Genomic DNA, 60,948 nt, shown 5'->3' with positions numbered 1-60,948 from the left:
TATTTACATGTCCCGGTTCTCCGAGTCATCTGCCGGGACATCAGACCTGTCTTCGGACGAGTTTGAGGTCAATGGCATTGTGGGATGCAGAGTGGTGCGTGGTAAAAAGATTTATTTGGTGGACTGGAAGGGTCATGGTCCAGAGGCTCGGACCTGGGAGCCAGTGGAGAACATCCACGCTCTGCTCCTTATTGCGTCATTTGAGCGTAGCGAGGCTCAGAAAGGAGGGGGCCCTGGGGGGTTAATGTTAGGCGTCGGGTTCCTGCCGCTGCGCAGCAGGAATCCCGAGCCTTGCATTCGGCGGTCTCCCATTCCTCTTCAGCCGAAGAGGAGCCTGCTCAGCAGACTCGTCGATCCCAGCACTCTGCTCAGACCAGCTCTATGGGCTTGGTTGCTGCTGCCACCTCTGGTCCAGCTATAGCAACGCATGCTGGTCAGGAGCGAGCCACTCCAGGGACCAAGTCCTCCTTTCGGTCCACTGAGCAACCCCATGGGACGATCTCTCATTGGAGATCGGAGGTCACATGCTCAGGTCCTTCTCCAGCTCGGATTGGACCATCTGAAAGGTCAGGAAGGTCCAAGAAAGGACGCGGCTATAAAAGGTTCGCATGGCCGCTCGGCCATGCGCTAGTATAGACTGCATTATCAGACTATGAGGAGTGAGTGTAGTATGCATGTATGAATGTCTCTGGTGAAAGACTCATTAAGAAACCCCCTACCCTTGGTACGCATGTGTTGTGCAGCCTAACCTGTTAAGCGCTCAGGCTAAGGTGTAGGTAGGACAGAGTCAGAGACAGGCATCAGTGCCCACTGGTGGCTCGGCACGCCACGGTGCACGTGCTCGATATTCCATAGTCAGCATCTATAGTGGCATCCGCAGCTGCGACGCCACGCACTCAGAAGGTCTAGAGGGACTCTGACCCCGTGTCCTTGGGGCAGAGTTCTGTGACTGCTTTCTGTTCCGCGGTAGCGCGGCTCTGTGAATTAACAGAATTCGCTTCTGTTCACTACTGGGTGACGTTAACCCACATGTGACCTTTTCTACACTGCTTTATACTTCCACCATTAGTAAGCAGCAGTTTACCACCCCTGCACGGTGGACCCCAGGCTGCGAACGCTCCTTACTATTATTTTATTATTTGGTGCGTTCTGCCAGCCCTAACAGGATCCCTCCTCGGGTCTGTATCCCGTCCAATGAACCATGTACTGGAGGGAATTTCAGACCCTTCAAAAATCCACGATCCTCTGTACTTCCTACCCTAAATCTCCATTGTCAGGAACTGGAGGCGGTGTGGCGAGACAGACAACACAGAAAAGACAAATTCTCTTAACAGGTATCTATAGAACACATTAGGGACACGAAAAGACTGGAGAAGTTTTTATGTAATAGCCCGGGCCCAATCAGACACACCTTAGCTAAAACCTACTCTATGTTGATGGACCCCCCGGAGCCGGTCGCCCCCTTCTTTCCTTGCGCAGTGGGAGAGAGATTTAAATATTTCTTTTAAGGAAGATAAGAGAGCTCAAATTTTTACCCTTGTACACTGTGCCTCGATTAGCTCTAGGTTCCAGGAGGCTGGCTATAAGATTTTGTCCAGATGGTACAGAGTGCCCTTGAGGTTGCACACCATGTTTCCGGAAATTGACCCCAACTGCTGGAGGTGTGGAAGGGCAGAGGGCACGGTTTTCATATTCTCTGGCAATGTGACGTTTTGCAATCATTTTGGACAGGGGTGTGGGAAATTATTTGTCGGGTTACGGGCTGTTCCGAAAAGTTTACTCCGGCTCTGATACTACTCCAACATAATGAAATCCCTCTCCGGATCTCTAAATCCTCTGTTGAAATTTTTGATCATGCCTGCGAGGGCTTGCATCCCGGAGAGATGGAAGAGTCCCGCTCCTCCAACCATAACTCAGTGGATCGCAAAAGTCAATGAAATTATGTATATGGAGGACCTCACCTCATCCATACATGAATCATACCCAAAGTTTTGGGCTACTTGGCTTGGATGGATGGATTTTCGAAGCTCTAGTGAGTATTGTGATCTAATGGTGGAGGCAAACCCCCGTGAGGTTAACTGAACACATCAGGCTGAGTGGTGGACTTGGTCGGGTGGGCACTCCTTCCCACTCGTTTTTTCCTTCCCTCCCTTTTTTTCCCTCTCTTGTCTCGGTTACTTATTTCCCCCCTCTCTCTTTTTTTGCTTCAACTGCTGGATTTCGTTGTGAGTCTTTAAATAAAGAATTATAAAAAAAAAGACTGGAGAAGTTTTAATCTGAAGTAAACCGGATTATCGACCTTCAAAATCTAGTATGAGCCAATAAATTTGGGACCCATTTTTACCAATGGAACTTTCAACTTAAACATTTTTGAAGATACCCAAACCTTATCCCCTACCTTAAAGATGGGACCCAACAAGCGTTTCCTATCAGCTTTTCGGTTTTGATGAAATTCAGCCACCCCAATATACCTCCCTCCAGACATATCCAAGTTTCTGTATGGCCACCTCTACTTCAGGACTATCATAACTCATCCTAGAGAATACATCAAAAACGGCATGAAAAACATAATTGCAAAAAAAAAAGGCAAAGTTCCAGTGGATTGATTGACCCAACTGTTAAAGGCGAAGTAAACAAGAGGTAAAAATGAAGAACAGTCCTGCAGAGCTGCAATGAGACATGTTAAATTCTGTTCCAACGATTTCACAAACAGATAAAGAATTCTTAATATTATACATGGCCGGCTACCAAAATAGTCTAGCAATACCTCCACGAGTAGCAGTAGCCCCATGATGACCACTCAAGTTGGAATCAGGAAACTCCTGAAATAGGGTATGCTGTCCATAAATGTCAGTGGCTGGATGAAAGATGCAAGAGTCTGTCTGGATCTCAGAAACTCGCTCAGCTTTTATGCATACACACTGATTACAAGCAAACAGGTCACAGGTCAGGATGTCACAGTACCTTTAGTAGCCATTCAAACCAAATTGTATCAACTTCTGTGCATGGTATAAGACCAAAATCATCAGGGTATGGGAACTTTTGATCAGGGTCATTTGTATGTTTTGGGTTGTCATTATGATTTAAAAAGAGAAAACACGGTAGTTTTACAATAAATGGCTTCACCTAACCACTAGTGGAGAAAAAGTTTTGGTGTTATCATTCATATTCTCTGAAAAAAAGGCTAAGAAAGCAAAAATTCTGCTGGGGTATGTAAACTATTGAGCACAACTCTATATACAGTTGTGGCCAAAAGTATTGACACCCCTGCAATTTTGTCAGATAATACTCAGTTTCTTCCTGAAAATTATTGCAAACGCAAATTCTTTGCTATTATTATCTTCATTTAATTTGTCTTAAATGAAAAAACACAAAAAGAATTGTCCTAAAGCCAAATTGGATATAATTCCACACCAAACATAAAAAAGAGGGTGGACAAAAGTATTGGCACTGTTTGAAAAATCATGTGATGCTTCTCTAATTTGTGTAATTAACAGCACCTGTAACGTACCTGTGGAACCTAACAGGTGTTGGCAATAACTAAATCACACTTGCAGCCAGTTGACATGGATTAAAGTTGACTCAACCTCTGTCCTGTGTCCTTGTGTGTACCACATTGAGCATGGAGAAAAGAAAGAAGACCAAAGAACTGTCTGAGGACTTGAGAAACCAAATTGTGAGGAAGCATGAGCAATCTCAAGGCTACAAGCCCATCTCCAAAGACCTGAATCTTCCTGTGTCTACCGTGCGGTGTCATCAAGAAGTTTAAAGCCCATGGCACTGTGGCTAACCTCCCTAGATGTGGATGGAAAAGAAAAATTGACAAGACATTTCAACGCAAGATTGTGCGGATGTTGGATAAAGAACCTCGACTAACATCCAAACAAGTTCAAGCTGCCCTGCAGTCCGAGGGTACAACAGTGTCAACCCGTACTATCCGTCGGCGTCTGAATGAAAAGGGACTGTATGGTAGGAGACCCAGGAAGACCCCACTTCTTACCCCGAGACATAAAGTTTGCCAAAACTTACCTGAAAAAGCCTAAAACGTTTTGGAAGAATGTTCTCTGGTCAGATGAGACAAAAGTAGAGCTTTTTGGGCAAAGGCATCAACATAGAGTTTACAGGAGAAAAAAAGAGGCATTCAAAGAAAAAAAAACACGGTCCCTACAGTCAAACATGGCGGAGGTTCCCTGATGTTTTGGGGTTGCTTTGCTGCCTCTGGCACTGGACTGCTTGACCGTGTGCATGGCATTATGAAGTCTGAAGACTACCAACAAATTTTGCAGCATAATGTAGGGCCCAGTGTGAGAAAGCTGGGTCTCCCTCAGAGGTCATGGGTCTTAGAGCAGGACAATGACCCAAAACACACTTCAAAAAGCACTAGAAAATGGTTTGAGAGAAAGCACTGGAGACTTCTAAGGTAGCCAGCAATGAGTCCAGACCTGAATCCCATAGAACACCTGTGGAGAGATCTAAAAATGGCAGTTTGGAGAAGGCACCCTTCTAATATCAGGGACCTGGAGCAGTTTGCCAAAGAAGAATGGTCTAAAATTCCAGCAGAGCATTGTAAGAAACTCATTAATGGTTACCTGAAGCGGTTGGTTGCAGTTATTTTGGCTAAAGGTTGTGCAACCAAGTATTAGGTTGAGGGTGCCAATACTTTTGTCTGGCCCATTTTTGGAGTTTTGTGTGAAATGATCAATGTTTTGCTTTTTGCTTCATTCTCGTTTGTGTTTTTTCATTTAAGACAAATTAAATGAAGATAATAATACCAAAGAATTTGTGATTTCAATCATTTTCAGGAAGAAACTGAGTATTATCTGACAAAATTGCAGGGGTGTCAATACTTTTGGCCACAACTGTATATGAGAGAGGAGAGAAGAGAGAAAGAGAGGCGCGAAAGAGAGATGGAAGAGATAGTGGAGAGAGAATATGATCAATCCATTGTTTGATCATTAATTAAGGCTTACCTATAGTGGGTACAGGGGCTCTGGAGCTTAATTGGGGCCCAGAAGGTCCCCTTGGCCTATATGAGAAAGCCAATACAATTAAAGACCCATGATAGTTGGGGGACGCTTTGGAGATTTTAATTATTAATTAAACCGATACAAATTATTGATCCTGACTCCCGTTACACAACTTTGCTTATCTCCTCGACAAACAAAAGTTTTGGGTGATTGAATTTTGACCCCTGATCTTTTGTTTCCATATGGACGGTTTACAGACCATACACAATAGACAGCTGGCCGAAATCGATGGATTTGGCCCATTTTTATCTAATGTGTATGGGGGCCTTAAAGTAGCACCTTTACTGTGTGGGAAACACAAGTGGAAAATACTACTGATACACTGTTTTGCACTATGAACTGATGAATCACGGGTGCGAGAGAGGGTGATGGTGTTCTGGGTGAATGGAGATGAAATGGGAAAGGGAATTACTACAGGTAAAAAAGGCGACACCTTGGAGCCACTGGATCTATGTAATTCCTCTGGCACTGACTCCATCTGATTAGTATTTTAATCGATTGGCGCAGTTTGCACAGTAGTAATACTCAGCCGATTGCCTGTTTGGTATATATGTTAAAGGTGTTTTTCCAGTGCGATGGGATAAGGGATAGCCTATTTGCCTAATGGGGTCTGAACACTGGGCCCTTTGCCGCAGAGAATGAATGAAGCATAGATGACAGACTGCTACTCCGTTCAGACATGGCCCTGATCTCAGGATCAGTCAGACCCACAACATTCAATAAGTAATGCCTTATTGTAAAAATAAGGGAAAAGATATATTAGGAGATAGTCCTAGGGTTTCTCTGTAGAAGATGCACAAGAATTAGCCACGCTGTCATTCTATGGGGCTCACCCTTGGTGCCACATCTGATAAGAGTACAAGGACAAAAATCATGGTACTCCAATTATGGGATATGTTGACCACCATTGATCTGAAGTGTATGTAGAGCCAACAAACCTATTGGTGACTGCGAGGGTCAGGCATGATGGATTCTATCAGGTCTGATGTTTTTTTCTCCGGGGAGATAAGCAGTGCCGACAGTAGCCATCTTTCTTCTCTGAGCCACTAAAAATGCAAATCAGAAACTGGTCAGCCAAAAATCTCTTTCCGGCTGATAACAGGGAACATTTGAGTGCATTCAATCACACGGCAAATGTCTCAATATTTCTTTGTGTTTTTAATTTTCGAGTATTTGCTTTGTCCTTATGGCACTTTATTATAAAAGCCAAAAGGCATAATACCCTAATAAAGCTCAAAAAGTCAAAGTATTAAAGTGCATGATATGACCTAGAAATAAAGTTACTCTAGAAGTCCACAGCGAGTTTTGTTAGTACCGTTTCCGATTAGTCATGTTTCTGGGACCGTTGGCTCCAGTCTCAGTGGGTACCACCTTGTGGAGCCTTTTGTGCTGTATAAGACTGGTGCTGTGACTGAAGCCCTTCCCGCACTCCGTACAGGCGTACGGCTTCTCGCCCGTGTGCGTTCTGTAATGTCTCACCAGGTTGGAGCTATTGGTGAAGCTCTTATCGCAGTAGCAACAAGAATACGGCTTCTCGCCCGTGTGTATCCGCTGGTGCTTCATATACGTGGCGTACTGGACAAACCCCTTATCACATATGGAACATCTGTAGGGGGTCTCTCCTGTGTGTATTTTCTGGTGGACCTTCAGATTCCAGTTGTCCCTGAAGCTTTTCCCGCATTCGTTGCACTGGTAGGGTCTGATCCCACTGTGCGTTTTCATATGGACATTCAGCATGGCCAGGGTCTTAAAACACTTCCCACATAGGCAACACCTGAATGGTCTTTCTATTTCATGCGGCGGGGGTGCTGGGGGGACTTGGAGGATGCTCGATAGTTCATTGTTACCAGGGGTCTTCAAGATGGGCGGCTTTGGAGGATAAAACGTTTCTTTCTCTACAATCCCAGGGACACTTCGGGAACAGTCCACGTATTTGCAGATGTCAAACTGCTTGTAAGATTGTGCTTGTAGACCCCCAGAGTTCGCTCTTCTTAGGACAATGGATAGCAGACTTTCCTCTCCTTTGCCGGCTTGGCCGTCATCATGCAACGTGGAATTCTCATCTGGTATTTGGTGGCTTTTTGGAGTATTGTTCTTGGTTTTTGTCATATTCTTGGATGGAGGTGACTTATTGCAATCAGGGGTGAACACTGCCTCAGTTTTTATTTCTGTAACATTTTTATCTGTAGAGAGAGATACAAGGTAGGAAAGACCATGTTTAATTTATTCTTCAGCCCGCCTGCACAGCTACAACCTGGAGCCAAAGACCATGTTCACCTTTGCAAACAATTTTATTTACTGCTTCAGTGCATCTAAAATTAGAAATTAAAGTAACTTTTGCAAATAGTATTGGATGAAAAATACTCCACTGTGTCGTGTCTACAGCTCTGACATAGAACAATGCTTCTCCATGGTAATAGACTACAAACATTCAATTGCTTTGGACAAACAGAAGTAGCAAAGGCAGCCACAGATTGGCTACACGGCTCATGTGGCATAACAATGTCACACAAGCCCACAAACATGGGGTGCAGACTTCGCAGGATTAATGCCGGTGTGGGAGGTTTAAAAAAAAGGGGGTTATGCAGATAGTGGACAACCTGTTTAAGCGAAAAAAGTTAGGAAAGCTTTAAATGTAGCTTTCTACCTTTACACATGGCCTGTAATACTTTAGGAGCTACTTCCGACACTTCATCCACCTCCTTGATCCAAATGGAAAATTTGGGATTGAAAACGAGATGACTGGCTACAAACACAAATAGGTTCAATGCCAGCAAGACCACCCTGGTCAGGTGTCACAACCGACTGCATACATAACTTTACTAGAAATACGACCCCATCTTTGCATAAGGTCTCTAATATTATGGAGAATAGAGGTTCCCATTACCCCAACCATCAGCTGCAGCATCACAAACATTACACGGCCTCCATTGCAATCATTAGACCTTCCTTTCAATGCACGGATGCGTCGGGTCACTCTGTTTAGAGTCGCAGAAGATCCAAACTCACAGACCACCAGACATCAGACCTAAGATGGCTACTTGGAAACTTCTGTGACAAGAAATTTTCTACTTCAAGCAAAAAGAATAATCAGCTCTCTCATGGAAGAGAGGATTCCCCAGATGCACGAATAAAGCCTTGTAGTACGGTAACTGATAAGGGCGAAGAAAATCCAGCAAAGGGGTCCTAAAAATCCATCTTTATTGGATGTCCACTAAAATCCAAAAATTAGAAAACGCAGAAGGGTTTCTGACATACATTCTTACTTATTGCATGACAAATGAATAAAAGACTCACGCAAAGAGTACGGACGTATGTCAGAAACGCATCTGCGTGTTTTTTTGCCGTTTCTACAAGACATTTCCTACCCACATTTGAGCATTTGTGTGTGGTATGGCAGCTTAGTCCCATTCACTTCAATGGAACAGAACTGAAATTCCAGGCACAACCAGGAGGACAAGTGTGGCACTGTTTTGTTTTTTTTTTGTGGGGGGGAAGCAACCATGCTTTTCTACTCCTGGACAACCCATGAACCATACCGGGATGATAATATGTATATTTGGCTTTGGTCCATAATATTATAAAAAATTACCTTTTTTTGTTTCTCGAGTGAAATCTTCATTGCTGTGAAGATTTTTCATATCTTCTTTCAATTCTTCGACAAGTTTTTCTTCTTCATTGATAGGTACATCAGATATTTCAGATGGAAATTCTGCAATACAAACATTTCTCATTTATTAAAATACTTCAAAGGTAACTCCGACCTCTCATAAATGGCTCATCTTTGGGGGGTCAAAATCGCCACCGATCACTAGAACTTATAGGTGGCAGCTGTTCCGACCCTTTACAATGACACTGACTTGAAGACTTTGAGCATTTTTATAAGAATTATGGATTTCAAATGGGCTTTAATGCTCAGTGAGACTCACTGGAGATAAGTCAATGGAAGCTGAACTCCCTCTCTAGTGTCTATCCATGAGGGTCCTGGGCCCCCAAAACATCAAATGATATTGAAGGTTGTCAGACAAAAACAATTTCTTTCCAGACAGTGATGGCTGATGGTTGGAGCTGTGAAAACTTCTAATCTGAATATTAATTAGAGACCTAAGTGATTAATGAAAACACTGAAGGGTCAGATGCCGCCTCTTGGCTATATCCTGTCCTTTACATCATCCTCTGCAGAGCTTTATGAAGCAAGTAGTGACAATGGTGGCATACCCAACTCCGATTTAAAAGACACATCTTCTCCATCCTTCTCATCATGCTTGATTCGGAATATGATATCTGGGCTGAGGCCAGAGGCCCCTGGTAAATCTTCAAGAGAGAGGAGAAAGGAGAGATTTGTGAATTAAAATATTTATTGCGCTATTTATCCCAAATAAGTGGCGATATAATAAAAGTTCTGCCACTAAATTAAGCAAACCCTGGCTCCGTGGTGACCACAGATATGATTGTGTTAGATGGCAGGACTAGATTGCATAAAATCTCTAGTCTGCATTGATATTAAATAACGTTGTGATGCACTTTGGACGTAATCCAAATTTGCAGCAAACCGCATTGCGTTGCAGCAATTAATCTTGGGAATCAAAGTAAAAGGTGATCATATTTTAGCTGGCCTGAAGGTCTCCATGCACATTAGACTAAAGATGGCTGAGCCTGTCAATATCGATGGTTATAGCCTATAGTCTAATGTGCAATGATCCAGCATGTCCATTTTCAGACTATCGATCTTTTTGATCTCCATGAAAAAAGCTCCCAACCAAAAGGGTCAAAGAGCGGCTCCTCTGTATGGCGGAGTCGGGAGAGATGGCCGTCAGCCGACATATAATCTAACATAGTAATCATGCAAATTCATCCGCTTTGACCTTTTCCTTGCACAGTGCCACTTTACATTTGTCACACCAGTGAACGGGCAGAGAAGGGGTCCCTCTGCTTGGACCCTAACAATCAGGCTAAAATATATAAATGTGGCCTACTAGTTCTAGTTCATATTCATACCCCCTTCATTTGGATTTATCACAAGTGCTGCAGAATATGTGATTTAACGAACTGCCAAAAATGGAGCAAAATGTGACAAAATGGCACATTACGAGACATTTGGCACAGTTATCTGGGTATATTAGACATGGCCAATACAGTCATGGCCAAAAGTTTTGAGAATGACACAAATCTTATATTTTCACATGATCTGCTGGCCTCTGGTTTTTATGTGTGTTTGTCAGATGTTTTTATCACATACAGAAATATAATTGCAATCATATTATGAGTAACAAAAGGTTATATTGACAGTTAGAATGAGTTAATGCAGCAAGTCAATATTTGCAGTGTTGACCCTTCTTCTTCAGGACCTCAGCAATTCTCCCTGGCATGCTCTCAATCAACTTCTGGATCAAATCCTGACTGATAGCAGTCCATTCTTGCAAAATCAATGCTTTTATTTTGTCTGAGTTTGAAGGTTTTTGTTTGTCCACCAGTCTCTTGATGATTGACCACAAGTTCTCAATGGAATTAAGATCTGGGGAGTTTCCAGGCCATGGTCCCAAAACCTCTATGTTTTGTTCCCTGAGCCATTTAGTTATCACCTTTGCTTTATGGCAAGGTGCTCCATCATGTTGAAAAAGGCATTGTTGATCGCCAAACTGCTCTTGGACGGTTGGGAGAAGTTGATCTTGGAGGACATTCTGGTACCATTCTTTATTCATGGCTGTGTTTTTAGGCAAGACTGAGAGAGAGCCCATTCCCTTGGCTGAGAAGCAACCCCCACACATGAATGGTTTCAGGATGCTTGACAGTTGGCATGAGACAAGACTTGTGGTAGCGCTCACCTGGTCTTCTCCGAATAAGCCGTTTTCCAAATGTCCCAAACAATCAAAAAGGGGATTCATCAGAGAAAATGACTTTACCCCAGTCCTCAGCAGTCCACTCCCTGTACCTCTTGCAGAATATCAGTCTGTCCATGATGTTTTTTCTGGAGAGAAGTGGCTTCTTTGCTGCCCTCCTTGAGATCAGGCCTTGCTCCAAGAGTCTCCGCCTCACAGTGTGTGCAGATGCACTCACACCTGCCTGCTGCCATTCCTGAGCAAGCTCTGCACTGCTGGTAGCCCGATCCCGCAGCTGAAACACTTTTAAGAGACGGTCCTGGTGCTTGCTGGTCTTTCTTGGGTGCCCTGGAGCCTTTTTGGCAACAAGGGAACCTCTCTCCTTGAAGTTCTTGATGATGCGATAGATTGTTGACTGAGGTGCAATCTTTCTAGCTGCGATACTCTTCCCTGTTAGGCCATTTTTGTGCAGTGCAATGATGACTGCACGTGTTTCTTTAGAGATAACCATGGTTAACAGAAGAGAAACAATGATGCCAAGCACCAGCCTCCTTTTAAAGTGTCCAGTGGTGTCATTCTGACTTAATCATGACAGATTGATCTCCAGCCCTGTCCTCATCAACACCCACACCTGTGTTAATGGAGCAATCACTGAAACGATGTTAGCTGGTCCTTTTAAGGCAGGGCTGCAATGATGTTGAAGTGTGTTTTGGGGGATAAAGTTAATTTTCTAGGCAAATATTGACTTTGCAAGTAATTGCTGTTAAGCTGATCACTCTTTATAACATTCTGGAGTACATGCAAATTGCCATTAGAAAAAATGAAGCAGTAGACTTTGTAAAAATTAATATTTGTGTCATTCTCAAAACTTTTGGCCATGACTGTACAAGAAGACATGAATTCTTACCTGTAGAAGGAAAACTAATGCCTTTGTGGTCTTCCTTCTGGCTGCTGACGTAAGGCCCGCGATCACATCTTATCCGACAGAGCACGTCTGGATGGAGAATGGTGTAACCTTTGAATGAGAGGAGACAGCGAGATCGCTCTGCATAGAAACGTGAGGAAGTGCATGAAAAGTGTGTCGTTCTGAAAAGGCCGAGATGTTATTATTACAGGACCCCTTTCAAAAAGTAGTCTGAGAAGATCCAACCTCTTATGGCGCCGATCAGTTGATCACTACCCCTTGCAAAAAGACGATTTTGCAGGGCGTCTGTTGAACATTTTTCCCCGAGGCTACTAATAGGACAAGGGACTGCCTTTATGAGATAACCCCTTTAAATGGTCTTTGTATTTTCCGGCAGCTTGATCTTATATGATAGATAATTTGATTAACAGTGAATCTGAAAATCACTCTATTTAAACATTAATGTTGTCTTATCATCTAAAAATTGGAGATGCCGAAAAGGAATATAGTGGGTGGAGCGGGTCTTTGTCTAGGCTCCTTGACTTCTGACTGTCACGCTACATACATGAATAAAAGACAGTCTTTCATTTCGGGGCAGACAAGCTGTTGTGCAGTGTTAGGAGCAATGTCTGCTGGGAGAGGAGGGGAAAAAAGTTCACCAGCTCCTATAGTGCTGGCAGAATGAACACAAAGCGCCTAATCAAAAAAAAAAAAAAAAAAAAAAAAAAAAAGAGGATGCCAAGTTACAAAACATGATTATATAGACAGTTCCTGGACATATTAAACTGACATGAGCACCAAATGCAGTTTTAACTTGGAGAATGAGGTGGGCACTGCCACGTTTCAGAAACCTTGAACGGGCAAAGAAATATCTGCAGGAACATATCTGCTGCATGTGACCCCATACAAGAAATGTGATTGCCCCATGTGAGAGCTCTACACATTCATGGATTCTGAATCCAGGATTATTCTGGACTCAGTAGGCCCTTATTAATGAGAAGAAAGAAGCAAAATGACAAGTTACGCAATATCAATTACTCAGGGTTCTCAAGATTTCCGCTGGTTGTTTATTGGAAACATTCATGGTTTATAAAAATCTTCCCCAGGTATGTGATGGTCAAACAGTGATAATGGCCATTATAGGACACCATTCTGATCACAGGACTATAACGTGGCCAGAATCTTCACGTGACCACGACAGACTATCAGACTAGGTGATGGAATACATTATGTATGAAGGAGGACGAATCCTGGTCACATCCACTCACAACTACCTAAAGACAGTAAAGCTGCGTGAATGTCCCTCATCACATTGCCGTACAGTTCCTTCTGCCAGGGGTCTAACTGGCTCCATTCCTCTTCTGAGAAGTACACCGCCACTTCCTTAAACCTCACGGTTGTCTGAAATTATAGAGACGAGATAAAAACATAAAAGATATAACTAACTCCCCAACAGCAGGCTCGAATTTGCCGATTGCTCGTAACACTAGGTTCACAAGTCCGACATTCACAGTCCGAGTACAGACCGGCCGCGGGTCTCCTGATCCCAAACTCTACAGCCTTGTAGATGTCTAGAAGGTTGTTGAGTTCGGGTAACCAATCTGAAGATTGCGGTCTGTACTTGGACTGTGAACGCCACAGGGAGACACATCATTCAATGCACCCATCAGCAAGCCTGTGACGTAATCACGGGTGGCCAGTTGGTTACTTTGTCAGGAGTCTGCTGAAGACCTCAATGCTTGTCATTAAGGAGCTCTCCTCAAACACTACTTGTGGTTGGGCTTCAAAGGAGACCATGATTTTTACTATATGCAGCAATAGTGTGGAATTGCTGTATATAACACAAGCGATCAGACGATTGCAGGTTATAGTCCCCTAAAGGGACTAAGAAATAGAATGAAAAGTTTAGAAAATATGAGAAAAATTTAAAAAAAAAAAAACATAAAAGGTCAAATTACCCCCCATTTTTCCTATTAAAAATAAAGATTAAAAAAGTAAAAAATACATGTATGTATTATTGACGCGTTCAGAATAGTGCAACCCATCAAAATGTAAAAATAATTAACCTCATTGGTAAACACCGCATACGGAAAAAATTCAAGAACGTCAAAATCACGGTTTCCTGGTGGCTGCAACACCAAAAAAAATTCAGTATCGACCAATCAAAAGGTCATATCTATCCCAAAATGGTATCAATAAAAACTACATCTAGGCCCGCCAAAAATAAGCCATCACATAGCTCCATCAACCGAAAAGTGGAACCATTAGGGTATGTGCAAACGTTGCAGAAAATTTCTGCACAAAAACCTGAATCCCTTCCCAGAAACCGCACCTATTTTTCCGCGGCGGTTTTTGTGCGTTTTTTGAGCGGTTTTGATGCGTTTTTGATCCATTTTTTACCGCAGCGGTTTCTAAAAGCATGGGAGAAGCCTAAACCGCGGAAAAAAACGCAAAATTAATGTGCATGCTGCGTGTGCACACAAAGTGCAAAATGCATAGAAATGACTGTGCAGCTTATTTTTAGCGGTTTTATAGTGAAAACCGCGGTAAAAACCGCTAAAAAAACGCTGTGTGTGAACACAGCCTAAGGGGTCACTGAAAATGTTGACACAAACCAAACTTTTTTTTTTCACCACTAAGGGTATGTGCACACTTTGCGGTTTCTGCTGCGTTTCCGCAGCGTTTTTGGCTCTGCAGAAACGCAGCAGATTCTGCTGCGTTGTACAGTACCTTTATTTCCTACCTTTCCTACCTTTATTTTTCCGCGCGGTTTACAATCCGCAGCATGTCAATTGTTTGGTGCAGAAACACTGCAGTTTTACACCTCATCCATTATGAGGTGTAAAACCGCAGGGCAAAACCGCAGAAAAAACGCAGATAAACCGCAGCACTTTGTCCTGCGGATTTCCTGCAGTTTTCTCTACAAAATCCGCAGAGACAAAAAACTGTGTGCACATACCCTTAAATAATAAAAAACTAGACATGTTGGGTATCCCAGTAATCATATTGATGAGGAGAATCATATTGAAAGGTGATTTTTACCACACAACAGTAAAAACAGTTCCTAAAAAATCATCAGAATTGTGTTTTTTTATAATACGAATAGTCCCACTCAAAAGTGCAACATGTCACGCAAGACCACATTTGGCTATGTGGACGAAAAATAAAAAAAGTTAAAGATTCTGAGAAGAAGGGGTGAAAAAAAGAAAATGCATAAATGAAAATTGGCAGCGTCATGAAAGGGTTAACCCAAGTCTCAGCTAAAACTCACCAATGTAAGGCTGGTTTCACATTAGCGTTTCTGTGCGCAGCGTATGATCCGCATGCGTCATGAGTACATATATTTAACATTGTGTACGCAAGGACATGCGTTGGCATGCATTTGCATACGCATGCGTCATTTCGCTTTGTCCGGCGAACGCAACATGTTGCATTTTTTGAAGTGTCAATTATGCGAAGTCATGCGCATGCGGATGAGTGAGTCAAAACACATTACTGTCTATGGGAACGCATTGGTACGTAAGGGCATGCGTACGCATGCGTTCTACACACATGCGTTACTTCAGAATGAGCAGGTCCAGGAAGTGATTTTAATTGCCAGCTGTATAACAGGAAGTGTGGAAACCGCAAGGCCACTCTCTAGACTCTGGATGTGATGTGAGCACAAGACTACGTAAGTATAGAAGCCCTGTCTGTCTCTGTAGTCTGTACTAATTTTTTTTCTATTCCTTGTAGACTGGTTGCAGCTCCGGTCCCGGACTACTGTTGTGACTTGCTTGTCCTGTCCAGGATTCCTCTGTTCCAGTGGTATGGTATTGGCCCTTCAGTTCTCCTGTCCAGGATTTCTCCATTCTGGTGCTGTGGTACTGACCCTAATTTCTCCTATCCAGGATTTCTCCGTCTCGGTGCTGTGCTGCCGTCCTGGTACTGTACTGCCATCCCGGTTCTGTGCTGCCTGACAGCTGTGCTGTCAGACTACTGCCTGTAAAGTAAGTATTGGTGTCCATTGTGTTTTTTTTTTTTTATTGTATATTTTTTTATTGAAAAAAAATATAACCGCAATACAGCTAGAGAGTACTTTTCAAGTAAAAGTGTGGATATTAAACCAGCAGTATATTGCAGATATTAGTAGGTCAGACTAACAGAGTCGGACCCAAAAAGCACAACAGAGTTAACAGTAAAACCAGTGCATTGATACAGAGACAAACAGAGGTACGTATATGAATGTCATCTAGATGAATAAGCAGAGAAGTAGATTTCATAGAAAGCATTGAATGTTTTGATTGTATGGGGCCTGAACGGGAAGGGAACCATAAGTGCGGAGAATTAAATACCAGGTCAGCCAAGTACTGCTAGTTGAGGTCTATTGATAAAAGGGAGTATTTAGAAAAGAACAACAGACAGCTGGTGGATTGCCCTACAAGAAGATTGAAGAGATCAGGGGACCTTTAGCAGGCTAGGTTTTGGCATATTTTTGCCTCCAAGTGGCCTAGGCTTTTAGGAAAAAAGGGATGCAAATGAGTTTCCCAACTAGACAGCTCCTCCATTCTGTATATGAGTTTGATTTTTTCGAACCATTCGGTAAGGGGTGGAGGGGAAGGATTCTTCCAGTGGGAAGAGATTAAATGTTTGGCTGCGCTTAATAATAGAGCCAGAGGACTATGTTTTGTTAACCTACACTCTGATGTGGGACAAGAGAGCAACACTTCCTTAGGAGAAAGGTTTCTGGAAATCAACTTTAAGTCTACAAGTGTTTTGTTGATCCCTGACCAAAAATCTTTCAGAAGTGGGCAGGTCCAGTAGATATGCGACATATTGCCTACACCCAAACCGCATCTCCAGCATAATTTTGAGTCGATCAATCCAAGATGGTGCAAGAACTCAGGTGTTCTATACCATCTCACTAGGATTTTGTAAGAATTTTCTTGCAATAAAATGCATCTGGAGAACCCTCTCGAGTTGGCCAGAATCTTATGTACGGTACTTTCGAGTAAGTTAGCAAAAAGCCAAGCTCTTTTTCCTATGAAAGTAAGCAGACTGGTTTCAGCGAGCTGGAGGGAGTTATAATATTTTTATATACTCCGGAGAGCAGTCCGGGGATTGGCATGGGGAGTTTCGTCAGCATTTCGATCCAAGACCAGTTTCTGGTCTTATTGTGTTTAACATTAAATTGCTTTAAAATTTCAGAGACGTGGGCTACTTGTATAAAGTTCTCCGGGCGCGTACAGGCATCCTTGGGCCAAATATCTAATAAAGAAACATTTCCCAAGCCCAGTTGGGAAATTGCCTGATATGGGAGTCGATGCCACAAATTAAAAAAGTCTGTATAATTTGGATTAAGAAGATATGGAATAACATTAGTGGGTACTAATGCGGATAGACCTTCTGAAATGGATAAAGTTTTGCTTAATTCTTTTTTGACTTTTAAAGTAGTTAGGGTGATTGGATCTAGTTTTAAATGGGCGGGGGGCAGCAAATCGTTCCAAATATAGTGATAGGTATTTTTCTCGAGGAGACGTAGTTCTAGATTATTGTGGTGCGGGGATTGATATGCAAGTGCGAGTTTCAACCATCTATTGATGTGAATAGCTTTATAATAGGAGGTGAAGTCTGGAAAGTTTAAGCTCCCGGATGAAAACGGGAGATTAAGAAATCTGTGAGAAAGCCTCGATTTTTTGAACTTCCAAACATATTGTGAGATAGTTTTCCTGATGGTCAAAAAGAAAATTTTGGGGAGTGGAATTGGCATCATGGACATCGTATATAGTATTTTAGGTATGATATATGTTTTAACTATATTTATTCTTCCCAGTCAAGAGAGATACGGGTGATCAAAGGACTTTAATTGCCCTGCGATAGTTTTAATCAGTTTATTATAGTTTTCTTTGTAGAGGTCTTGCGGGTTCCTGGTAAGAAAAATTCCCAAGTATTTGATGTGGTTAGTAGGCCATTGGAATGGTGTTGTGCCCTTAAAGAAGGAGATGTCATTATCTGAGGCCGGTATATTCAGTGCCTCCGATTTGTCCCAATTGATTTTAAAATCTGATAATTCATTAAAATTGTGGAAAAGGTCGACTATACTGTGTGTGGCTACTCTGGGGTTAGTAATAAGGATGAGCAGGTCATCAGCGAAGGCTGCATATTTCTGCTCAGTGTGTTTAATTTTTAGTCCCTTAATATCTGGGTTTTGTCGCACTGCTTGGATTAATGTTTCTATTACCAGAATGAAAAGGGTGGGTGAGAGGGGACAGCCCTGACGTGTGCCATTTCGGATATCAAAGGGTTGGGAGTATATACCATTGATTTTTATCTTAGCAGACGGATCTGAGTATAAAGAAAATATCGCATTGACAAAGTTGCTAGGAAAATCAAATTTTTCAAGTGTTTTCTCCATGTAGTGCCAATTTACGCGATCGAATGCCTTTTCTGCGTCGGTTGATAGGACCAAGGGGGATTTTGTTTTAAGGGCATGGTTGACAGAGTGAAGAATCCTGGCTGTGTTGTCCTTACCCTCCCTCCCCTTCACAAATCCAGTCTGATCAGGATGAACCAGCTTGGGTATAAGGCCGCTCACCCTGGTGGCTAAGATCTTTGCCCAAAGTTTAACATGTGTTTAACAGGGATATGGGGCGGTAGCTGCCACACAGCTCCGGATTATTCCCATCCTTGGGTATAATAGTTATAAAAGCTTCTAACGCTTGTTTGGGTAGAGGGGTGCCTTTTAGAAGTTCATTGAAAAGGTTAGACAAGTGTGGGGCAAGGATGTCCGCAAACTTTTTATAGTATATGATTGGGTGACTGTCAGGGCCTGGAGATTTGCCCTTAGGTATTGATTTTAGGGTCTCTAAAATTTCTCGTGTTGTGATTGGAGCCAGTAGTGCGTCTTTGATTGTGGGGTTAAGTTTCAGCAAGTCAATATTGGAGAGGAAAGTTGAAATTTTATCCTCTGCCTCCAAAGAGTCAAGCATTGAGGGGGGCCTGGGCAACTTATAGAGGTCATCATAGAACCGCATGAACGCTTGTGCTATGTCATCTGTCTTAGAGACTATTTGAGATTTATCATTTTTGATTTTTCGTATAAATGCTCTGTTTTTTTTAAAAGCAAGGAAGTAAGCTTACTTCCTCTGTTGCCATGCATATAGAATTTCTGCTTGGAACTTAGGTAGGTCTTGGCTGAACGAACATTTAAGATATCTTTTAATTTGTTCCTTAGGTTTTTCAGGGAATCTTGCACTTGGATTGCTAAGGATTTTTGATGTACTGTTTCAAGAGTGTTAATTTGATGTATAATAGATAGGATCTCTTTGTCTCTACTTTTTTTTGTAAAGGAGCCCAAGACTATGAGTTCCCCTCTGATCACCGCCATATGGGCCTCCCATACCATCGGCAGGGATATGTCAAGATGCATGTTCTCCTTAAAAAACAGACCTAATGTGTTCTATATTTTATCAAGGTTTTTATCATTATCTAACAGGGTTTCGTTCAGTCTCCACATTCCCATGGGCTTCGGGAGAGAGGTAATGGTGATTTCTAGGTATATGGGTGCATGATCTGATAATGTAAAAGGTCCTATGTGGGTTTTCTTTATTAGGGGAAGGGTATGGTTTTGGACAAAAAAAATAGTCTAGTCTTTGATATGAGTTGTGTGGGGGAGAGAAAAAAGTATAGTCCTTTGTCTCTGGGTTGTTTGCTCTCCAAGGGTCTATCAGATTTAGTGAGCTCAAGGCAATGTGAATCTTCCTAATCGCTTTTTGTGAGGTGTTTTTTGCTCCTGAAGATGAGTCTAATGAGGAATTTAGAGTAACATTAAAATCTCCCCCTATTATGAGTAGACCTTCCTTAAATAAGGATAGTGTACCCAAGGTTTTTGACAGCCACAGTTCCTGGCGCTTATTGGGGGCGTACAGGTTACACAAAGTTACCATAGTGTTAGCCAACAGGCCTTTCACCATAATGTAGCGGCCCTCTGAATCCGAGAGCGTGTCCTTCCATTGGAAAGGCAGATTCTTAGATAGAGCGATGCTGACCCCTTTTGAAGCAGAAGAACTGTTGCTATTAAACCAAATCGGGAAGGCAGAGCGGAAGGTAACAGGGGAGCGACCATTTTTAAAGTGAGTCTCCTGTAGAAAGGCAATCTTTGTTTTATTTTTCTTTAGCAGTAGCATAATTTGACTCCTCTTGGCTGGGGAGTTCAGGCCCTTCACATTGAAGGATGCTAATGTCAGACTATTTACTGTAAATTGACTGAACATGGGATGAAGTGTGTCTGTGAGCTGAACTAAATGACATACGCTGCACCAGTGTAAGAACGTCGAACAACGAAAACAACATATAAACAATTATTGACAATGAAAATCTTATCTGCAGCAGGGGGGGAGCCCAACTTCGAATCGAAAGCAGACAAGACAGTCCATAAGGGGGGATGAACAGAACGTCCAGCCGCGATCCCCTATAAGTCCTAGGAGACTGGGTGAAGATAATTAGTTACAACACAAACATGTTTAGTTGTCTTGTGAAAGTAGAGCACAATAAGTAAGGAACAGTAACAAAAGAACATAAACCGACCAGTCCAAAGGGGGATAAGGTGGCCCGACGGCAACAAGGGGTTATCTATCCCTCCCCGCACCCTCTCCCATCAGGACTTGAGTCGGCGGCATCCAAGCAAGTGGACAGTCTAGAGATTAGGCAGCTGTGCGTCTATGATTCTGCTTCTTGAATTTGGGAGAGCCCGTCTTCTTCTGTGTGGACCAATTCTCCGTCTTTTGCAGCTGCGGATAGGAGTAGTTCACCTCCAAAGGCATCCAGGAGGGCACCTCTACCGGGGGAATCTACAAGATCTCCCAAGCTTTCTGTAGGTCCTCAGGGGTGCGGACGGCGATCTGTCTTCCATCTTTTATAATTGCTACTCCAAATGGAAACAACCATCTGTAAGGGAGCTTGTGTGATCTCAGCGTGTCTAGCAGGGGTTTCATCAACCTTCTCTTGGCCAGAGTTGAAGGTGCTATGTCTTGGAATATTTGAAAAGGAGAGCCTTCATAGAGGAGAGGGGCCATTTCTCTTGCTTTGGTGAGGATAGCGTTCGTATCAACGAAACTGAGAAGGCCACAGATAATGTCTCTAGGGGGATCTGGTGGTTTTGGTTTGGGCTTTAGAGCTCTGTGCACTCGTTCAATGACTATCTTCTCCGCTCTGTCTTGGCCCACTAAGGATGAAAAAACTTCTCTAGTGACTTTTTCAATAGCTTCAGTGGCATAGGTTTCAGGAGTTCCTTTTATTCTGACATTCTTCCTCTGGCTCCTGTCCTCCTGGTCTTCAATAGCCAGAAGGGTGGTATTTAACTGCTTTTGATGGTAGGAGATTTGTTCTCTTAAAGTTTCGGAATGTTCTGTCAGTTCCATTTGGGCAGATTCAAGTGACTCCACTCTGTCTCCTATTTGTTTTACATCTGTTCTGAGTCCTGCTATTTCCTGCAGCAAAGGTTTCATTGCTTGGGTCAAAGATTTCTTTAGAAATGATCTGGAGATGGGAGCACTATTCAGAGGACAGGATTTGCCGTCTGAGCTGTCCTCGTTTGAGTCCGAGGTATCAGAGCGTTGATGTTCCATCGCTTGGTTGGTCGGGTTTTTCAGTGATGGCTGCTGGGTAGAAGGTTTCTTCTTTAAAAATCTGTCAAGATCCACTTGTTTGCGGGCTTTGTTACTGTCGGGAAGCACTTTGACACGCTCCTCAATTGTTTTAACCATATCGAAATTATGAGCGTGTTTTCATAAAATCACCACTAGATAATCAGTTCGTTTAATGAATCATTATCAGACTTAGCATGCTTGTTGCTATTTTGAAGAGTTTTGAGCTCAGGTTGTAGGAAACAATGATGTCGGCATGTATGAAACTGAAAAACAAGCACAGTAACATAGATCTGCCAGTAGGTGGCGCAGACTCACTATTATAGAGGATGAACGTGGAAATAACAAATATATATTATTCTGTCTCCTCCAAAGTATAAATGCAATTAAGAAGCATCTCCTTAACCCCAAATAGAGAGATTTTTTCACTAGTTGAGAGAAGGGATTGATTGGAGAAAAGAAAAGGTTATGTAGTGAGCCTTCTTTTCAGTTCCTTTCTATGAGGAAAGAGGGGAGAAAATGGCATCTTAGCTTCTCCAAACAGAGGAGAATTTGGCGCCAATTCAGTCCTTGTAATAGAGTACTCCGTACCCCCAATCAGACAGAATAGCTGCTAGGGGGGGGGGGAATATAGAAGGGCCTGAGGTAAATGCGGGGTTTTGAATCGACTTTCAGCTCTTGAAATGAGTGAAGTTTATGGGGCTGTTAGTAACAGACGCCTCTCACCCCTGCAAACTCTTCTGGGCCTGTGTCTCGCGTTCTGGCTAACTACGCACCTGGGTGACCTCCTTTCTGTGAGTCTCACTCTCCCCCAGGCGTCGGTTCAATAGCGGCCAACAACTGTCACCGCAGCCGTTACAAGGCAAGCAAGGGGAGCAAGCCGCCGGTCTCACCGCGTCTCTTCTGTAGGGGGCGGTGTCCATTGTGTTTTTAATATTTTTTTGTTTGGTTCTTAACAAGTTTAATTTTTCTTCTCTGTTCTTTTCTGTAGTGTTTCACTTGACTACTGCCTGCACATCCAACATGTCCTCCAGTGAAGCTTCCGAGAGTGGACATGACACTGATTATGTAATCACATTTGATATACTGATCGGTATGTATTGACTGGCAATACTATACATGTGGTAAATCATGTATTTTCTTTCCAGGTACCTTCCAGTGCAGAACAGCAGGAGTGGAAATGAATCTTCTCAGGGTCGTCGGCCTCAAGTTTATGAGGAAAGACGGGGTGTAAGTAGTCTTTTCTTCATCAGAGTTGTAATTGAATTTGTTTTCAGTTATACTTACATTTTTTTTTAATTTGATCTATAGGTTCCACAACCAGAGATTGATAACAACCATCTCATTCAATCTGTGCAAGAGCGAGCAGCGTTGTGGGACCCTCGTGATCGTAATCATTCTGACTCAGCATGGATTCGACGACTCTGGGAAGAAGTGGCAAGATCGCTGGTGGCTGATTGGGACCGTGCCACGCCACGTACCAAAAATGATTTTCGTAAGTATTGCAATGTGGTCTGATGCGGCAGTGATCCTGGTAATGTAGGTGCATTGTTTTACAATTAATTTTTTCCTTTTTTGTCCCCTTCACAGTGAAGAGAATAAAAGTCCGTTGGCGTTTGATGAAGGATCGCTTCAATAAGGACATGAGAGAGGAGAGTCGGGTTCGAAGTGGTTCTGCTGCAACGCTCAGAAAATATAAATACCATAGTCTACTTTTGTTTCTGAGGCCTGCACTTGCTCAGTGAACGCGAGTATCTTTTGTGCTGTCTTTTACTATTATATAAAGTATATAAATTTTTTTACTAATGTTTTTCATTTATTTTCCACACAGAACCTGGTGCAGCACAACACAACCTTGATCGTCCTCAGTTGGAGCGGCCCCTCATTGACCAGCCAACAAACATGCCCAGTACCAATCATCCACCAGTGATGGAGCAACCAGGCTGCCTTCACAGGCTGGGGAACATGCAGCCGGTCCATCTAGTTTTTCCCTCTGCCACTAGTTTTGTTGGGTCTTCTCGTCAGCGGCAGAGGGCCAGGGAGAGGCCAGTTATGCCTGAGTTTCTTCACTTAGGCTCGATCTTCCAGGATGGGATGAAGGCGGTTGTAAAAAGACTGGATAGTGGGTTCACTCAGGTGAACACACTTTTCCAAGAAGTCCACAGACGCCTTGACCACCTGGAAGCCGACCTTCAGAGACCGGAGCGACATTTTTTTTCTTCAATTGAGAGGTGCGTGTCGGAAAACCAACCACCTGATCTCCAGCTGAACGTGATGCAAGCCTGCCAGGCTGCTTACAGCCAGGCATTGCAGCAGTCCCGATATCAGCAGCAGGCACAAAGTTTGTTTCCTACAAAGGCCAGCACAGCAGCAGTGGCAGAATTCTCCAGCACCCTTCCAAACATCTCAAAGACTTGGATACCAGTCTGCTCAACAACCGATGACAGTGCAAGTGACCTATCCACCACCACACCGCTGGACATTAGGACTGTTCCTACAGTACGCAGCTCCACCGCGCCAGACAAGCAGTCTTCAACTTCCACCATGCAGCTGAGTGCAGCAGCCATACAGCCTTCAACTTCCACCACGCAGCCGAGTGCAGTAGCCATACAGCCTTCACCTTCCATCACGCAGCCGAGTGCAGCATCCCAGGAACAGGAAAAAACAAAACGGCGAGGAAGCAGCAAAACGGGCAGGAAAAAAAAGTTGGAAAGAAACATTGCCCACCACCTCCACCCTCAACTTCCAATATGTCTCCGTTTCCAAGTCTTTCCCCACCATTTTTGCATGCGTTTGCGCATGCAGATGATACGCAGTGCACAGAAACGCTAATGTGAACCTAGCCTTAGTCTATGGGTTAGCAGAGAACTCACACAGCATGTGGATGGCCTCCTAGATGTAGATATAGTATATGCTGTAGATATAGTATATCTTGACTTCAGCAAAGCATTTGACAAAGTCTCTCATACAATCCTTATTGAAAAAATGACTAAGTATGGAATGGACAAGGCAACTGTTAGGTGGATTCATAGCTGGCTTAGTGATCGGACCCAAAGAGTGGTCGTAAATGGCTGCACATCCAGTTGGAAGAATGTCTCAAGTGGGGTACCACAGGGCTCTGTCCTGGGCCCTGTATTGTTCAACATCTTTATCAACGATTTAGATGAAGGAATTGAGGGTAAACTGATTAAATTTGCTGATGACACAAAGCTAGGAGGGATAGCTAATACTAGAGAAGAGAGAGAGAGGATTCAAAAAGATTTAAATAAACTGGAGAAGTGGGCAGTAACTAACAGAATGGTTTTTAACAGGGAGAAATGAAAAGTACTACATCTGGGCAATAAAAATGAAAAAAGCATATATAGAATGGGAGGAATAGGGCTAAGTGACAGCACATGTGAAAAAGACTTGGGTATACTAATAGATCACAGACTGAATATGAGTCAACAGTGTGATGCAGCAGCAAAAAAGGCAAATGCAGTTCTAGGATGTATTAACAGAAGCATACAGTCTAGATCACGTGAAGTCATTATTTCCCTCTACTCCTCTTTGGTCAGACCTCATCTGGAATATTGTGTCCAGTTTTGGGCACCACATTTTAAAAAAGACATCAACAAACTGGAGCAAGTTCAGAAAAGAGCGACCAGAATGGTGACCGGTCTGCAAACCCTGTCTTATGAGGAAAGGTTGCAGGATTTGGGAATGTTTAGTTTGCAAAAGAGAAGACTGAGAGGAGACTTAATAGCTGTCTACAAATATCTAAAGGGCTGTCACATTGTAGAAGGATCAACTTTATTCTCATTTGCACAAGGAAAGACTAGAAGCAATGGGATGAAACTGAATGGGAGGAGACACAGATTAGATATTAGAAAAAACTTTTTGACAGTTAGAGTGATCAATGAGTGGAACAGGCTGCCACGAGAAGTGGTGAGTTCTCCGTCAATGGAAGTCTTCAAACAGAGGCTGGACAGACATCTGACTGGGATGATTTAGCGAATCCTGCTTTGAGCAGGGGGTTGGACCAGATGGCCCAGGAGGTCCCTTCCAACTCTACGATTCTATGTTTCTATGATCCTAGAGTTTTATTCATTGTTAGATGTTTGAAAAACTTTCATCAGTTTTCCATTTTTTTGCATACAAGAAAAATGGATACAACACTGATGGGAAAAAAGGACACACTGACCAAACTGATGAAAATCTAATTCTAAACCCTGATGGAAACTGGTCCTTCTTTTTGCAAATACAAGAAAAAACATAAGTCTGAATAAAACCTTAGGGTGTGTTCACACTTGAGGGTTTGTTTCAGGAGTTTTTGGAGAAGAATCTGAACAAAAACTCTCCAAATCCTCATAAAAAGCTTGGGTCATCAGCTCCGAAAACACATCAAAAAAGGAATCAGTTTATACATAGTCATAGATTTCTAGAATATATGATACATTTCTATATACAGCTCTGGCAAAAATTTAAGAGACCACTGCAAAATTTTCAGTTTGTCTGATTTTTCTCTTTATAGGTATATATTTGAGTAAAATGTAAATTGCTCTTTTATTATATAAACTACTGACAACATGTCTTCGCATTTCCATGCACTAAATTTTGTATTTATTTTCAGAAAATGAGAAATGGTCAAAAGAACAAAAAAAATGCAGTGTTTGCAGACCTCAAATAATGCTAAGAAAATAAATGCATAATCCTTTAGAAACAACAATACTAATATTTTAACTCAGGAAGAATTCAGAAATCAATATTTTGTGGAATATCCATGATTTTTAATCACAGCTTTGCGTCTAGGCATGCTTTCCACCAGTCTTTCACACTGCTTTTGGGTGACCTGATGCCACTCCTGGTACAAAAATTTAAGCAGTTCTTTGTTTGATGGCTTGTGACTATCCATCTTACTCTTGATTACATTCCAGAGGTTTTCAATGGGGTTCAGGGCTGGAGATTGGGCTGTCCATGACAGAGATTTGATGTGGTGGTCCTTCATCCACACATTGATTGACCTAGCTGTGTGGCATGGTGAATTGTCCTGCTGGAAAAACCAGTCCTCAGAGTTGGGTAACATTGCCTGAGCAGAAGGAACCAACTGTTTTTCCAGGATAACCTTGTATGTGGCATGATTCATACGTCCTTCGCAAAGATTAACCTGCCCATTCCAGCCCTGCTGAAGCATCCCCAGATCATCACCGATCCTCCACCAAATTTCAAAGTGGGTGCAAGACACTGTGGCTTGTACGCCTCTCCAGGTCTCTGTCTAACCAATAGACGACCAGGTGTTGAGCAAAGCAGGAAATTAGACTCATCAGAGAAGATTACCTTACTCCAGTCCTCTATGGTCCAAGCCTTATGGTTTTTGGCAAACTTCAGCCTGGCTCTCCTTTGCTTCTCATTTATGAAAGGCTTTTTTCTAGCTTTACATTACTTGAGCCCTGCCTCTAGGAACCTGTTACGAACTGTTCTTGCCGTGCACTTTACCCCAGCTGCCATTTGCCATTCCTTTTGTAGGTCATCCTGCGGTTGCTGAGTGACATTCGAATAAGATGACGGTAATCCCAATCAGTGGTGAGTCGTTTTTGCCCTCTGCCCGCGTGTAGCTTTGTTGTCCCCAATGTCTGCTGCTTGACCTTGCTGTAATGGACTACCGTCTTAGAAATTTTAAGGATGGAGACAACATGACGCTCACTGTATCCCTCTGCTAGTAAAGCCAGAATTGAGCCCTTCTTTTCCTCCCTCAAGACTTTTCTTTTCGACTCCTTTGGCATGGTTGAAAGTTATTTTTTCAACCCTATTACTTTTGGGATATTGCTAGCACTTGTTTTGCCATCCAGCTTGTCCTATTGCTAGAGGATTGTGAACACCACAGCAGGGTTTTTGATACTTTCCTTCATTAAATAAGATTTGGTTCAGGTGATCACCTAATCAGAAGCACATTAAGTAGAATGAGGTGTACTCTGGTAGGAATTCAACTGACACTGGAATGGAATGGCTGTCAGACATGTAGAGAAGCTGATTTTTATAAAACTATACAGTGGTCTCTTAGGCTATGTGCACACGTTGCGGATTCCGCTGCGGTTTTTTCCGCGCGGAAACGCAGGTAAAACCGCAGGTAAAGTGACCTGCGGTTTTCCTGCGTTTTGGTCTGCGGTTTTGCCCTGCGGTTTCACACCTCTACTATGGTAGAGGTATGAATCCGCTGCGGAAACCGCACAAACAATTGACATGCTGCGGTTTGTAAACCGCAGCAAAACCGCGCGGAAAAAACCGCACCGTCAGCACAGCGTTTTTGAAACCCCATAGGGTTTCATTGTACTGTACTTGGTCAGTGGAACTGCTGCGTTTCCGCAGCGGCAAAACCGCTGCGGAAACGCAGCAGAAACCGCACCGTGTGCACACAGCCTTAGTTTTTGCCAGAGCTGTGTGTGTAAATATACACACACTTTTCAAAAACATAAAGAGAACACTTAAACAACACAATGTAGCTCCAAGCCAATCACACTTCTGTGAAATCAACCTGTCCAGTTATGATAAGTGAATCAATTTCACCTGCTGATGTGCAAGTGGTACAGATAAGAGGTAGAAATGATAGGAAGTTAGCAAGACAACCCTATAAATGAGAGGTTCTGCAAGTTGCTTAGGCAGTGCAGCTCATTTAGGATGACACATCAATGCGAGCTGTGGCAAGAAGGGTAGCTGTGTCTGTCTGTCAGCATGGAACAGATACCAGGAGACAGGCCAGTACACCAGGAGACGTGGAGGGGGCCATAGGAGGACAACAAGCCAGCAGCAGGACAGCTACCTCCTCCTTTGTGCAAGGAGGAACCAGGAGGAGCAGTGTCTGACTCCAGCAAAATGACCTCCGTGTGTGTTCAAACTGTAAGAAACAGACTCCATGAGGGTGGCATGAGGGGCTGACATCCGCAAGTGGGTGTTACGCTTACAGCCCAACACTGTGCAGGGTGATTGGCATTTAACAGAGAACACCAAGATTGGCAGACTCGACACTGGCACCCTATGCTCTTCACGGATGAGAGCAGGTTCACACTGAGCACATGTGACAGACATGACAAAGTCTGGAGACGCTGTGAAGAACGTTCTGCTGCCTAGTCAGAAATGGTGTGGGGAGGAATTTCTTTTGAAGGGCCGCACAGCCCTCCATGTGCTAGCCTTAGGTACCCTGAATGCCATTAGGTAGCGGGATGAGATCCTCAGACCCACTGTGAGACCATATGCTGGTGCGGTTGGCCCAGGGTTTCTCCTGATGCATGACAATGCTAGGTCTCATGTGGCTGAAGGCAGCTATTGCATTATGAAGGTATTGATGCTATGGACTGATGCTTTAATTCAGGCCTGGGAGGAAATCCCACAGGAGAAAATCTGTCGCCTCATCAGGAGCATGCCCAGGAATCGTAGAGAGGTATTACAGGCACGTGGAGGCCACACACACTACTGAGCATCATTTCCATGCCTGGAGACATTTCCTCTGAGGTTGGATCAGCCTGTAATTTGATTTTTCATTTTGATTTTGAGTATCATTACAAATCCAGACCTGCATGGGATATTAATTTTGATTTACACTGATCATTTTTATGTTTTATTGATGTAAGCGCATTCCACTATGTAATGAATAAAGATTTTCAACTGGAATATTTTATTCAGTGATATCTAGTGTGAGGCAGTGACCGGTATCACTAATAGGGGTCACTGTGTATTCTCCACAGAATGCGTATGGAGGCATATGGAGGCCATGAGAGTGCATTGCAGTCACAGTCATAGCTGTGATTGCAGTGTGGACTAAAAATAAGTGTTAGTCTTGGGCATGCTAGTGTCCAAGGCAGATTTAGGGAAAACCTGCTCTGGGTTTTGCATTTTGAAACAGACTGCAGGATGGTAGTCGTGCAGTCCGTTTAATTCCAGGCCCGGGTTTCCCATGTGGCTAAAGGCCACAGATGCAAATTAAAATCCCTGCAGGAAAGGGTTGGGTGTGTCAGGTCAGGGTCAGAATCAGTGTCAGTCTGGCGAATGGAGGAGTACAGAGCAGTTGGCTCTGCAGCGCTCCACCTGTGTGATGTAACACAGGCCAGCAGAGCCAAACAGCCAGGAGAGCTGAGATGCCTGGCACCCACGGCAGTGCAGTTGCCCACGGCAACTGTTTCGGAGGTGGATGTCTTGTGCCCGGCGGTGAACCGGAGGTAGACGATCCTGTGCCCAAAGGAGGACTAGCGTGTTTAGTGACTGTAAACTTAAGGATATTGTGCATTGGGTAAAGCTGTGAGTTAAGAGACATTGACATTAACACGGTGGTTAAATCGCTCACAGCAACAGGTCATGAAGGTGGACATGTGGCATGTTTAATTACTGTGTAATCCAGAGGATATATGCCCGGCTGCAATTCAAAGGATATCGTGTGCTGTGTTTATATGAGTTAGAGATTAATGTGGTCAAGGAAGGAAATGCAGTAGAGACTTTAGTTTTGAACTTTGCTGGGTCACTGCCTCATCACTGCACTAGTGTGCTACCGCTGCACTACACTAGAATGTGGTATTTTAGTGTCCTCTTTATGTTTTTGAGCAATGTATTTAGTATTTCTTAAAATAGGAACAAAATTCTCATTAATTAGGTCCAGAGAGGAATATAATCAGATAGAACAAGTGTACTAACCACCGAACCGGGAGCCCAAACAGCGGTGGAAAAATTCATCACTTCCTGGGCCTAAAAATTAATAATAATAAAAATATGATATTTTTTAATGAAATATCTTATAATAAACCTCTGCCTGAAATACACCCGGTGTTACACACAGATTTCTCAAATTTACCCTTGATTTCTTATGATTCAGTATTTGGTCAGTGTTTTACATCAGTATTTGTAGCCAAAATCAGGAGCGGCACAATCAGAGGAAAAGTATAATAGAAACACGTCACCACTCCTGGATTTATCACCCACTCCTGGTTTTGGCTTACAAATACTGATGTAAAATACTGACCAAATACTGACAGTGTAAACGTGGGCTAAATCCTTGCAGCCATTTATTACACTCCTACAGCAAATGGGAAAATTATGTCATGGATGTCACATCTGAGAATATCTAATTAAACTGAATAATCCAAGATTTTCAGATGCGGTTGTTTTTTTTGGTTTTTATTTCAATTCACAGTATGAGTATGTCAATTTCTGTTTTTGAAAAAAAAATTTTTTATTGTGCTTCGGCAACAAAAAAACACATAAAAACGTATAAACATGTGTGGAACATAGGGTTGGATTTTACATGCAAAAACACATTTCAGTTTAGAAATCTGCATATATGCAATTTGTGAACCTGGCCAAAAGTGGCCCGGAGGTGCATTTCCAATCTCCCTGGTGCTCGAGCACACAAGATCCTTGGCCCCCATACACATTATACTAATGTCAGTGGCACCTACCAATATCGACAGGGTCATCTGACAGTCTAATGTGTATGGGGACGATGACAATCACGCGTGTTCGATTTTTTACAGCCGATTGTATTGTTGTCCCAAAGATAAGCCGCCTGTCGACATATCAGCCACTGGCTTTCTCAAAGAACACAAGAGAGCTCGGCCCTACCAACGGCAAAAGCATTGTTTTGATGAGTCATCTATTGCAGGGTTCCCCAACTCTAATCCTCAAGGCCCACCAACAGATCAGGTTTTCAGGATTTCCTTAGTATTGCTCAGGTGATAATTGCTTCACCTGTGCAATACAAAGGAAATCCTGAAAACATGATCTGTTGGTGGGCCTTGAGGACTGGAGTTGGGGAACCCTGATCTATCGTGAACCGGGGCCTTTGGGGTCATGTGGCAAAAAACTTGGCTGATCACAGGACCCGTGTAAGGGCAGCTCAGACAGCGTGCATCTTGCACAATAATAACATTTTGGAGAAGCGTATTAACCTTTTAAAATATGATATAAACTTTTAGGAAACTGCATTTCCTGGAATCCCTGGACTAGTGCAGTAGATAAGGCTCACCATGCATCTGTTTGGGATTTCCCCACCGTCCACCATTACAGCCTTTTTGCTTTGGTCCAGATTCTGCATTAGAGAAAAACGTAATCACTCAGTGCAAATATACAGATATAGACACGTGCCATCACCACAGACCTAAACATGGGGCTCGTAAGGGAACAAGACAACTTATATTAAATGAACAGTATCCCATCCAACACTGTCACTGTATTAGACACTGGCCCTAACTACTGCTGTTTAACCCCTTAAAATACACTGTCAATCTCGTACAGTAGCATTTAAGTGGTGCGATCACAGTGATGAGCGGTTTTGATTTCCAGTCTCCTTCTGCACAATCCTCGGCCTCACCCTCCCTGCAGAACACAATTGCAGGGTGCCAATAGGTTGCCACAGCATTCGGAGTACACTAGCTTGGTACTCCTGTGAAATCTAAGTCAAAGGCTGAGCTCCATCAAAGGAATATAATACTGTAGTACACTCTCTGTGTCCTCCTCACCCTGTGTTTCCTCTGTGTCCTATGTTTTCTGCATCCGCTGCACCCCCTGTGCATCCGCTACACTCTTCATCCTCCTCACCCTCTGCACCCCTGCATCTTCCGTCCTCTGCATAATCGTCGCACTCTCTCTCCGCTGCACCCCCTGTCCATCCTCCTTGCCCTCGGCACCCTGATTTATCTGCGCCTCTGCTGTGCCCTGTGTACACTCTGCATCCTTCTCACCCTCTGCACCCCACATACTTGTCGCACTCTGCCTCCACTGCGCCCCCTTGCATCCTCCCTGCCCTCTGATTTCTTTGCGCCACTTGTGCATCCGCTGTGCCCCCTGTACACTCTGCGCCCCATGCATCCTCCCTGCCCTGATTTCTCTGTGCCCCCTATGCATCTGCTGTGCCCCCTGTACACTCTGCGCCCCATGCATCCTCCCTGCCCTGATTTCTCTGTGCCCCCTATGCGTCCTCCTTGCCCCTGATGCATCCGCTGTGCCCCCTGTACACTCTGCGCCCCATGCATCCTCCCTGCCCTGATTTCTCTGTGCCCCCTATGCATCCGCTGTGCCCCCTGTACACTCTGCACCCCATGCATCCACCCTGCCCTGATTTCTCTGTGCCCCCTATGCATCCTCCTTGCCCCCTGTACACTCTGCGTCCTCCTTGCCCCTGATGCATCCGCTGTGCCCCCTGTACACTCTGCGCCCCATGCATCCTCCCTGCCCTGATTTCTCTGTGCCCCCTATGCGTCCTCCTTGCCCCTGATGCATCCGCTGTGCCCCCTGTACACTCTGCGCCCCATGCATCCTCCCTGCCCTGATTTCTCTGTGCCCCCTATGCATCCGCTGTGCCCCCTGTACACTCTGCACCCCATGCATCCTCCCTGCCCTGATTTCTCTGTGCCCCCTATGCATCCTCCTTGCCCCCTGTACACTCTGCGTCCTCCTTGCCCCTGATGCATCCGCTGTGCCCCCTGTACACTCTGCGCCCCATGCATCCTCCCTGCCCTGATTTCTCTGTGCCCCCTATGCGTCCTCCTTGCCCCTGATGCATCCGCTGTGCCCCCTGTACACTCTGCGCCCCATGCATCCTCCCTGCCCTGATTTCTCTGTGCCCCCTATGCATCCGCTGTGCCCCCTGTACACTCTGCACCCCATGCATCCTCCCTGCCCTGATTTCTCTGTGCCCCCTATGCATCCTCCTTGCCCCTGTACACTCTGCGTCCTCCTTGCCCCTGATGCATCCGCTGTGCCCCCTGTACACTCTGCGCCCCATGCATCCTCCCTGCCCTGATTTCTCTGTGCCCCCTATGCATCCGCTGTGCCCCCTGTACACTCTGCGCCCCATGCATCCTCCCTGCCCTGATTTCTCTGTGCCCCCTATGCATCCGCTGTGCCCCCTGTACACTCTGCGCCCCATGCATCCTCCCTGCCCTGATTTCTCTGTGCCCCCTATGCATCCGCTGTGCCCCCTGTACACTCTGCACCCCATGCATCCTCCCTGCCCTGATTTCTCTGTGCCCCCTATGCATCCTCCTTGCCCCCTGTACACTCTGCGTCCTCCTTGCCCCTGATGCATCCGCTGTGCCCCCTGTACACTCTGCGCCCCATGCATCCTCCCTGCCCTGATTTCTCTGTGCCCCCTATGCATCCGCTGTGCCCCCTGTACACTCTGCGCCCCATGCATCCTCCCTGCCCTGATTTCTCTGTGCCCCCTATGCATCCGCTGTGCCCCCTGTACACTCTGCGCCCCATGCATCCTCCCTGCCCTGATTTCTCTGTGCCCCCTATGCATCCTCCTTGCCCCCTGTACACTCTGCGTCCTCCTTGCCCCTGATGCATCCGCTGTGCCCCCTGTACACTCTGCGCCCCATGCCTCCTCCCTGCCCCCATGCGTCTGCTGCGCCCCGTGTGCCCACTGCACCCTCTACACTCCATGCCACTGTGGCCATGATCACTACAAGATACCATGTCTTCATTGCTGGTCCATATCTGCACCTGGGAGCGACCTGTCATCCATAACAACCCAATTCCTGGACACCTCCAGTGTCCAATGATCCCAATCCGAGGGTCACTTACCCCCTCCTCAGCACCTCTGCTATATTACAGCGTCAGCCCAGAGGCTGCAGCTCCTGGTCCACTGCAATAAAACAAACGACAACTCATGTAAAAGACTACAATTCCCAGCAGGCTGTGCGGCAGCAAAGTGTAACAACTGCATTAACAGCTTTTTGAGCAACAAAGCTTCCGTAGATTTCTTGCACATAGGAAGCAGCAGTGTAGAGGGGTCTAGCGGAGCCGGCGCTGCTCAGCAGGGGATTCTGGGTAGGCAGCTGTCAGTGCTGGAGTGGATGCTGTATTACTGACCCGACACTGCAGAGGGGGGACACAGCCGGTGCATCTGCACAGGGGGCTCCATCAGCGGCTGAACCTGACCCTGCCTCTCCTCATGTTCATGGTGTCACTGTGCTGCTGGAGACTCGAAATGTGTGAGACCATGTGCACGGCGCGGAGGGGGCAGGGAGGCCTGGGCCGTGGACACAAGTCTTCCCAGGCTCATGTCCCCATCTGCAGGAGGTGGATGGGAGAACAGTGATTCAGTGTGTGCACTTGTAAGCAGGTGCTGAGATGCAGGAGGCAGGGATTGCAGAGCAATGCGGTATAACAAAATGATTTACTTTAACAGTAAGGTTGCAAATAATCTCGGAGTTAATAAACAGGTATTAAGGGAAGAACAAGAATTAATGGAGTCTGAGGTTTAAATGGTACTTATTGTGACTACCGCTTGTCCTCCTTAGTGTACAGTCGGATGGGGGTTGTAGTACCAGCAATGGCCGGCGTAAAATCTTCAAATGAAGTCCTCTGTTAGCGATCCAACTTCTGACGGCAACGGGCGGTCTCCATTTCTGCCCGCTGAGCCCCTATTCCATAAGACTGTGCGGTAGCAGTCCCTGTACCAAGCGTGGGCTGATGCGTGCTGGTCAGCAGAGGGAACCGCAACTCAGTGTCCTGTAGCCAGCCCACACTTCTCTGTACCAGCGCTGCCTGACGTTTATCCAGGGGCACAGCGCTCTTCTCCTTCACTGTCCCACGGAAGCGTGCAGGTAAGCCTGGTTGCGGCATGTCTAGGATCTGCTGTGCTGGATGCGGAGTGTGCTGCACACACCGCTGTGCTCTCAAGGCGGTAACCTCACTATCCCTTTGCGCGCTTTTTCCTCTGAGCTCGGCTTAGCCACACCTCCTCTTCCCGGGTCATGGGGGCCTGTCCAGTCTCCTATGCTTTGTCTCGGGCAACATGAGTCGTAGCCTCAGCAGTTCTGGACATGGCATAAAGGTAAAGACCGCCGCCCGGTCTTCCTTCTTACTCTCCTCTCCTTTAGCTTGCCATTCCACGGGCAAGAGTTTATTCAGCCATTCACACTCTTCCACACGCCTCCAACTCTGGATTACTGCAATGCTCTATTAATTGGCCTCCCCGTTACTCGACTATCCCCTCTGCAGTCCATACTTAATGCAGCGGCCAGGGTCATCCATCTGGCTAATCGGTACTTGGACACGTCCGCTCTTCGCCAGTCCTTACATTGGCTGCCCATTCATTATAGGATGCAATTCAAAGTACTTGTTCTCACCCACAAAGCTCTCCACAGTGCGGCACCCCCCTACATCTCCCTCATTTCTGTCTATCGGCCTAACCGACCGCTGCGCTCTGCAAACGACTTTCGACTAACCTCTGCACTAATCCGTACCTCCCACTCCCGACTCCAAGACTTCTCCCGCACTGCGTCAATCCTCTGGAATGCTCTACCCCAAGAAATTAGGACTATCCACAATTTGCATAGTTTTAGGCTGCTCTGCACAAATGTGTTTTGAGGGAGCGCCTATCACGTTCACTAATCAGTCATTCTATGTGTAAGTGTGCATGTGTAGCCCATTCACTATCTCCATCCATCCCTCACTCCCTCAAGATGGCTGGACCACCATTGTAAATACACACCTGTACTTTTTGTATCTCCCCCACCTCATTGTAGATTGTAAGCTCTCACAAGCAGGGTCGTCTTATTTTGCTTTAATTATTGTATTAACGTTGTTACTTATGATTTGTTTTGAAACTGTTAAACTGTAAAACGCTGCGGAATATGTTGGCGCTATATAAATAAAGATTATTATTATTCCATCTCTTGAATAATTTGCTGCAAAATAAACTGGTCTTGTTCATAGCGAGTGAGAGGTACTCTCGCTGTCGTCCACTCCCTACGGTGTAGTCCAGGTTGAGTAGTAGAGGATAGAAGCATATCCGGGTCCAAGTAATTATCTGCCTCTGGGGTTTCCGGTCTGCGCAATTCCCTTGGATTAGTGGGTGGCGGACTATCCAAATCTGCAGACGATGCAAGGGTCTCTTCATCACAATCGAGCACCATGTGAGGCACTCTCTCTCCTTCAGGGCCCTGGGATAAGCAAGGACGCAACATACTATGGTGGACAAATTGGGTAGGCACTCCTCGTTCAGGTTGAACTTCATACACTTTTCCCATCGATGCTCCAACTTACCCCGGGGCCGCTTGTATCGGACCAACACTCAATCTCCGGCCTTGAAAGCTGTCCCTCGAATAGGCGTTGTTTCATGGTATTGGAGTTCCTGAAACTTAGTCTGCACCAACCGCTGAAGAGTCTGCTGTCGATGTCAATGTTCTTGGACCCAGAAAGACACTTCAGTCCGTGGGTAGTGGTCTTCCGGGTCCAACGCCAGCTCTGTGATTTTCTGTCCCTTTCGCCCGAACAGCATATACGGAGTGTATCCTGTTATACTGTGCACTCGGTTGTTGTACACCCAGACCAATTCAGCCACATACTTAGGTCACCGTACCTTCCAATCTTCCTCCAATGTTCGGAGCATCTGAATTAACATCCGATTGAAGCGTTCGCATGCTCCGTTCTCCTGAGGATGGTAGGGCGTCATCCTTGACTTTTCAATCTGGTACAAATGATCAGAATGGATTCTCTTTGGGTAACCAACTGGATGAAGTCTTGGCAGATAGCCTGCGCAGCCCACTCAGCAGTTTGATCCCGAGTTGGAGTCACCACGGTGAACTTGGTAACGTGGGCAGTCATTACCAGACAATGTTCATACCCGAGATGAGCTGGGCCCACGGTCAAGTAATCGATCATCAACAACTCTAAGGGGGCAGAAGTCACGATGGTCTGCGTTGGAGTGTTCTGCTCTGGAGGTTTGGCAAGTTCACAGCTCCAACATCGCTGGCAGGCCTCCTCTACTGCAGTATTCAATCGGGGTGATATACCAGCTTCAGCAACCACAGGAGCGTCTTCTCCAGACCAAAGTGAACCCCTCTCTCATGGGTCTCCGTAGCCACTAAGATCAACTTCTCTGGGAGCACCACTTGCCAGGTTACCCCCAACTCCCGCACCAACTGCACCCTTCTATAAAGCAAGCCGTTTACCAACTGGAGTCTTTCCCACTCCCGTAGAATCTGCAGAGTTCCCGGTGACAGAGTATCTCTTTCGCACTGGCTGGGAAGTTGCTTCAGGGCCACCCACTGCCTCGACTGAGTCAGTTCCTTTCTTCCTGCTGGAATCTCACCCAGTCATCCTAGGGCTGCCCCAGCATCTGTTCCCCAGACACCTCTCCTATCTGTCACTGCGTCACCGCCAACGACCTGGCGAGGTCCTGAAAGCCAGGAATCTCTTCTGCCTCCAACTCTTCGTCTCGGTTGCGTCCAGGTCGCTCATGGGTCACTCGCGACAGAGCATCAGCATTCGTGTTCTCACCGATACTTCGCTATGCGGGCCACCCATCGTTTCTCCAAGGCCCCCAGTTTTGCATTTTCCAGGTGGGCTAGGGGATTGTTGTCGGTGCGCACCAAGACTTCGGATCCGGACAGGTATTTGACAAACTTTTCTGTCATCGCCCACACTAACGCCAGCAATTTCAACTTGAGCTGTAATTGTCCGGGTTCCGTTCTAAGTCGTGAAGGGACTGGCTCGCATAGGTAATCGCTCATTCCTTCCCTTCCTGCATCTGCGACAGCACGGCCCCCAGACCGTGTATACTTTGATCGGTGTGAAGAATGAAGGGCTGTGAGAAGTTCGCATAGGAGAGTATTCAGGCCTCAGTCTAGGCCATCTTCAAGGCTTGGAAGGCTTCTTCCTGGCTGTTTCCCCACTGGATAATCTGATTCTTCTGCCCAGATGGCATTCCCTTTGACAGTTCCAGCAGCAGATTAGCGATATGGGTGAAATTCTTCATGAAACTCCGGTAGTACCCAATCAGCCCCAGAAAGGCCCGAACTTCCTTTACTGTCTTTGGGGCAGGACAGTCCTGTACCGCCGCTATCTTCTCATGTGCAGGTCTCATCCCTTTAGCAGATATGATATGTCCCAGGTACTCGATTTGTTTCCAGAAAAGGTGACATTTTTGGGACTTCACTTTCAGGCCGTGCTTCTGCAGTCGGTCTCAAAACACTTGCTCCAGCATTCGGATGTGCACTTCAAAGGTGGTTGCCTAGACAATAATATCACCCAGGTAGATAAATGTTGCTTCGAAATTCAGATCCCCCAGGCATCTTTCCATCAGTCATTGGAATGTCCCAGGAGCGTTAGGCCGAATGGCATCCGATTAAATTTGAACAATCCCATGAGCAGTATAAACGCTGTCTTCGGCCGGCTATGTTCAGCCATGGGCACCTGCCAGTATCCGCTGGCCAGATCCAGAGACAAGAAAAACTTCGCCTTTCCTAATGCCGATAGTGACTACTCAATTTTGGGTAAGAGTCCCGCACCGTACAGGCTTTCAGTCACCTATAGTCAACACAAAAACGCAGGGTCCCTTCCGAACTAGGACAATGGGAGCTGCCCTCAGGCTCTGGCTTTCCCGTATGACTCCACTCTGCAGCATGTGTACCAACATTTCTTTCACCTCCTGGTACATCTGAGGTGGTATCTGCCGATATCTCTCCCGGATCGGTGCAGCACTTCACGTGAGTATTTCTTGGGTAATGGCTGTAGTGCACTCGAAGTCATCTTCATGACGGACGAAGTCATCCTGATAACACTTCAGTACCGCTTCCACCTGTTGTGGTAAGAGTCCCTTCAATTCAGTCCACATTTGCTCCAAGATTCGGGGGCCCCTCCTTCAGGCTTCCAAGCAGGTGCTCCGGGGTCATTGTAACGGCTATAGTCCATGGGTCTCCTTGTTTTACTGCCAACTGGATGGCCTCCAGTTGCATTAACTCTTCTGGCATTCCCAGCACCTGCGCCACTTCACTCTTGGGCGGGAGAATAAGATTGTCCTGCCCCAGGTTGACGCACCGCACCACAATGTTACCATCATGAACGACAGCTAATGTCCGAGCAATGAGGAGTCCCGAGAGTATCTGGTCCGTTGAGGTTGGCTCTATCTGGACTTCCACTCCGAGGGGTGTACAAGCTCGTGCGGGCAATGTGAGCACCGTCTGGCCAGACGGGAGGACGAGTTTAGCCACTGCAAGGACTATCACTTTTCCTAGAACTTTCCCTTCACTCGACGTTGCCGGGCGACCCGTATCGATTCTTAAAACATCTTCCTCTGGGGAGTTTGTGGGCTCCATCGGTACAGAGACTTGCTGATCAAGGGAATCCTGAGTTCTTTCAGCAAATTCATCCCCAGAGTCACTAGAGGGCCGTTGCTATTTGCTCCTGCTATCAACATGACTTTTTCGGCCCACATGCTTGCCTCACACTGTAATTTACATCCAGACCACCCCTGAAACTGGGATGGGCAACTGAATGGCCGCCGTCAGCTTGATTACTGGGCCCCACTCCAGCCACGTCACTTCAGGAAAATGACGTCTAAAATACACTTCCGGCATGGTGGTCACCTGGGAACCGGTATCAACTAGGCAGCAGACGGCTTTACCATTCATTTCAACCCATATAAAGGGACTCACGGAAATTAAACTTTCGGGACTACCTTCTCTCCTCTTTAGCCTCTTAGGCTCCGATCGTCATTCCCCAGCCACCAAGCCCACTAGTTTAACGACTGCCGATTAGAGAGCCGCCCCCGCCTCGCACAGCCTCAGGCATAGTGTCCAACGTCCCCACACTTGAAACAAGTCGGATGTCTCTCTGCTCGGGATTGTCCCCTTTCCTGGTGAAGTACAACGGGCAAGTGGGATACGGGTCACTCCTGTCTCTGGATGGATTTGGAGCCACAGTGGGGACTCTGAAGCCAGACCATTCTTCCTGCATCTCCTCTATTTCTTTCCGAATCTCTCTGGCCCATCCTGGCTCGGCTGCGGGCGAGGCTGGTACCCCACTGCTCTGAACCATCCCACCGAGGCTGCCATCCCTTGCTCTTGCTCTCGCAAGCGCGCTTCCACCCCGATCTCCAGCCATGCGCGGATCGGTACGCAGGTGCTCCCGCAAAGCTTGTTTAAGCGACACGTCTCTTACGCCTGCTCAAAAGTTAATGTATGGGCAGCACGGTGGCTCAGTGGATAGCACTGCAGCCTTGCATCGCTGGAGTCCTGGGTTCGAATCCCACCAAGGATAACATCTGCAAGGAGTTTGTATGTTCTCCCCGTATTTGCGTGGGTTTCCTCCGGGTACTCCGGTTTACTCCCACCTTCCAAAGACATACTGATAGGGAATTTAGATTGTGAGTCGCATCAGGGACAGTGATGATAATGTGTGCAAACTGTAAAGCGCTGCGGAATATGTTAGCGCTATTTAAAAATAAAGATTATTATTAATCTCTCAAGATCACATCTCAAGATCACATCATCCCGCTTGGTGATCTCTGCGTGCACCTCTTGGAGCGCATTCATAAATTGAGTCATGGATTCTCCCTCTCTCTGAACATCTGCAACTCCGACATCAGTGGGATCCCCATGCATCTCTTCTAAAATTTGCAACACAGAACATCTAGCCTCCCTGTCAGAGCCATCACAGCAATCTCTGCTTGCATAGCGGGGGTCATAGGGTGTATCCTCAGCATTCCTTTATCCCACTCAGTCCAGTCCCACAGTAGTGAATTGCTCCCTGTGAATTTTGGGAGATTGCTGAGCATGGTGGTCAACTGGCACTCGGGGCACCCATGACCGTTTCGTCTGCTGCCTCTGCGCTCGTAGACTGCATCCTGCCTGCTGCGATGAAGTACGCAGGGATTGCAGTGCAATGAGGTATAACAATATGGTTTAATTTAACAGTAAGATTGCAAATGATCTCACAGTAAACAGGAATTAAGGGAAGAACAAGAATTAATGCGACAGTCTGAGGTTTAAACGGCACTTATTGTGACTCCCGCTTGTCTTCCATAGTGTTCAGTCAGAGGGGGGGTTGTAAGCAATGGTTGACGTAGAATCCTCAAATGGGGTCCTCTGTTAGCGATCCAGCTTCTGGCGGCAACAGGCGGTCTCCGGTTCTGCCCGCTGAGCTCCTAGTCCATAAGCTTGTGCGGCCAAAGTGAAGGAAGCTGCAGGAGTCCCTGCACAAAGCGTGGGCTGATGTGCGCTGGTCAGCAGAGGGAACCGCAACTCGGTGTCCTGTAGCCGACCCACACTTCTCCGTACGAGCGCTGCCCGATGTTTATCCGGGCGCATGGCGCTTTACTCTGTCACTGTCCCACGGGATCGTGCAGGTAAGCTTGGTCGCGGCACGTCTCAGACCTGCTGCGCTGGATGCAGAGCACACTGGATACACCGCTGTGCTCTCACACAAGACGGGAACCTATCTGTCCCTTTGCATGCTTTTTCCTCCACGCCTGGATTAGCAAAACCCCCTCTCCCTGGGTCATGGGGCCTGTCCGTTCCCCTATGCTTTCCCCCGGCAACATGAGACGCAGCCTCGGCAGTTCCGGACCAAGCATGATGAAGGTACCCGCCGCCCAGTCTTCCTCCTTAAACATTGTCCATATCCACTATAAGGCGTATGGAGAGAACCCCTGATACAGTCACAGGCCCTGCACCCAGTATCACTGGGGTCTCATCCCTGATCAGCCAATACTGGCAAACTTTTCAGGCCATCTTGAGACTCCGCCCAGGCTCCAACCGTCCACAGTCCCACCACCCACTCTTGGAAAACCTCCACTTCTGCACTACATCCTCACCAATCACACAGTAACAGTTCCCATCGAACACCAGATAACATACATAGTGAGCAGCTTTTGCTTTGGCTAAAAAAAATGTTTAAGCCACCACCACAACATGGTAGACTCTTTTGGCCGGGCCCTACTCTACTCAAACCTATTAAACATTTGTTAAAATTTCCTGTACTCTTTTTAGGTATATTTTTCTTTAAGGGAATGTGTTTCATACTTTTTTTTTAAATGAACAATAATACCACATAAGAAAAAAATACCGTCCAACTATGACCAGATCATTTATTACCACCACATGCAAGGAACAAATACCACCACATTATGACCAGGCCACATATCATCACCACATAGTGACCAAGTAATACCACATACAAAGGACAAATATCGCCACACCATGGCCGGACCACATATTACTACCACATAGTGACCGAATCCTACAATAATGTATATAGTGTCAATGTACAGGTAATACAGTGATCACCAGTGACATTATACACAGGAGCTCTGTATATAGGGTCAATGTACAGATAAAAAAAGTGATCACCAGTGACATTATACACAGGAGCTCCGTACATAGTGCATAGTGTTGGTCTACAGGTAATACAGGGATCACCAGTGCCATTGTACATAGGACCTCTATATATAGTGTCAGTGTACAGGTAATACAGTGATCAACAGTGAAATTATACACAGGAGCTCTGTATATAGTATACAGCTTATATTGTCAGTGTACAGGTAAGGCTACTTTCACACATCAGGTTTTCGTCGTCAGGCGCGATCCGGCGTCGTGCCGGAATGCCGGATCCGGCAAATGTTTAGTAAAACCTGATGTGCCGGATCCGGTTTTCTGCCGGATCCGTCTTGTTCTTGACAGACAAAACCGGATCCGTCTCATCCGGTTCATCCGTTTTTCTATCCGTTTTTCGACGGATTACGCCGGATCTGGTTTTTAAAATTGACCCTTGTGGCCTTCCGAACGGGATTGGCTACTGGAAAACTATATATAGCATGTTCCTACAGCCCTTCTTTGACAGGTTGTAGAGGAGAAAGTGCAGGTTGGAGAGAAGAGCAAGTTACTGGCGAAGATGGATGTTGTCATTGGAAATATTACCACTAGAAGTTCTGTGACGGTTTCAGTAATGAGGGACAATTTTGCACTATACTTTATGTCACCTCAAGGCAGAGTACACTGGCAGGATGACAGAGTGTGAAAGATTTGTGCCCTAAAACTTGTGTACCTTCTGGACCAACAGTATATACCTTTGCCAACCAAAGTTGGCTATCTTGTCATGGTCTTACTATTTTTAGCTTTAGGCCACAGGTGTGTACCTGGTTGTGTTTTATGCAAAGTATTTCACCTTTTAACAAAAGTTGTGTACATTGTTAGGAAATCACCAACAATAAACACAACTTTTCAGGTGAAATACTTTGCTTCAAACACAACCAGGAACACAACTGTGGCAAAAAGCTAAAATTTACCCACAGTTATATACCTGGTTTTGAATACCTTTTTACCTTTTAAATACCCTGTATTTAACCTTTTTTTTAAACATATTTCGCCGCAGAAAGAAATGACAGACAACCAGTTTAAACAATAATTTAACTTTTATTTAAAATATTTTTTTTTTGTAAACTGTTTTTAAAGTTAAAAAAACTTTTTTAATAAAGGTTTGAAACCAACAGGGCATTTTTATTACAAAACACATCATAAATCTGTGTAGTGTGGGGTGGAAATACTGCTGGAGGGGCTGCGGGACACTTCGACAATGGGAGTGTGGAGAGAGGACTGGGATTGTGGTGGGGAAGGAACAGTTAGAGGTGATGGTGTGGAAAAAGCTACAGAATGGGTGGACATGTGGGAGGCAGAAGAAGTGGTGGGCGGTGGAGTGGAGGGTTGGGCAGGGACTGTAGGAGCAGATGATGTTGATGGAAAGTTGTATGGGGAAGGAGTTTGGTACGGGGCAGGTTGCTGGAAGTGGGGAGATGTCTGGTACTGGGGAGGTTGCTGGTACTGGTGAGGTTGCTGGTATGTAATAGGAGGGGGAGGATGGAAAGTGGCTGGAGGGGGTGCAGATGTAATAGGAGGGGGAGGATGGAAAGTGGCTGGAGGGGGTGCAGATGTAATAGGAGGGGGAGGATGGAAAGTGGCTGGAGGGGGTGCAGGTGGAGGAACTACAGTGGTGGGAGGTGGAGGTTGGGAGGTAACCTGCTGTAGAGCACCGTGGCACGAATGCATTACATGCATCTGCTGGGTAGGAGATAGTGTTGCCATGCGCTCCACAACAGACCTGAAAAAGGTGTGGTTTGGCGAAGATCTTGCTTCTGAATGCATGGTTTGCAGAAGTGTCTTCACCTCCAGAATGCTGGAGTTGATCTGCTGAAAGCCTGCGGAGATTTGCTCTGACAAGACTTTTAGACAGTTCTGGAAAGATGCATTCAGATGCAAGAACTCTGGCGCATAACTCTTTTCCTGACCCCTCTGCCGCTGTCGCCCAGTACCCGCAGGTGTACTAGAGGTGGCAGGGGCAGAAGGGTGGGGTAAAGGGAAAGCGATCTCCTCACCAGCAGCTTCATGTAATGTAGGCGGCCACGATGCTCCTGTGCTGGTGGATGGGACAGATGGGTCGAATGTGTGGGAAGGCTGGGAAGGTGCAGATGTACCGGGGCGGTCGAAGTGTCCCTCGGTGCCGGTCTCCTCAGGGATCGCCTCAGAAGGGTCCAATCGTGCAGGCTCCCGAGTGCTGCTCACCGTGCTGTGGAATAAAGAGAAAAAAAAACAATTAAAATACTGACATGGTATGGCCCTGGCTGAAAAAAAAAGTTACATTTTTTTCACATGTGGTGTGTAATATTTACCTTCTAGTGACCATTGTTTCCGGGAGGAACGACAGGGCTTGTGCGTACTTGTACTTGCTCCTGCGTCCTCCAGATCCACTCGGGGCCCGCATCTCTTTATTGAAGTCCTTCTTGAAACGATCCCTCACAGACCGCCACCGATTCACAATTCTGTTCCCTGAAACGAGAAAGGAGTGGTTAGTATACAACATCAGTGTTTCACAAACTCCAGTCCTCATGGTCCCCAGGGGTCATGTTTTCAGGATTTCCATAGTAAATAGAAATCCTGAACACATGATCCGTGGGGACCACGAGGACTGGAGTTCGGGAAACACTGGTTTACATCAAGCAACCGGTACTGTATATACTTACGCTCTTTAATCTGGGCCCGAACATCGAGGTCCTCCCAGCGGCCCACAAGGAGCGAACAGATTTCCTCCCAGAGTCGTCGGGTAACGATAAGGTCAGCATGGCGGCGGTCAGCCATATTCCAGAGCGGCTCCCTTTCTCTGACGAGATCGATGAGGTGGTCCACATCGAGTCCTCCGTCCTCACCGTCAGAGTCGGGAGCACGCTGTGAAGGCTGTTAAAGAAAAAGACAAAAATAACATAATTAGCCTCCACAAAAGAAATGAAATAAAAAGTGTAAAAAAACAAAGCAAAAATATTTATACTTACACGCTGGTGACCGCCGCGTTGCTGTCGCCGACGACCCTGGGAGTCACTGCGAGGACCTCTTGGCCGAGCACCAGATTGGGAAGATTAGAGAAGAAAACAAAAAATGTTATGTCTTTGGATGTAGGCATTTGTTTGCTGTGTGTGGTCTGCAGAACATTGTTTTCTATGTGTTGTGTGTAGTGTGATGTTGTGTTTCTGCGTTTGATGCAAAAAACTTACCAATTGTGAGCCCACTCCAAGTGTCTGTCCACCCCTTCCTTCTTCTTCTGGGAGCTCCTCTTCATCTTGTGAATCCTGTTTTGAAATAAAAGACAATGAATAGACATATATTACAGAGATGATGGATTTTGGAAATAAAAACTTACCGTCAAACGCTGACGATGCGAGGGAGGGCTCCCAGAAGAAGATGTGCTGTCTTCCTGATGGCCAGACTCCATGGCTGTGGGTGGTGTTCCAGCTGCTGCCATTGCTGCTGCTGCTGCATCTATTGGGCGGCTGTTGAATAAAGAGAAACAAAGGGCCAATGAATATCTTGATATTCAATAGCCCTAGTTTGGAGGAATGGGGGATTTGATAATTACCGTCTCTCATCTGCTGCTGGCCTCCCCTCCTCAGCATGTTCCATTTGCTGCTCCATTTGGGGTGGTGGTGGTGCTGATGGTGTGCAGTGGTCTCCTGCCTTCTCCTGCTGCGCTTGGTTGCTTTCTTGGGTGGCATGTTGGGTGTGGCTGTGGGTCCCACTGTCTTGCTTTTATATATGTCTTGTGGGCAGAGCTACTGAGCATGCTCAGACCAAAAAAACCGGATCCGGCTTTCGCCAGATCAGGCGCATTGCGGCGCTCATAGGCTTTCATTGTGTGAAAAAGCCGGACGTGCCGGATCCGGCGTGTCCGGCTTTTTCGCCGGAGACAAAAAACGTTACAGTAGCTGTTTTTTTCAGACGCCAGATTGAGACACATTGCCGGATCCGGCGAAAACCGGATGAAACGCATGGCCATCCGGCCCGATCCGGCGCAAATGCAAGTCAATGGGGGGGAGACCGGATCCGGCATTGCATTTCGCCGGATCCGGTTTCTGTCAAAAGCGCCGGATCGCGCCTGACGGCGAAAACCTGATGTGTGAAAGAGGCCTAAATAGTGATCACCAGTGATATTCACAGGAGCTCTGTATATACAGTCATGGCCAAAAGTATTGACACCCCTGCAATTCTGTCAGATAATACTCAGTTTCTTCCTGAAAATGATTGCAAACACAAATTCTTTGGTATTATTATCTTCATTTAATTTGTCTTAAATGAAAAAACACAAAAGAGAATGAAGCAAAAAGCAAAACATTGATCATTTCACACAAAACTCCAAAAATGGGCCTGACAAAAGTATTGGCACCCTCAGCCTAATACTTGGTTGCACAACCTTTAGCCAAAATAACTGCGACCAACCGCTTCCGGTAACCATCAATGACTTTCTTACAATGCTCTGCTGGAATATTAGATCATTCTTCTTTGGCAAACTACTCCAGGTCCCTGATATTTGAAGGGTGCCTTCTCCAAACTGCCATTTTTAGATCTCTCCACAGGTGTTCTATGGGATTCAGGTCTGGACTCATTGCTGGCCACCTTAGAAGTCTCCAGTGCTTTCTCTCAAACCATTTTCTAGTGCTTTTTGAAGTGTGTTTTGGGTTATTGTCCTGCTGGAAGACCCATGACCTCTGAGGTAGACCCAGCTTTCTCACACTGGGCCCTAAATTATGCTGCAAAATTTGTTGGTAGTCTTCTGACTTCATAATGCCATGCACACGGTCAAGCAGTCCAGTGCCAGAGGCAGCAAAGCAACCCCAAAACATCAGGGAACCTCCGCCATGTTTGACTGTAGGGACCGTGTACTTTTCTTTGAATGCCTCTTTTTTCTCCTGTAAACTCTATGTTGATGCTTTTGCCCTAAAAGCTCTACTTTTGTCTCATCTGACCAAAGAACATTCTTCCAAAATGTTTTAGGCTTTTTCAGGTAAGTTTTGGCAAACTCCAGCCTGGCTTTTTTATGTCTCGGGGTAAGAAGTGGGGTCTTCCTGGGTCTCCTACCATACAGTCCCTTTTCATTCAGATGCCGACGGATAGTACGGGTTGACACTGTTGTACCCTCGGACTACAGGGCAGCTTGAACTTGTTTGGATGTTAGTCGAGGTTCTTTATTCAACATCCGCACAATCTTGCGTTGAAATCTCTTGTCAATTTTTCTTTTCCGTCCACATCTAGGGAGGTTAGCCACAGTGCCATGGGCTTTAAACTTCTTGATGACACTGGGCACGGTAGACACAGGAACATTCAGGTCTTTGGAGATGGACTTGTAGCCTTGAGATTGCTCATGCTTCCTCACAATTTGGTTTCTCAAGTCCTCAGACAGTTCTTTGGTCTTCTTTCTTTTCTCCATGCTCAATGTGGTACACACAAGGACACAGGACAGAGGTTGAGTCAACTTTAATCCATGTCAACTGGCTGCAAGTGTGATTTAGTTATTGCCAACACCTGTTAGGTGCCACAGGTAAGTTACAGGTGCTGTTAATTACACAAATTAGAGAAGCATCACATGATTTTTCGAACAGTGCCAATACTTTTGTCCACCCTCTTTTTTATGTTTGGTGTGGAATTATATCCAATTTGGCTTTAGGACAATTCTTTTTGTGTTTTTTCATTTAAGACAAATGAAATGAAGATAATAATACCAAAGAATTTGTGTTTGCAATCATTTTGAGGAAGAAACTGAGTATTATCTGACAGAATTGCAGGGGTGTCAATACTTTTGGCCATGACTGTAGTATACAGTGTATAGTGTCAGTGTACAGGTAATACAGTGATCACCAGTGACAAACAGGAGCAATGTATATACACTGCGTTCCAAATTATTATGCAAATTGGATTTAAGTGTCATAAAGATGTAATTTTTTGTTTTCAAATAAACTCATAGATGGTATTGTGTATCAGGGCTCTTTGGATCACTGAAATCAATCTCAAACGCCTGTGATAATTAGTTTACCAGGTGAGCCCAATTAAAGGAAAACTACTTAAGAATGATGTTTCACATTATTAAGCAGGGCACAGGTTTCAAGGAATTTAGGGAAGAAAACGGATCTCTCTGCTGCTGAAAAGCATCAAATAGTGCAATGCCTTGGTCATGAGATGAAAACATTAGATATTTCCCAAAAACTTAAACGTGATCATCATACTGTTAAGAGATTTGTGGTTGATTCTGAGCACAGACATGTTTGTGCTGATAAAGGCAGAATGAGGAAGGTTTCTGCCAGGCAAGTTCATCGGATTAAGAGAGCAGCTGCTAAAAAGCATTACAAACCAGCAAACAGATATTTAAAGCTGCTGGTGCCTCTGGAGTCCCTCGAACCTCAAGGTGTAAGATCCTTCAAAGGCATGCTGTGGTGCATAAACCTACTATTCGGCCACTCCTAAACAGTGTTCACAAGCAGAAATGGTTGCAGTAGGCCCAGACATACATGAAGACTAATTTTCAAACAGTCTTGTTTACTGATGAGTGTCGAGCAACCCTGGATGGTCCAGATGGATGGAGTAGTGGATGGTTGGTGGATGGCCACTATGTCCCAACAAGGCTGCGACGTCAGCAAGGAGGTGGAGTCATGTTTTGGGCTGGAATCATGGGGAAACAGCTGGTAGGGCTCTTTAAGGTTCCTGAAGGTGTGAAAATGACCTCTGCAAAGTATATAGAGTTTCTGACTGACAGCTGTCTTCCATGGTATAAAAAGCAGAAATGTGCCTTCAGGAGCAAAATCCTCTTCATGCATGACACTGCACCATCTCATGCTGCAATGAATACCTCTGAGTCATTGACTGCTATGGGCATAAAAGGAGATAAACTCATGGCGTGGCCACCATCTTTCCCTGACCTCAACCCTATAGAGAACCTTTGGAGTATCATCAAGCAAAAGATCTTTGAGGGTGGAAGGCAGTTCACATCAAAACAGCAGCTCTGGGAGGCTATTCTGTCTTCATGCAAAGAAATACAAGCAGAAACTCTCCAAAAAATTCACAAGTTCAATGGATGCAAGAATTGTGAAGGCGATATCAAAGAAGGGTTCCTATGTTAACACGTAACTTGGCCTGTTAGGATGTTTTGGAGTTAAATAGCTTTTTTGTTCGGTGAATGTGACCTCCTAATGCTGCACATTCCACAAATGAGCATTTTCAGTTCTTTAAAACATATCAAATGTTTAGAAATTCTACTGTGCATAATAATTTGGAACAGTGCAATTTGAGTTTTTATTCATTTTGGAGATTATACTGTTATCATTGGGAGGTTTCGTCAATAAAATTCGATGCATACTCTAACGGGTGATGACTTTTATTAGACTGACTGTCATTTGTACCGACTATTTAGGAAAATCAGAGAAAAATATCATTTGCATAATAATTTGGAACACAGTGTAGTGTACAAGGTAATACAGGGATCACCAGTGACGTTATACACAGGAGCTCTGTATATAGTGTCAGTGTACAGGTAATATAATGATGACCAGTGACATTATACACAGGAGCTCTTTATATAGTGTCATTGTACAGGTAATACGGTGATCACCAGTGAAATTATACAGGAGCTCTGTATATATACAGTGTATAGTGTCAGCATGCAGGTAATACAATGATCACCAGTGACATACACAGGAGCTCTTTATATAGTGTCAGTGTACAGGTAATACAGTGATCACTAGTGACATACACAGGAGCTCTGTATATAGTATACAGTGTATAGTGTCAGTGTACAGGTAATACAGAGGAGCTCTGTATATAGTATACAGTGTATAGTGTCAGTGTACAGGTAATACAGTGATCACCAGTGACATTATAAACAGGACCTCTGTATATAGTGTACAGGTAATACAGTGATCACCAGTGACATACACAGGAGCTCTAGGTACAGAAATGGCCATGATTCAATGAAGGAGAAGAGCAGCTGTAAATTCTCAAGTGGTCAGTAAGGTCATGATGCAAATGGGTACCAAGACATGTTGGGGTGTAAGGATTTATATCTCTGCATGTTTAGATTTCAGTGATACATCGCGGGAATCAGGATCTCTGATCATACATAGATTTCATAGCAAAGACCTGCTGCCAGATCCCCTTTACACATCATCAATACTTTTTTTGCTGCTAGTTTTTTTTTTTTTTTGGGGGGATGGGCATTTGCTCTCTAATAGAAAATGAACTGATCCCTTTACCTAAGCATAGTATCATCTGTTGTATGGGATGTAAGAGCTGTAAACTCTGTCTTTGTCTCCAGACCTCCCTTCATATAACCCTGATATTCTTCTACGAGTGAAACAACATGGCATCACCTTACTAGATGATCCTGCACAGCTTCATGAAGAAACAGGGTCAATAACAGCAGATAAATCCTTCTTCGTCTGTGTGATCACCCGAACCCTCGCATCTGCAATTGAGGGGAAGAAGGATCAGGCATGTTATTTCAGCATGCTTGATCCTTTGTTTGCAGTGAAGATTATCAGTGTTTAGTAGCCCCTTTTCCTTTATGAAGTGAAGTTACTTGCTCAGCCTATCAGAGTGGGCTCGTTTATGGGGGAACTTGGCCCACTTACCACTTTGTGTTGCTGGATTAGGATCTGGTATAGGGTGAACGAGACTCATAATTGTGGCTAAACCATCAAGATAAATGTAGCAATGCTTGAGGCCATGTTCACACATAGCATAAATAATCACCACATTGTTCATTCAGAAAATCTGATGCATTTAACTATCCAGGCAAAGAGGATGCGATTTCATACAAACTCATACCCACACATATGAACTGTGCATTTTTTGGTGCAGAATCAAAGATTTTCTGTATTAAAAAAGGGAATTAAAATGCTTTAAATCTGCACAAAAATGCATCAAATAAAGGGAAAAGGTGTAAAAAATATGCAGAAAAACATGGATTTTTGTGAGTACTCACCGTAAAATCCTTTTCTCCAAGACGCTCATTGGAGGACACAGATACTGTGGGTGTATGCTTCTGCCGCTAGGAGGCTGACACTAAGTGAAAAAAAGAGGTTAGCTCCTCCTCCGCAGTATACACCCTCGCCCCTATTGCGGGCGGAAATCAGTTTGGTGCCAAAGCAGTAGGAGGACAACAAATCAGCCTTAATACAGGTACAACATGCCCAAAGGAAAACACCACCTTTATATCAAATAAGTAAACACATATTCACTTAAACAAGAGCCAACTGGCTAATAGGGTGGGTGCTGTGTCCCCCAATGAGCATCTCGGAGAAAAGGAATTTATGGTGAGTACTCACAAAAATCCATGTTTCTCCTTCGCCTCATTGGGGGACACAGATACTGTGGGACGTCCTAAAGCAGTCCCTGGGTGGGGGATTGACTCACCGATCCAAGCTACATTCACCTCCTGTTTAAAGGTGCGCCACCGTTGCTTGGAAAATCCTTCTACCCAGGCTTGCATCCGCCGAGGCCTGAGCATGGATATTATGTTTGGCAAATGTGTGCAGGCTGGACCAGGTTGCAGCCTTGCAAACCTGTTCCGTCGAAACCTGATGCCGAAGTGCCCAAGAGGCGCCCACTGCCCGAGTAGAGTGCGCTCTGATCCCTGCTGGAATCGGCGTGCCTCTAATGCAGTAGGACTCCTGAATAGTTAAACAAATCCATCTGGCTATGATCGACTTTGAGGCAGCGAGTCCCTTCCTGCGTTCTTCAGGGAGCACGAACAGCTTGTCCGTCTGAGGAAAGGGTGCCGTCTGTGACACGTACCTCCGGAGGGCTCTTACCAGGTCTAAAGTGTGAAGAGCCTTCTTCCACACGGTGCACCAGTGCTGGAAAAAATGAAGGCAAAACAACATCTTCATTGATATGAAAAAGAGGACACGACCTTCGCAGAAAAAGAGGGGCTGGTCTGAGGACCACCCTATACCTATGGAAAGTGAGGAACGGAGCTCGGCAGGATAGAGCCGCCAGCTCTGAAAACCCGCCTGATGGAAGTGATGGCCACTAGGGGAACAACTTTTCCAGGAAAGGTATCTTGAAACAGTTCCAATGGAGCTTCCTGTAGAACGCTTAAAACCATGTTAAGAACCCAGGCGTCCATCGGCGCCATATAGGGAGGTATCAAGTGGAACACTCCCCGATGCAAAGTTTTCACCTGCAAATTGGCAGTAACCCTGCACTGGAACAGGACGGATAAGGCCGACATTTGTCTCCTGCGGAAACCTGGGGCAAGGCCCGAGTCTAATGCTCTAATGATTGAGCTATCCGGGCTCTCTGAGCCCGACTGGAGGAAAACCAAGATGTTGGAGATCGAGAATCTTAGTGGAGAAACACCGCACCTCAACATCAAGCAAAGAACACCTTCCAGGTGTGGTGGTAAATTCATGCTGAAGCAGACCTCCGGGCGCTAATCGTTGTAGCGACCACCTTGCTCCCGAACCCTGCCTGGGTCAGAATCCGAGATTCAATGGCCCTGCCGTCAAACACAGGGTCCCTGAGTTCGGGTGGCAAATTGGCCCTTGAGATGGTAGATCTGGACGCTCTAGCAGGCGCCCCGGAACGTCGGCGAGCAGCTGCCTTAGATCTGCGTACCACGCTCGACGGGGCCAGTCTGGGGCCAGCAGAAACGCCGGCCTCCCTTCCGTCTTGATCCCTTTGCTGACTCTCGGGAGTAGTGGCTGTGGGGGAAATAGATATGAGAGGCGAAAACTGGTTCCATGGCAGAACCAATGCGTCCCCCGCGAATGCCTGCGGGTCCCTGGCCCGAGAGACATATGTGGGCACCTTGGCATTCACTCTGGAAACCGTCAGGTCCACATCCGGAGCTCCCCACAGTTGACAAATCTGTTGAAGAACTTCAGGATGTAGAGAGCACTCTCCGGATGCAAGACCCTGCCGGCTGAGGAAGTCTGCCGCCCAATTTTCCACTCCCGGGATGTGGACAGCGGAAATCACCGAGTGGTTTGCTTCGGCCCACTGACGAACGTGCTCCACCTCGCGCATGATTGTTCTGCTGCGGGTGCCCTCCTGACAAAATATGTACACCACCGCCGTGGCAATGTCCGATAGAATCCGGACAGGACGGCCTGCTAGCAAGTGATGAAACCTCTGCAGAGCCAGCCGAATTGCTCGTATCCCCCAATAAGTTGATCGGGAGGCGTGCCTCCTGTGGCGACCACCGTTTCTGGGTTGTGTGGTGGCGAAACACCACTCCCCAACCGTGAAGACTGACGTCAATTGTTATTATCAGCCCATGACATAGGCCAGAGAGGAACTGGTTATCCACCATCCGAGCAACTGCTTGAGAGGCCAGTTTGCACCGCCGATCGAGCGTGAAAGGATTCTTGTCCCAGGCTGACACGAGGCGTGCTGCAGAGGATGAAGGATGGAACTGGACGAAAGGTACCGCTTCGATTACTGCCACCATTTTCCCTAGGATCCTTATCGCGGATCGGATGGTATGAGGGACTGGTTGGCGTAGTGTCCGGACTCCCTGCTGGAGACTAGCGCCCTTTCCTGAGGGAGAATTATCAACCCTCAGCAAGTGTCGAAGATCATCCCTAGGAAGGAGATCCTCTGAGCTGGCACAAGGGATGATTTCTTTGCATTGACCAACCATCTAAGCGGCAAGAGTATCTAGCGTGATGTTGACACCTTCCCCACTTGGCCGTATTGACGGGCCCTTGACCAAGAGATCGTCCAGATAAGGCAAGACGACTATGCCTTGAGAATGCAGTGTGGCCCTGACAATTGCCAAAACCTTTGTGAATACTCTGGGAGCCGTGGCTAGCCCGAAGGGTAGCGCTACGAACTTAAAATGCTGAACGCTGACGGCGAAGCATAGCCACCTCTGATGAGGAGGAAAAAATGGAATATGCAGAAAAGCGTCATGGCTGTCAATTGAGGTCAAATATCCTCACTGTTCCATGACCGCTATGACTGAACGGAGAGACTCCATCTGGAAATGTCTGATCCTGATGAATTTGTTCAGAAGCTTTAGGTCCAAAACAGGCCTGACAGACCCGTCCTTTTTGGGGACCGCAAAAAGGTTTGAATAGAACCCCTGAGCTCTTCCATGTTCCAGCGCTGGAACAATGACTCCGTTGTGCAGGAGCGACTTGATGGCTCCCAATAGAGCCCTTACCTGGGTATCCACCCAGGGAAGCCGGGAAGGAAAAAACCTTCTTGAAGGGTATCTGACAAATTCTATTTTGTAACCTGAGGACACCAACTCTTTTACCCATGCGTCATGAGTGATGTTGGCCCAGACGTGGTGAAAACAGAGTAGGCAGCCGCCCACTTGCTGGTGTCGTCTGGTAAAGACCTCGCGTCATTTGGCCGATGATCCTTAGGATCTGGGTCCTCTCGATCTGGCCTCTTGAGCACGCATTCTCCCCAATGGGTTGGCTCTATATGACCTGCCGCTCCCTATCCTGGTTGGGGCGGCCTGAGGTGGCGGAATTGGGCCCCGTAGTCCACCCGGAGTGTTTCAACACATGACCCCAGACCGTCTCCTATTCGGGTCCCGGACCAGGCTCAGGCTACTTACCGGCCGCCACCTGACCACTGCCGTCACACCCGGCCTAGAATGGCCGGTGGCATTGCGAAAGGCCCGAAAATGTGCCAGAACCGGGTGACGAAAAAACGATCTAACCTTCTGTTGGGGGAGAAACCCACTCCTTCCTACTGTGGAATCGGAGATAAGTTGATCCAAAAATAGGCGGCCGCACTGATCAGGCAGGGAAGCCAAGGACTTCTTGGAAGTAGAATCGGCCCGCCATGACCTCAACCATAGGGCTCTTCAGATAGAGATTGCTTTAGCGGCAGCAAGTGCTGAACAATTGGCCACATCCAAAAACGCACTCATTACATAATCTCCGGCTATCGTCATCTGACCTGTGACCTCCGAGATCTCTGCAGGTAGATCCTGCTCCTGAGGGACCTTGTTTCATGATTCTGACTATGATATCATAGTCTTGGCTGCGAACGAGGGAGCGAGTGCAGACCCTGACGCCTCATATACTGAACGAGCTAGGCTCTCAATAAGGCAGTCCGTGGGATCTTTAATCGAGGAAACCCTAGGGACAGATAACAGGGTCTTAGTGGCCAGGCGCGAAACCGGAAGATCCACTATCGAGGATTCCATCCATTGTTTACGGAGGTCCGGAGCTAACGATAACTCGTTTCGAGTGCCCTTTAACCCGAGATAAACGCCTTTTTGGACGTTCTCTGTGCCGCTGTACTATGTCCTCAAACTCAGGGTGAGAGGAAAAAATTCTGTGCGGCCGCTTCACTCGTTTACATGCCCTTTATGCTCCGTGCTGCGGTATCATCCTCAATCCCCAGGGTCTGATTGATGGCTTCTATGAGGCTGTCCACCGTTTCACGTGACTCTGGAGTGTCCAGGTCAATGGGCTCGTCTGAGTCGCAATCTGAGGTCTGCTCGCTATCAACCACTGGTGACGGGGAGCGAGAAGCAGATCTTACGGATGCCAAAGGCACCGGATGGACTGGGCGACACCGTGTGGATTTGTTTCCCCCGGGTCTGCCTGGAGTGAGGGCGGCCCCTGCATGCCGGAGGCTCCTGTGAGGTGAATGTTCCCTCTAAAGGCGGCGACACTGTCCCTGCCCCTATCTGGGGCTTGAAGGGATTCTATTGCTCTCGTAAGCGACACCATGTACTGTGACAGTGATCGGGCCCACTCCTGGAGATTTGACACATTGGTCGCGGTCGCAGGGGAGGGCTCCTGGGCGCATTTGGCGCATAAACGCTGCTCTGCGCCCACGGAAACGCAGTCCAACAAAAGATGCATGCCGCGTAAAAGAACGTGTGCGTCTTTGCCTTTTTTCGGACATGGTGTATCTGTCCGCTGCTGGGGATATGGGGAAGAGGTAGCTCCTCATCTTTCCCTAGCCTGGCCTCTCAGGCAGCACTTACCCCAGTCCTGCGCCCCCCCTGACCTGGATGCTTACTTTAAATCGTGCGCCGAAGTCGGGGCCTCGATTTTTTTTTTTCTTCTTTCGCCGCCGAGTGCGGGGCGGGCTGCCGGAAGTGACACGCGGCCCCGAGAGCGGAACTTCCGGCCGCGGCATAGCTCCGGCCGAAGCCGCGGCCTCAATTTTTCCCCTACCCGACCGAGGTGGGGGGGATGTACGGTACCAAACCAAAAAATGGCGCTACTGACCGGCGCAGCGTTCCTGTCCTGGCGGATCCAGTCCTTCTCTTGTATGCTAGTGAACACCACCTTCTGCGGCTGTGGGCTCCAGCCCGAAATCTTCGCAGGAGCACTCCCCGACCCTCTCCTCACCGATGATCCTCTTCAGCCTTAGCGCAGGTATGTGAGGGGGTCTTTGATAAAAAACAGGACGGTGCAGGCACCCTAGCTCCATCTAACCCCTTCAGGGGGTGAGGAGAGGGACCGTCCGCCACCTTGCAGCACCGTCGTCTAGCGTTGGTGGAGCAGTGGGGGCCGCACAGACTAGTCTTGTGCCTCTGTGCAAGCCCATGGTTTCAATACCTAGGGGTGGACAGGGCTAAGTCTGGCATAATGTCCCTCGGTGCGGGAGAGGATACGTGGAGGCGACACTCTCACGTGGTCGCTCGTTGATGGTTTGGGGAAATCGGATCCTTTCAATAGGATGCGTTGCCCCTGTCTCATCTTCATAAAATAACAAACAAAAATAGAAGTCTGGGGAAAAAGTCCCAGATATGTCCCTCTGTGCGGGAAAGGATGCGTGGAGGGATACTCGCACGTGCTCGCCCGTTGATGGTTTGGGGAAATCGGATCCTTTCAATTGGATGCGTTGCCCCTGTCTCATCTTCATAAAATAACGAACAAAATTAGAAGTCTGGGGAAAAGTCCCAGATATGTCCCTCTCTGCGGGAAAGGATACGGGGAGTCGATACGCACAGGACAGCAAACATCCCATGGGTAGACACCTGTCCACAAAAACATGCCTTCCCAATAGCAACCCAGCAGCTTCATGCTATCCGGGTGGACCGGTAACAGACGAAATGCGGATTCGACATCCGTCTTAGCCACGAGGGCCCCCCGACCACATTTCCGCACCCACCGTGCCGCCTCATCGAAGGAGGAGTAAACCACCGAACAGATCTCTGGATCAATACCGTCGTTAACCGACCCACCGCGTGGGTAAGACAAATGTTGGATAAGCCGAAACTTATTCAGTTCCTTTTTCGGAACCACTGCCAAAGGGGAAACTACCAAATCCGGAAATGGGGGAGAAACAAAGGGGCCAGCCATGCGGCCCAACGAAACTTCTTTTTCAAGTTTTTCTGAAACAACTGTGGTATGCAACATAGCTGAACACAAATTCCTCAAAACCGGGGGATGAGGGATCCCAAAACCGTCTTTAAAACCCGCGTACAGCAAAGCCGCTTTTTCCCTGTCCGTATATCTATTTAGATAAGGGACTATCCTTTCCAGCTTCACTGGAGGCTCCCCCTTGCGAATTACCACCGCCGGTTCTGGGCTTCCCTTTTTTTAAACACTTTGCCGCTCCGTGCGAAGCGCCATTGCAGTTGGAGCAGAGATGCTTGAAATTGCAATTTGCCCCAAACTTACACTGCCCGTCGTTAAACTGCCAGCACACCCCCAACTTATGACTCCCCGTTTGCCCTTGCCCACCTCCGCCTGAGATGCCGGAATTGCTGCTACTCTGGCTGGTGCTCCCAGCCCCCCCATGATAGGAGCTCCCAAACTTGTTTTGAGCTATTACCCGCATCCACAGCCCAATGTCCTTCTGGCCCCAACGGATAGCAGGACGGACAGCCCTCCTCTGCCGGAATTGCTCATCGTACCGCAACCAAGCCTGCCCCCCATACACTCTGTAAGCCTCTCCTATGGCATCGAAGTAACAAAATAACGCCGAGCAATTGTCAGGGGCCTTTTCCCCGATGACGCTTGCCAAAATGGCAAAAGCCTGCTGCCAGTTGACAAACGTTTGAGGGATCAGTCGCCACCTGCGCTTTTCTTCGTCCTCCTTCTTACTATCCTCTTTCTTACCCTTATCTAAATTAAATTTCTCGAGTGGTAACAAGGAAAATATTTCTACGTACTCGTCCTTCCAAATGTGCTCCTTTACTTCTTTCTTTAAATGAGCCCCCCAGCGGGCCTTCAAAACAAACGTACACCTCCCCATGCGCCCTGTCGTCCAAATGCACATGACATTCCGTCTCCTTTTCGGTTTGCACCGATACCGATACCGCTTCGCTTGCCCGGCAAGCCCCCCGGCCTGTACCCTAACCCAATCTGCTAATGGGGATGGCACAACAAAACCCCGCTCCAGACGGGATAGCAAATTACACATGTCCGCGAGCACATCGCTAACACCCCCGACTGCGGCTACCCCACCGAACCCAGACCCCCCCTCCGACACCAAGGGATTCCGCCAACGGCCCCCCACCTAACCACGATGACAACGAAATTGGATGACAAACAGTGGTCACAGAAGCATACTCACCAGGCTGTGAGGGGGCTGTGTGCCCTCCAGCCGGAAAACCTGGATCCGCGGATGCATCCTCGCCGGCCTGATGTTGACCTCTGGGACTCCCCACGGGACTAACCGGGTTGGGAGGCCTGAACCCCCTGGGGGACCCCAATTGCGGGGCCTCGGATAGGGATGCTGCCTGGGATACCGCGCTGCGAACTTCTGCTGCCATGCCTGAATCCCACGTGAAGGCATCAATGGCCCCCGATGTGCCTCCTGGCCACCCGGAAAGAACCCACTGCCTCCATCTGTGGGTGTCAATGGTGGCTGCCCTGCAGTACTGCAGGCCGCTGTCCCACTGCTATGACGTCTGCCTCTTCCTGTTGCAGCTGTTGAAGCATGCCGCGCTGCAGGGCCCCCCCCTGCCGTGGACCCCCGCCAAACACGATGTCCCCCCGCTGTTGGGGGATGATGATGGCTGCCCTGCTGGATGGCAGGCCGCTGCTCCAACGTCGGTTGCACTCGGCCTGGAGGGAGAAGCAGGCCGCGCGGCGGGAAGGCTACCACCGAGCCCCCCACTGTTCCTGGTACATGGCGCCTGCCGGCGCATGACGGCTCCGCCCCCTGCCGAGAGCGAGGAGTAGGCCTTGTCACCGCCGCGAGCCATTGCCGAGGCTGCAGATTCCTCCCAGGCCGGGACGTGGCGGTGGATGAAGAGCACGGTGCCCAGCCTAGAGGGTCCCAAGAGGGGCTCCTGCGGCGACGCGAGGCCTGGGGAGCTGAGACAGGTGAGAGCCGCTCGAGAGGCCTCACCCATCTAGAGCGCCGCTCCCTCACCGCTGCTGGGGCCGACTGCCTGAAGGTCCCCGGGATAATCCCCGCTACCTGCGCCTCCAGCAGCCCGCAACTGCTCCAGCACCAGAACCACCTCTGACATGGTAAGTGCTGCTTGCTCGTTGGAAAGCGGGAACTGAAAGGGGGAAGCCCCCACCCTCCCCCTATATACCCCCTAACGCCCCTCCTCATGGGCTACTCCCCCCCACTAAACCTTACCACCCCCCCGTCATGCTGGCCTCCGCCTACACCTCGTGTGGGAGGGTGGGGAGGCTCAGCTCCGGCCATTTCTATCTCTGGAGTCGCCTCCAATTGTTAGTAATATAATTATATAGCGCAAATATTTCATTCCACAGGAATCTGACAGCTCCACCATATATGCAACATGGATCCCACCGTCCCATTACATTTCCACTATATGTCCGAAACTGTCGGACACATCCTGTGTAACTTAATAGGTGTTCTATACCATTGTGTCAATATTTTATAGTTCAGCTCCTGGATATGGCAAGACACCAACAATCTGTGCAGAAGTGAATGCCTTGGTCCACAAAATGTCCGAGTTTATGGATCAATTGGCTTTGTATTTTCAAAGTTGTGTACACATCTACAATCATCTTTTTTTTTTTTTTACTCTACAAAAACTTACTTATGATTATCCGACTTTTCTGTGCAAAGCTGCACATCTGCGTGGTAGCAAAATAATCCCCTCTTTCTATCACGGAATGGGCTAAACAGTAAAATTGCTAGTACTCATCCTTTTAAGGGGCTGCTGCTCATGTTTCTATTTCCATCTCCATCTGGGTAGCTAGTCGCATGTTACCTAAATGGGTGACTGCTCCGATCAAACGATAGCTGCAGCGTTCACTTGCTTAGATGATGTGTTATCACCACAGTGGCCACTGATTGTCTTCTGTGGTCACATACTAACCTCATGTGATCAGCTGCCCACAAATAAGCAGAGAGGACTTTGATGGCTTACAGGGGAGAGTATTGGTCATTTTATAATTGCATTTCATGGCATTTAAAAATAAAAATAGACAACTTCTTTAAATTGTAGGAAGTAATATTGGAACTACTGTAAGTGGTCAATGCTGTTGTGATGCTAGTCTGTACTCACGGACAGGCCGTGAGGCAGAAGAGTCAGACGTTCCGGGGTCATTACCAAGAGAGTACATAGATAACCAAGGGAAAAGACAAAGGCGT

At 46.5% G+C, this 60,948-nt stretch overlaps 1 protein-coding gene across 5 annotated transcripts; it reads right to left on the bottom strand.

The window, feature by feature from the left end:
* Positions 1-6,166: 6,166 nt before the first annotated feature.
* On the bottom strand, positions 6,167-34,298 carry LOC141097964 (uncharacterized). Of its 5 annotated transcripts, XM_073585518.1 has the most exons (9): positions 34,208-34,298; positions 33,920-33,980; positions 31,359-31,421; positions 30,032-30,082; positions 13,025-13,151; positions 11,754-11,891; positions 9,246-9,341; positions 8,620-8,739; positions 6,167-7,210 (listed from the first exon to the last, which is right to left on the bottom strand). In XM_073585518.1, the coding sequence occupies exons 3-9, from the start codon at positions 31,392-31,394 to the stop codon at positions 6,336-6,338; spliced, it is 1,443 nt and encodes a 480-aa protein (XP_073441619.1). In that variant the 5' UTR covers positions 31,395-31,421; positions 33,920-33,980; positions 34,208-34,298; the 3' UTR covers positions 6,167-6,335. The 5 variants fall into 5 exon arrangements, with proteins under 5 accessions (XP_073441619.1, XP_073441618.1, XP_073441621.1 ...); XM_073585517.1 differs by lacking the exon at positions 34,208-34,298 and having other exon boundaries at positions 33,920-34,100; XM_073585520.1 differs by lacking the exon at positions 34,208-34,298 and having other exon boundaries at positions 11,754-11,840; positions 33,920-34,100.
* Positions 34,299-60,948: the final 26,650 nt, after the last annotated feature.

Source organism: Dendrobates tinctorius, unplaced genomic scaffold (assembly GCF_039654945.1).
Source record: "Dendrobates tinctorius isolate UK_male_01 unplaced genomic scaffold, ASM3965494v1 ptg000086l, whole genome shotgun sequence".
Taxonomy (NCBI): Eukaryota; Metazoa; Chordata; class Amphibia; order Anura; family Dendrobatidae; genus Dendrobates; species Dendrobates tinctorius.
The sequence above is the reverse complement of the archived record's forward strand: the minus strand, read 5'-3'. Positions and strand labels throughout refer to the sequence as shown.

Coding starts and splice junctions, on each gene's coding strand:
- LOC141097964 (XM_073585518.1), bottom strand. CDS start 31,394: ATGGTGGACGGTGGGGAAATCCCAAACAGATGCATG. Junction 13,152..30,031: donor TTTGGGCTCCCGGTTCGGTG/GTTAGTACACTT, acceptor CTATAATTTCAG/ACAACCGTGAGGTTTAAGGA. Junction 7,211..8,619: donor CACTCGAGAAACAAAAAAAG/GTAATTTTTTAT, acceptor CTCTCTCTACAG/ATAAAAATGTTACAGAAATA.